Source organism: Nesoenas mayeri (assembly GCF_963082525.1).
Source record: "Nesoenas mayeri genome assembly, chromosome: 1".
In the NCBI taxonomy this organism is placed as follows: domain Eukaryota; kingdom Metazoa; phylum Chordata; class Aves; order Columbiformes; family Columbidae; genus Nesoenas; species Nesoenas mayeri.
In genome coordinates, this window is record NC_137541.1 from 87,091,924 (window position 1) to 87,152,871 (window position 60,948).

At 45.0% G+C, this 60,948-nt stretch overlaps 2 protein-coding genes across 15 annotated transcripts; both read left to right on the forward strand.

Moving 5' to 3' along the window:
• Window positions 1-5,731: 5,731 nt before the first annotated feature.
• ZNF384 (zinc finger protein 384) lies at window positions 5,732-28,899 on the forward strand. 11 transcript variants are annotated; one of them, XM_080348261.1, is made up of 11 exons: window positions 5,732-6,297; window positions 6,814-6,862; window positions 10,639-10,709; window positions 10,862-11,102; window positions 11,441-11,777; window positions 16,576-16,656; window positions 23,750-23,974; window positions 24,631-24,813; window positions 25,643-25,721; window positions 26,554-26,712; window positions 26,879-28,899. In XM_080348261.1, exons 3-11 carry the CDS (start codon window positions 10,644-10,646, stop codon window positions 27,152-27,154), a joined length of 1,647 nt encoding a protein of 548 aa, XP_080204387.1. In that variant the 5' UTR covers window positions 5,732-6,297; window positions 6,814-6,862; window positions 10,639-10,643; the 3' UTR covers window positions 27,155-28,899. The 11 variants fall into 11 exon arrangements, 10 of the variants coding, with proteins under 10 accessions (XP_080204387.1, XP_080204386.1, XP_080204388.1 ...); XM_080348260.1 differs by lacking the exon at window positions 5,732-6,297 and adding an exon at window positions 6,305-6,359; XM_080348262.1 differs by lacking the exon at window positions 5,732-6,297 and adding an exon at window positions 6,305-6,359 and having other exon boundaries at window positions 10,643-10,709.
• Window positions 28,900-36,382: 7,483 nt separating this feature from the next.
• Window positions 36,383-52,142, forward strand: ING4 (inhibitor of growth family member 4). 4 transcript variants are annotated; one of them, XR_013922402.1, is made up of 10 exons: window positions 36,383-36,448; window positions 48,700-48,771; window positions 49,228-49,394; window positions 49,577-49,691; window positions 50,009-50,117; window positions 50,443-50,590; window positions 50,982-51,043; window positions 51,249-51,422; window positions 51,516-51,580; window positions 51,729-52,142. XR_013922402.1 is itself a non-coding variant. In XM_080348385.1 (8 exons), the coding sequence occupies exons 1-8, from the start codon at window positions 36,412-36,414 to the stop codon at window positions 51,286-51,288; spliced, it is 750 nt and encodes a 249-aa protein (XP_080204511.1). In that variant the 5' UTR covers window positions 36,383-36,411; the 3' UTR covers window positions 51,289-52,142. The 4 variants fall into 4 exon arrangements, 1 of the variants encoding a protein (XP_080204511.1); XR_013922401.1 differs by having other exon boundaries at window positions 51,516-52,142; XR_013922403.1 differs by having other exon boundaries at window positions 36,407-36,448; window positions 50,446-50,590; window positions 51,516-52,142.
• The last annotated feature ends 8,806 nt before the right edge of the window (window positions 52,143-60,948 follow it).

The following is a 60,948-nucleotide window of genomic DNA, read 5'->3' on the forward strand; positions in this document are numbered from 1 at the left end:
GGTGAGCACTGAATGTGGCACGAGGAGTGCATCAACCAAGCACCCACCACTGTGCTCTCCTGGGGGATTAAATGCTGCAGTTCAGGCTAGCAGACAGGTGCATTTTTCAAAAAGGGAGAACTTGAGAAGTGGCTGTGTAACTTCTGAATGAGAACAGAGATCCCCTGAAACTCATTACTGATTATCTGACTGTATAGAAACATGCAGACACCTAAGCCAAGAATGTAAAGGAGATATTAAAGTCTGCTTCTGAGGAGGCAAAGGTAGCGGTGGGGAAAAAAATTCCTAGATCCTGCAATATAGTTTTCAATGACATTTTGGTGACTGCTGCTGTTCAGAACATGGATGTCACAGCTTAGGGAGTTACCCCCAAACCAAACAGGTCCTACTGTCAGGAGATTCACCTGCACTTGGAGCAGAAGTAAGATGGGTTGAGTAAGAATACAGAGGGTGGCAAGCTAGCTGGAGAAGAGATGTCCACATGAAAGGGCTTTACAGATGATAACGCTGCTGTCAGCATAGATGCATTTCCACAGAGCCAAGCAAGCATACTACCATTCTGGCTTACAACATTATAAAGACACTGAACATTGACTCATGACAGATCAGCAGCACAAAATCACAGATCCAAAGAAAAAATCAGGTGGGAAGGGACCTCCAGAAGTCTCTAGTCCAATCTCCTGCTCACAGCAGGGTAACTCCAAAGCTGGACCAGGTTGTTCAGGGCCTTGCTCACACAACTTCTGAATATCTCCAAGTGTGGATATTCCACAGACTTTCTAGGCACCTTTTCCACTGCTGGACAACCTTCAAGGGGAAGAACTTTTCAGAACTCTGAATATGCTTTGTTGAAATTAATGTCTATTGTTTCTTGTCCTTTATCTGTGCCCCTTCTCAGAGTCTGGCTCCATCTTCCCTACAACTTCCCTTCAGGTAGGAGCAGACAGTGATTAGATGCCCCCCTAGCATTCTGTCCTGAATAAATCCAGCTCCCCCAGCCTTTGTCTTGTGCATTGTGTGCTCTAGGTTTACATCGTGGGGTCCTTTTGCTGGCCATGCTGCTGTTTGTCAATATTTATCTCATTCTGAGAAGCCAGCCCTGGGCATAATCCTCCAGGTGGGGCCTCACAACTCTCAAGTGGATGGGAATAATAATTTCCCTTGATCTGCTGGCTACACTTTTGCTAATGCAGCCTAAGCTGCAGAGTTCCTCAATTGCTTAAAGGGCTCACTGCTGAATCATGTTCAAAATGCTTCTTGAGACTTTTTGTGGTGATCTAATAAAATCGATTTTTGTTTAAGCCTGTTCAGGTTATCACCACGGAGAAGCTATCACCCCACTGGAACAGGTTTTACCTGCACACGTCTCATGTACTTTGGCTGTGACCATGCCAGAGAGATCCCCCTCGGGCACTTCTGATGTAACTGTGACTTTTGCCCTCTGCTGAAGCTCCTCAGGCACAGCCCTCTGGCTGTCTTGACACATCCAGTGACACTTTTTCCTCCTTCCAAATTACGGGATTTTTATTGGTCAGAAGGTTTTGTTACTAACTGCCCTTGTTAAAACAGCCAAATGAACTCAGTTTCTAGCTAAGGTTGATCAATTCCGGGTTACCACATTCCTACCCAACAGGGACCCCTGTGCCCTCAGTTCCAGAGCAACCTAATTCTTTCAGTGGAAAAGCAGCAGATCATTGTTGTATATGCTTCTAATTCCAAAGTGTATCCCAAGTGTGTGGTTTCTGCTCCTTGCTTGTAAGAGAGCAGATGCCAAGAAAATACTATGATTGAGACAAGCAAGCATGCACAGGATAACACATACTACAACTCTCCATTACTGTGTATTTCTCAGACCTTAAACAACACTAACCAGAGAAGTTACTGAGCAGGGGAAGATGCAATTTACTTCCATGCAGCTGAAAAAAAAAAAAGCCAGGAATGACGTGCTGAAATGCTCTCTGCTGTGTGCTGCCAGGGGATTTAATCAGCCGATTGCCAAAAAGATGTCAGTTCCCTGAAAGAGTGAGGACAACACGCCTTGCTGAGAAATGTACTCACAAGATTAAAATACCAGCTTCAGGATAAACCTAATATTGCCCCACAAGCAGATGAAAATTCCAGCCAGAAGGAACAGGCTTCATCATTAAAATGTGTGTCACTACAACATCACACCTTCCAAGCCCGTCTGTCCATCTCTGCTTACTGCTCACGTACCCCCAACTAATTCAGGTACCACTGGAGGCAATTTACTGAACACGTCAGGATAGGTCTACCAGCCCTAGAAGCCAGCCAAGCAGGATCCCATGACACAAAATACCACCTGTAATAACGGGACGGCCCGTGTGAATAGGGCTGTTTACACACAGACAGCAGACAAAAGGCACAGAGCATACGGTGGCAACATGAGCGGATGGTCTGTAGTCATTATTGAAGGCCCAGGGGTGGGTGCCTTATGTTAGGGTGGAGAGGAAGGAGAGAGATAAAGAAACCAGATGAGCTGAAAAATGGAAAGAGCTGAGGTGGGAACGTGATAGTCAGATGTGGCTGTGGAGGAGGTAATAAGGATGGGAGATGGAGCAGGCAGCCAGTGTGGAGGTGTGTGTTTGCCACCCTCTTGGGTCAAAGCTCTGTAGAAGAGTTTGTTACAAAGGCTGTGAGACAGCAACTGCTGTGGTAACTTTGGGCTCAGCTGCCTTTTTCCACACCTTTTCTTTCTGAGATTGTGAGGAGGTGGTGCCCTCAGTGGGCAATGGGCACCTGGCTGTGCTGCTTGCATCCTTCTGCTCCCACGAAGGAGCCCCCCCCTAACCTCCACCTACCATCCCCTCCAGGGCTTATTTACCTCCTGCAGTCACTTTTATGCTGCTGCTGGCTTATTTTCTTGCCACACAATTGTAAACCTCCCTCAGTCACACCCTTTCCAGCTACTAGCCCAGGCTGGCAGCGCTGCAGCACAGCAGCCCCTGCTTCCAGAGCTCTGAGATGAACAACGAGAAGTTGTCTAGATGGAGACTGCACCAAAGCTTAGTTTTGTAAAGAAATGAGCCAGCAGCCATCGGGCCTGGGGGTCTTTGCCACATGCATGTTGCCACTTGCCCAGAGGCTGGCTCTTGGCCAAGGTCATCCCCGTGCCAGAGCAGCAGGGAAGGATGGCACCTCTTCACACCCCTGCTGCCCAAACTGCTCCTCCCACCTCCAGCATCAGAGATTGTACGTGGGCTTTTACCCACCACAGTCCTCAGCTGAGCGCAGCTGGTAGATGTTATGAAATGCCAGAAGCCCTAAGCACAGACACGTAGGGTACAGGCACACCTCACCCAGGAGAAACCTGCGGTGAGAGCCAGGACGCTCTGCCTTGGTGCAGAGAAGGAGTAAAGGCAGGTGGGACAAGTGAAAAGGGGTCAACAGAGAGCTGGGAAAGAGGGTGAAGAGATCAGCTGTACTCTCCAGAGACGCACACCTGTATTTCTCTGATTTTTGCCTCCTCCTAAGGAAAGGAGATAAGAGAAATCAAGTGTCTGTGACAGATGTTAGTCACGCTGCCTCACGTGCTACTGAAGGGTGCTTGGCAGCACAGGGTGGGAGGGGGAGCACAAAGCTCTTAGCACGGTAAGAAAAAATTAACCACTTTGTCCCACTCCTCAGCTGCAGTTAAGGCTTTTCCTTGTCCGGTATAGGGCATTTTGACAAACTCTCCCAGCTATCAAGCCTAGGCCAGCCCTCTTCTCAGAGGAGACTCAGTCTTATTTTTTTCTAGGCAGCATGAGATAATGGAGGAGAGCTGAGAGGCTACAGGAGACTCCGGGGCAAAGAGGCAAAAGAGGAATCAGTGTCAGGCCAGTGTTCCGCTTCCAAGGCATAAGATAGAATGTATTTGCCGCGTTGCAGAATGAGGAGAGAAATGTCACCTTCAAAGGTGATCTGACAATCACAAAAATAAATTACATAGAGGGAAAAAAAAAAAAAGAGATGAGCATTTGTGAATATTCATGAGCAAGTGAAAACCCCCAAATTAATAAGGAAATTAATTTCCAAACTGATTAGGCTGCCAACTCCTTTTATTTAAATAAATCAACAATTGCCTTCATGTGACTCCTGCGGAAGAACACAGAGCTAATCCTCGCTCCTCCCAGGAGGAAGTTTTGCGCTACCGGGGATGACCAATGCCCCAGCACCTTCTGGGGACTGGCGGGTGTTGTGGCTCCAGCCGCCAGCCTTTCAGCCGCCAGGAGATTCCCCTTTGCCCACTGCTCCGGATGTTGTGGTTTCATGATTGCCCAAGCCAACCTAACCGCTGGCTGCTACAGTCATGCTCTCCCTGGTCCCACCCTCCTCTTACTCACGCTGGCTCTGAAAAAGCTGTTCCAGCATGTCAAGCTGGCAGAAAAGTCACATAACAATTAAAAAAAAATAAAAAAAAAATCCTAAGTTAGAGTACTGAAACAGCTCGGCCAAGTGCCCAGTGAGCAACACCACAGGTGAGGAAGGTATCCTGGCCTGACCTGGGAGGTAAGTCCAGTGCCAAAGCCAGCCCTGCTATGAGCAGTGGAATAAAGTAGATGATATCAAAAAAGTCTCTTTCCACTAAAATTTTAAGACAGAGCAAAGTTGCAACAGCCACGTTGGTTTGGTGATCTTGTGGGGTGTCTCAAATTTGGTGCAAGGATGATCAGCCAGCCTGGCTTAGTGATCTTGTGGAGTGACTCTGTGTCATCTTCTCCAGGACCAGCCTCACACCTTCTCCTGGACCATCACCAAGGCTCAATGGACTGACTACTGTTTCAAGCACAGTAACTCACACTGCACAGCAACACCTGGTAGTGCCAGCACATGGGAGACAGAGAGGAAACTGCCAACTAAAACTTAAGCGTGTTGAACCTGTGAAATTGAACTCTCAGCAAGTGAAAATGAGGGCAAGTCGCAGCCTTTTCTGGGGTCAACTTGTGAATGGTTAAAAATAATTTTTTAAAAAAAAAAAAGAAAGAAAAGTACTTGGGTATGGTTACATGAGCTGTCATGCAACTATGGAAAGAGGGTTAACCCACACCCCTCCATGCCTGGGCTTGCTCCCTTGCTCCTTATAGCCCTAATGGAACTGAGATCACAGAATCACAGAATGTTTGGGATTGGAAGGGACCTCCAAAGATCACCCAGTCCAATCCCCCTGCTGGAGCAGGAACACCCAGATGAGGTTACACAGGAATGTGTCCAGGTGGGTTTTGAATGTCTCCAGAGAAGGAGACTCCACAACCCCCCTGGGCAGCCTGTTCCAGTGCTCTGGCACCCTCACTGAGAAGTTTCTTCTCAAATTTAAATGCAACCTCTTGTGTTCCAGTTTGAATCCATTACCCCTCACCTTATTATTGGTTGTCACCAAGAAGAGCCTGGCTACATCCTCATGACACTCATCCTTTACATATTTATAAACATGAATGTCACCCCTCAGTCTCCTCCAAGCTAAAGAGACCCAGCTCCCTCAGCCTTTCCTCATAAGGGAGATGCTCCACTCCCTTCATCATCTTTGTTACCCTGCACTGGACTCTCTCCAGCAGTTCCCTGTCCCTCTTGAACTGAGTCAGCCCACCTGGCAGAAAACCAGTTTGCCGAAAGTCCTTTCCGTTGGGTCAGCAGGACGAAGGCGCCCAGCGCTCAGCCCGGGAAGCGCTGGAGCGGCGCACACGATGGGGCAAGCAGGGGCTGCCCCAGGGGCTGCCCGAGAGCCTTTGGGCCACCTCAACTGTAACAACCAACCTGTCCCACCCCGCCGGGCTGACCCAGCGACTCTCCTCGGCCAGGAGCCGGTAACAGCGCGGCCGGCAGCTGCCCACGGGTGTGCGAGGGCGGGCCTGGGGGGCGGCGGGGCCGCTTATTAATGACCGATCATGAATATTCATGAGGCGGCTGTCCCGCACCGCGCACGTCACGCCGGGAAGGCCGCCTGGGCCGGAAGTGGGTCTCGCGGCCGAGCTCAGGGACGCCGCTCACCCGCCCGACCCCGCCGGCACCGCCACTTCCGCCCTTCCTCCAGCCTGGCCTCCCCGCGCGCCGGCACCCCGTACTTCCGGTAAGCGCGCGCGCCTGTCTCTCTCCCCTTTGCCGCCCGGTCCCCGCTTCCAGTCTGACCGCCCGCGACGCCGCCGCTGAGGGGAAACTGAGCCCTGGCCGGTGACCGCCGCCGCTCCGCCTCTTTTTCAAGCGAAGCCGCCAATGACGCCGTTCCGCTCCGGTCGGCGCCCCGGAAGAGCTGAGACGCGCTCCGCCCCCTAATCCGGAAGCGATTCATAGCTCCTCTTTCCGGTGAGGAGGCCGCTGCCGCCGCTGGAGTCGGGGTCGGGGTCGCCGCTGGGGGGTGGTGCCCGGTAATCTGCCGGGTGGCGGGTGTGGGGGTGGGGAGGGCCGGGAGAGTGGGACTTCCGGGGCCGAAGCGATCCGGAAGCGGAAACGGAGGAGGGGTGTCTGTCTGTCCGCTCGCCCGCCCGCTCGTCCCTCCGTCCCGGTGTCGGGTGCAGAGCGCGCCCGGGGGCTCCTCTGCGGGCGAGCCGCGCTCCGCGCCGGCCCCGCCTCGCCCACCCCGCGCTGCGGGGAGCGACCGTGCGGCGCAGCCCACCCTTGGCCGCCGCCGCCGTGTGCGCCCGGGGCCCCGCGGGGGGAGGTGGGTCCGGCCCCCCCGCCCCATCCCGGCCGGTTCCCGTGGGGAGCGCCCTCCTCCCCCGCCCATGGCCGCTGCCGAGCGGCTCCGGGGGCCCCGCGTTGTGCCGCCCGCTGTCATGCAGGGCCCCGGGTGCCCCTGTAACCCTGGCGGTTTGTTTGCAGAGGCGGCCCTGGAAGGAGGAGAAATGCAAGAAGAGGGAGAGTGAGAGGGGTAAGGAGCTCCCGGAGCTGCGTGAGTGACCCCTGCCCCTCGTCCTGGGGGCTCCCGATGGCCACACTGGGGGAGAGGGGTTTGGATGGGTCGCAGGTTGTGGGCTTGGAGTCACCTGTGCTCCAGGGTGCAGGAGGGGGGATTGACTGCCTGGAAGGAGCAGAGGCACAGGGTATATCCCTTGCCAGGCACCTGTTCTGACAGAGTCTCACTCAGTTGGGGTGGAGGCTACGCATGTGTCGGGGAACAATACCAAAGTTGTTCCAGCTCTGGTGTGTGGGTTTGGGATTCAGGACTTTGTCCAGCATGTTTGGGATATTCCTAATGCACATCAATATGTTCTAAAGGTGTAACAGCGCTTGAACTTTTTGGTGCTTACAAGCTTTGTGGAGGCGTTTTTGCATTTGATCAAACAGCCTGCTTGGCCTTCAGCATCCTGAGTATTTTGCAGCAATTGAGCATAAAAGTTCATTGTTATTGGATGAAGATCTTGAACAGGCATAAAACATTGTAAATCATTCCTGAGTGTTGCATTTGGGGCCATTTGTCAACTGAAAACTTTACGCTCAGTAGAAATTAAAAGCTAGGTATCTGGAGAAAAAAAAACAAACCACAAAAAAAACCCCAAACAGAAAGCACCCTACAAAAAGTAAAAGTCAGCCTCTAAATACCTGCATATCCAACCTTGATTATCCCTTCCAGAAACACAGCCTCTACCTCACCGTATACTTGCATGTGCTTTTATCTGTTTGTTTATTATTAAAGTGATGACCTGCAAAGAAGTATAAGTCCAGCACGTTAAGTACATGATTCTGTGAAGTACTGTCAGATCTAAACTCCAGATTCCTTGTCCCTTGTGAGTTCTCTGGTTCACTTGGTTGTTTATTTGGTGCATGTACATTTGTGGTCTGTACATAGAAGGTGTTTTTGGTTTATATCAGGAGGGTACGTTGACATCTGTCTGATACTAGACTGGTGAATAGGAAGAAGGTCCCATCTCTGGCCTGTTTGTGGAAGCTGGGATGATGAAGGCACTGCAGTGGGAACGTGCTGTGGTACAGGGTTGAAGCTCCAGCCCATGTCTGGTAGTTATAGAGCAATTGGAAGGGTTACGTGCAGAGTTCTGGTAAAGTAAGTGTGAGCAGCATTAAAGTGGGGGCTGTGAATAGGGGTGCATGTTTTCAAAATATCCTTTAGCCTAAAAGTGGGGCAGGGGAGGGACAGCCGTGGGTATTAGGGCAGTAGTTTGGTGGAGGAATCTTATCTTTGTTTTCTCCCTTTGGAAGACTGGCTTGCTAGTGAAATTGCATGAAAGCTTCAACTCTTATACCATTTCTCCTTTTCTCCCACATTCTTATAACTTCATCACACTTCAGCCTTTCAAGTCAAAAGTTTTGAGGTCTGATATCCTCTCAAGCATGAAGATTTCAGGATGATGGGGTAGATTCTAAGAGAGATTAACATTATCTTTTGAGAATCAATCAGAGCTTTATTTTGACTTGCATACTTTGTAAACTGAGCAAACAAAAGTTAGGTGCTCTGTGAAGTTATGACAGAGGATGAGGTGGAGACGAACAACCCCTCTGAATGCTAGTCTGGATTTTAGAATCTGGAAGTGGAGTTGCCTTTCATAACTTCTACTCTTTAAATAAGAAAGCTGTTGTGAGATTTTTGTTTAAATTGGCATCTTTCTGTTTAACTCCTGAAGTTTGCATTTGAATCCAAGGGAGTCTTGAACACTTACAAAGTTTATTTGGAAAATGCATCTGATAATTATGTGAGACTTCTACATTTTTACAGAAAATCACTTTCACTTTGATATTTTTGATGTGGAGGCCAAGCTAATAAAGATTTATTTTAAAAACAAAAACAAACAAACAAAACCCCCCAAACCTAAATTTGACATTCCAGACAAACCCCTCCTCTTGATTCAAGTGGTGCTTAATTGCCAAGAATGCATTCATAAGTGCTCACCCTATGAAAGAAAAAATTTATGTAATTAAGCATTACACACATAGGGTCTTGCTGTGGGCAGTATACTTAATAATTAATTTGGCTCAGAAAAAAAGCAGACGAACAGAAGAGTCTTCCTGCATCAGATTCTGATTGAATCACAGCAATGTAAATCCAGAGTAATTCAGTCAGGCAGCTGGCAGTCTGACTGCATGCCACCGACGCAAGGTAAATAATTCATCCTTAAGTGTGTTTATTGGTTGATTTGTAGTGAGTGAGTGAGGCAGGAATACTTGGCTTTGCTGTTGCATGAGCAATTCATAAAAACAAAATTATCAGGTAATTTGGTTCATTTAAATACTGCTTCTCTACATAGAGGAAAATTATCTTTGCGTTTTGGCTCACACGCAGCAATTCCGCCTGTATTTATTCTGCCCTAATATACTTCTGGAAAGTGTTTCATGCTACTTGGGGCATGCTCCTCAGCTTATCTGATGATTGAGATAGGCCCTTCAGAAACAATATTTACTCATTAATTTGACTACTGCCACATCATAACAGAAATAGGAGTGGGACAATTTGCAGGTAGCTGCATGAGAAACTTAGAGTGGTTGCTTTCTCTCAAGAGCTTGCTCTGCAAGGTGTTCTCTGAGCATAGTTTTTATCACATGTATTTTACCTAAAAAAATTGCCATATTTGTTTAGCAATAGGTGCATCTTCTGCTTCAGGAAATAATCTTTTGTTAATTTATTTAGGTTTTGAATAGCATTTCAATGACTGTAACAAACTTTGTCTGCTAATGGTATTACACAGAGGAATGTAAGGATTAGAGTGGAAAAGGCTTCTTCATCCAGGTGTTCCTAAAGAGATTACCCCTCTGTCTTCAGAGAGCTATCTTTTGGTATCTATCTGGTTTCACCTGGCTGCTGGAAAATTAAGATGGAGCAACAGGCACTTGACTGGGGACAGAATCCTGCAGAATCTTGTCCCAAAGATCAGAATGAAATAGGTAATAGAGAGCTGTGACATGATCTCACTGGAAATAGGGTATCTCAGGGGCAGAGCAGTCAGGTTATTTTCCTACTGCCAGGTCTTATTGGATGAGAGCAGAAGATCTTGTCTGTCAGGAATATTGTCTGATATTTCTGGGTTTCTTCTAAGAGTGGGCTGGGCTGCTCAGAGCAATAGGAAGTTAGGAGCCTTAAGTTTGACTTCTTGGTCTGCTGTGGCTGTCTGTTATCTTGGGCAAGTCTGTTTCCCTCTCCCTGCCTGTCTTTCTTCCTGTGTAACACAATGCTAACGTCCCCTTGCTCCATCTGGGTCCTTAGTGTTGAGCTGGGGTGGAGGGACAGGCAATGTCCAAAATTTTCACTGCTTGTGGGGTCAGCCTGTCTGTGACAGTAAAAATGTGTCCCAGCTGTATTTGCCTGGCTGCAGATGCACAGACTTCATCATTTATGCCACATACTTGGGTGGATGATAATCGGGGAAATTTTGAGGTGTTCTGTGGGTTTGTAGTCAACCCTTTTTTTGCATGGAGGACTGTTGGGCAAGAGGCATTTGAGATGGACCCAGATCTATGGGAATAGCAGACAACCTTTTCCCCTGAAAATAATTTTTGGATTTGGGCAGATAGCTCAGAAGTGGGGAGAAGTTGCTCGAGTAAGAAAGAGGAGATTAAGGAACTGTCACAGCATTAGACTGAGTCAGTTCCATGTTGGAATCTCTTCGGGTTTAATGTTTTCTTCGTATGTGTGTCTGTCTGTTTTCCTTTTCCTCCATTCCTCTTCCCTTTCCCCTTCCTCTTCCCTGCTGTGCCCAGCTAGGATGGAAGAATCTCATTTCAACTCCTCCCCGTACTTCTGGCCAGCAGTGCCCACCGTCTCGGGACAGGTAAGATCCTTGTCTTCCAACCTATTATGCTGGTCTTGCTTCTTGTTAGAAGTTCATGCACAATAAGTGTTTCTGTTGCATTTCTTGCTCAGTCAACTGCTGGGAGAAGCTGTGCCAGGGTATTCTAAAAGCTGTCCTTCCCACCTGTTTAGATTGAGAACACCATGTTTATCAACAAGATGAAGGAGCAGCTATTGCCTACAGAGAAGGGCTGCAGCCTAGCTCCCCCCCACTACCCTGCCTTGCTGACAGTACCCACCTCTGTGGCCCTACCCACTGGTATCTCTATGGACTCAGACACCAAGCCGGAGCAGCTGACACCACACAGCCAAGCCCCTGTGACTCAGAACATCACCGTGGTACCAGTGCAGTCTGCTGGGCTCATGACAGCAGGTAGGGGACTCCAAAGGCTTTGGCAACATATGAAGGAGACTTGGGAATGAGGGAGTGAAGGGTCTTGGAGAATCCTTTTCAGGCTGTAGATTATTCTAGCCTTACCGATTGTGTGGATTATCTTGGTTTAGTTTCATTGTGAATCTCTATACACTCCATACATCCACCCTCTTTATGGAAGTTTGGCTTGCAGCCGTAGAGACTGGGAATGTGTAGGCTACTCTTCTGTTTGAGCTGTAGTCAAAAATAGGTGTATAAAGCTTGCTTCTGTGGCATGAGGAGGTTGGATGTAATTGGAAATGTAATAACTGACTTCCTCCCTCTTTCTTTCTTTGCAGGTCCTGGTCTGGTGATAACTTCCCCATCAGGTTCCCTGGTGACCACAGCCTCCTCTGCCCAAACCTTTCCCATCTCAGCTCCTATGATTGTCTCTGCGCTACCACCTGGCTCCCAGGCAGCCCTCCAGGTGGTTCCTGACCTGTCCAAGAAAGGGACAACCACCCTTTCTGAAGGTGGTGGGGGTGGCGGTGGCGGGGGTGGGGGAGTTGCCCCCAAACCGCCCCGGGGCCGGAAGAAGAAACGATTGCAAGAGTCGGGGCTGCCAGAGATGAGCGACCCCTTTGTGCTGTCAAACGAGGACGATGAGGACCAGCACAAGGATGGCAAGACATACAGGTGGGAAGTGAAGTTAAACCTTGACTGTAACATTGCATGGGGATGGGGGTGTATTTAACCCTTTAGAGGGTTATGTGGGGAAGAGATCTCTGCCTTTTCCCTCTAGAGTCCCTGAGTAGGGAATCTTTCAGGTGCAGAAAGAGTTGGGTTTTGTCTCTAATCAGGAATGTTTGCAAGCTGGTTGGTTGACCCAAAACTAAGAATCTCCTTAGTGGACAACCTTGATTTCCTGAATATGCCAGTGTTAACGTTACTAGGCTAGTTAATGACCGGGAGGTTACAGAAGCTGAACCATATCCTTGATGCCACAGCCAGGTAGCATGGCTGGTGTACTGCAGAATGCAGTACTGTCTGGTGCAGCTGGAACACTTCTGGTATAGTTGAGAGCCCTGGTGTACCCGAGTGCCCCAAATTAGGACTCCAGTCTGTCCAGTGTACAGGCTACAAACTGGAGGCACACAGAGCAGGAAGTGAACTGTGGTAATAGTGTCTCCTCCTGTGTGCGTTGCCCCTTGTGATCTCCTACTTCAGCATTCCCAACAAAATAGGAAAAAAAAGTATTTCTGAACTAGGTGCAAGGGTGTTTCTGAGCCTGAAGGGTATCAGATAAGAGGGGAGAGAGTTCTGAGCCCTGAGGTTGGGTTTCTGAGCTTGGAGGGATGTGGCTTTAGTTTACAAGTGAGTGGTGGGAAAGGGAGAGATTAACTACGAGGGAATACTTAAACCGGAGCATAAGGAATGTGGGTGTTTTAGAAAAGGTGAGAGCCGGACAGAGCAGGCAAGTATTAAGGAAGGGAATGGGATCGTCTGTGTTAATTAGGAAGCAGGAGCACGTATGGGTGATTTAGTGATAGGTGATTCTGAGGGATGATTAAGATCAGTAAGAGGCAAAGTAGTAACCAGATGGAAACAGATGTAAGAGAGGGTCCCTTGCTCTGCTCACTACCCTACTATGTGCCCATGATCCTGGCTCAATTTCCCTTTAACGATCCTAGACCCTCTTTTCTTTTTTGTCCAGATTTAGTTATGTTTCTGGAATTAAGTTATAACAGGATGAAGGCATCTACACAGAGTCAGTGCATCCACCCCAGGCACTATATAATTTTTAACTATAGCAATTAAAAAAGTTTACATTTTTAAAGCAATACAGTTAAAGGGGTACAAAACCAGAGCTTGGATCAGCCTTTTTGTTATCTTACCCAATGTCTCAGTTCTTCCCATTTGAAAATATAATCAGCGTATGGTGAAGAGGGGTGGGAGTGTTAGGTAGCTTGCTATTTGTAATCCCACCATTTATTTTGGGCCATAGCCACAATTCCACACTACTCAAGCTGCTTGCAGTCTGGGTTGCTAATTAGGCTGTTAAATATGTATTTACAGGGGACACAATTGGCAGTGAACGCTAGAATTAAAGCTGAATCAAGGCTTTAATTATAGCTCCTTGTTTACTTGTAAGTTTGGAAAAAAATGCTCAAGACCAGGTGGAATGACTCAGCAGAAACTTTATGAACACACATAGTCCATCTAACAGCTCGTGAGAGAGACTTTGCAGGAAAAACCAAAATATGTAGGAACATGTAATCAGGAAGATCTCCTGTCTTCATGTTTAATCTGAGTATGATATCTCTGCCTCTTCCTCCAGCCTCCATCCCAAGTATGCCTTCCTCTGAGCAGAGCTAAGGTGCAAGATAGCTAAATTGAGATTTATTGAAAACCACCAAGGAGTACTTCTGCCCTTTTTGGGATCTTCTCTTTGGCTGATGCTTTCAATGTGCAAGTTTGGAACTAAAAATAATTGTTGAAAAAATAAAGAAAAACGCTATCTTCTCTTGGAGCTGTGGGAGAGAACACCTTTGTGAAATACAGTACATATGAATAGACTTGCAAGCTAAAAATTTGAGGACTCCTGGGTTCCTTCTGCATTCTGGAGGATGATTTGGGCGGCTCCCGTTACTACAGTATGCAGCCATATCCTAGCTAAATTAAGACTATGGGTGAGGTTCATTCAACTCCTGCTCCCTTCTGGGGCTGAAGGAGGAGTCGCTTGTGGTATTCATACGTCTGTGTATGATTTCACTGATTCTTATGATGATACACTGAAGACAAGCTAGACAAGCTAGCCTGAAAGAAGTTGTGCTATATTGATCAATACGACTTCCTTTTTTTTTTTTTTTAATGCCTAATTCCTAAAGCCTGTGATTATTTTGTTAAATGTAATTATTTTTTGGTTTAAGTTTCTTTTTTGAGCTCTGTGAGCTCTCTTGTCTGAGTGCATGCACAGGTGGCTGATTTCCCTATTTCCTGGCTCCTAGTGTATCAGTGAAGACAGAGTAAGGCCTTGAATGGGCAGCACAGCAAGGCAGACTTGGAAGGAATTGGAGGGCAGGGGTGATGCTCATATTGCAGCTCATCCCACTCTCTAGTGAATGTAGAGATTCCTGCTCCAGCAGACGGCAGCTGTTTTGCTGCTGTATCATGTCCAGAAATGAATTAGCAGTCTGCTGTGAAAGTGGTGCAAGAATTTTTGTGACTAGGCTTTTCTTTGCAAGAAAAAGTGTGAGGCTTTTGCTAATGATTGTATTCCTTGCAGATCTTGGACATCTAGCCTGAGGATTAGTCTGGCAGAGTCCTGGGTGCTTTGCTTTGTGCTACTAGAAGAGCGAATGCTTGCACCTGCAGGGGACAGACAGCATCTAACATAGCCTTGTGAAGCATTTTCCTTCATGAGTAATGTCACTTCAGTCTTGTCTGGATTCATTGTCAGCTCTTTGTTAATCTTCCCTGACATTTTTGTAGAATTTACTTTTTCTGTGGAAAATGAGATCAGCAACAGGAGTCTTTCTAGTAAGATGCTGGTAGTGTGAAGCACGTGACAACTTCTCAGTACTTTAATGAGGTACTGAGGAAGAGAGAGTGACCATGTATCCTGGAGACAGTAGTATTGTTTCTTAGTGCTGTTTTGGTGCCTGTACCTGTGCACTTTTAGAAGTTTGTGATGTGATCAGTGAACATGACTTATGAATTGGTTCAGCCTGTCCGGGCTAGGTCATCAGTTCTCTCTGACAAACAGTTCTCTAATTAGTTTCTTCTTTGTAAAAGGAAGAGAGCTCTTTATAGGCATTGCTTGTTTCCAGTATTAAGCTTGTAAATGCTAGGACAAATACTAGTTTATAGTATGGAATGGTTTCGCAAGCTGTGCTTTGGAACCGAGCACACAAACAGAAAAGTTGTGGGCTTGAGAGAGGCCTTGCCATCACGCTCTGACCAACAAGCTGTCTCTTCCCCACTGCTGGTTCTGAGTTTCCCTGTTTTCACTAGGTTGTGGGATCAGCAGGGGGTCTGGGAGATGATAAGCAGCTGAGAGGCGCAGGAAGTTTCTGAGAGTCCAGAGTAGAAAAGTGCACAGAAGCCATAGGAGGCTTCGCAAGAAGCAGAGTTGAGCTGTAGAATGTGAAGAAGCTGGATGGGGGTCCCCTTTAGTGAGGAAATTAGCGACACAAGGGGAGCCAGTGGTTTGAATACAGCAGGTAGATATGTTCTCAGACATGCCTCATTTTAAGCTTTTCTGCCCTGCACTGGATTTAGCCTTGCTGTTTGGTGAACTTCCCATGGTTTTGAATAGATTTGAAATCTGGTGACTATGGCTTTTGTAAGGAAAATATATCTCTGAAAATAAGGTCAAATTTGGCCAAGTTGTAAACTTGGAAAAAATCTCTCAAGCACACTGTGAGATGCTTTACAGTTTGGTAATTGAAGTATGCAAAGATTATATCCTCCTTGAGATTTTTTGAGGCGTGCACGTCTCCAGGCATTGACCAGGCTGTCTCCACAGAAGAGATAAATACGCTCTTAACTTCACTCATTTTCTATACGAGGCTGGACTACATGTGTATTCTCTCTGCAGCAATAAGCATCTTCTAGTCTAGTACTGAAGGGCCAGATATGCTTTTCCTTCAAGTCACAGTGGCTCCTTCTGCTTCAGAAGGGAGTAGTTTGTGCCCAGTGTCGACAGCAGCCTACCCACTCTGGGCACAAAGGCAAGGTGTGAGAAGACACTGCTTGGTTCAAATGTAGTTGGGACAAGAATGAGCAGGACCTGGAGCTGTTTTTATCTGGGAAGACTGGAAACTTGGTAGAGCAGAGATGGGAATTAAAGGAGGAGAGAGAAAAGGCCCACAAACCAGGGCAATGCAGCAGAGGATGTGATGTGGAGTCTATTTGTATGGGAGAGGTGGCACAGAGACAAGCTATGAAGGATCAAGACTGAAGGGAGGAAGAAGGAGGCAGATCTGCTGCAGGCTGGATACCTAGAATTAGCAGAACAAATGTGGCCAAGAGGTTAGGATGTGGACACACAAATAGAAGCATGAGGGAGAGGAGACAGATGTTAAGTGACTGGGAACATGGAAAAAGAAAGAGCCATTGCTGGGGCCTTGGTCTTGGTGCAGGAGAGAGAGAATTGCAACAGGCTAGAAGGCTAAGGGCAAAAGGGGAATTAAGTTTGAAGCATCAGGCAGAAAGTTTGACCACATTCCCTCCAAAGCCTAGAAATATTCAACCTCAGTATTCCTAAATCTTGCTGTGTATCTCATGTCAGCACAAGAATGTGACCTCCTCTGGCAAAGAACCTCATCCCCCTCTAAGGCTAGAAAAAGGTGATAAACTCCCATTGCTATCATTTATCATCCTAGCTGCAGTGGCAGAGGTCTGTGCAGTGGATCTTAAGATTGCTGATGACCAGTGTGGGTGTCAGTATGATGCCACATGTTGGAATTTCTGTTTGCTTTTTTTTAACAAGTAGTTCCGTGAGCAGCGGAACTAATGAAGCCTGGTTTCCAGCGGCTCTCTCCTGTGTGGATTCTCTGATGTCTAATCAAGGGTGAGCTTACTAGCCTTTCCCTCAGCCAGGGGCTCCAGGAGGGTCTCTCTTCTTTCCCCAGCTGCATATTTTTACGAGAATTGTGGTGACTTTAGGATCCTTACCCTTTTCCAGATTTGGCCAAAATTGGCTTGTTATCTCAAAACTCTAAGGAGGACAGGTGCACATGCACATCCATATAAACACACACCATTTGTACACATAAGCTTTGCTTTGTTTATGAATGCTGTGCCTGGAGGTTAGAAAATGTCAGAATTAAGACTGACCACATGCCTCAGGATATAATAAGGTAAAAACTTGTGTTATGGTAAATTCTCTCCCTTCTCCTGAGATATTGTAACTCTGTGTGTGTGTGTGCATGTGCTCTCAGTTCATCACAGTGCCAAGCAGAAGGAATTAACAGTAAAACTTCTGCAGTCATGAATTTTAATTTTAGCACGCTACTTGTATGTCAGTGGAATGAGTGTGTGCAGGGGAATGAGGGGTGCAGTTACAGTTTCAACTGGGGAGAGAGAACTTCCAGACTATTCTGTCACACATCTTATCTGATCGCACCTTAATTTGGCCCTATTGAGTCAATGCACTTTGGTACTATCCTTGATTATGTGATTATAGTAATTGTGTACATGATGTTCTGTCAGAGTCCTGCATATGTACTTAGAGAACCTGAAAGGAGTGTTTGACAAAAAACATATATTGACATGGGCTTGCAGAATAGAGAAGGATGATTTGGGGGAGTAATTTGATTTGTTTGAAGAACTGTAGATTACTCTTGCCTCTGACACAGATTTGCTATAATATCCTATAGCCATGTGGTTCAGGCCTGCAGATGATCTTGCCTTGAAGCAAATGCAAATATGATTTAGGTCTAGTCTGCAATGGATTTGCATTTGCCACGGGCTTAAAGTGCCTGCAGACAGTTATCCTGAAATAATTAACATTTAGTGTTGACAAAACTGTAATCTCTTCTCCAATATCACTGAGTAGTCCTCTGTTACATGTCAGACTCTGTTTTACTTTGCAGAAGCACTGCATCTCATAGCTGTAGCCTAGAAATCTATAGGAGCAGTGATTTGAATGTATATTGTGTGAATTTTCCTTTAAAGGAAAAAAAGGGGTCACAAGTATCAGTTTGGCCACTTGGAATTAATGGGTATGGCTGTCTTACTGTGTTTCACTCCCTTCTCTTAGAAAAAATAAAACAGAGACATTGTGGGTCTAGATGAGTGCTTATGGAGCACTGATAATTCTGTCGTGGATACAGCAGATGAGTGATGCTGCTTCCTGAGGTTGGAATTGCATGTGGTTGACGAGGCTTGAGGCTGTACACAGAGTGGTGATGAAAAAACTGAACACTTGCTTGTTAAGTATTTGTCTGTGCAATGTAATACGGATGCAGTTTTGTGGAAACAGTCAATAAGGCTGTATGTCAGAACACACCTGCATTGTGGAGCCAAATTACGATGACATAGATGACCTTAGTTTTGGCATTTCTAGATTTGCTAGTCCTTTCTCATGGGCCATTTTGTATTTTAATTTTAGCTTTTGCATGTTATCACTATAATAGGAAACCCCTTGTTAGGTTTTATTGTTTTGTTGGGTTTTTTTGCTAATGGTGGCTGATTTCAAAAATTGGTAGACAAGGTCTCAGGCCTGATGCTGTTCAATGATTTGAAGGTCATGCCTGATAATTTACAGATAGAAGCAATGCTGGTGGATAGCTGAAAAAATAGAGAAGCTTTATGTGATTTTTAAACGAGAACAATTAAAGCGAAATGTATTTTAATACAGCCCAATGGAAGACTGAGCCCTTTGGGTAATACTTAGTGACTTCTCTAGTAGTCGGGGATTGAGGCCTAGGTGTTTGGACACAGTGGAAAACAGCATCAAACAAAAGTGCCCCATTGGATACTATTGAATGTCTTTGATCTAAAGATAAGGGTTATGGGGAAACAGCATCCTGGAAAGCAGTGACTGTGAAAAAGACTTAAGAGTTAAGTGACATGGTGTGAGCTCCCAGTGCAAGGCTGTGGCAGAAGAGGGTGAATGCAATTGTTGAAAGCAAAAATGCTGGAGTTGTTACAAGAAGACAGGCAACTTGTGAAGCATGTTGAAATACCACAAAATTCTGGGTCTGGTAATTTTAAAAGATTATTTGGAAAAATGGACAATACTCAGGAATGCCCTCAAATCTGTGATTCTGTGAAGTCTGAGAACTGGAGAAGTGCCAGCATTTAAAAACACTTTCTGCTTTGCCAGGAGAGTATGATTTTCTGTAGCTTTATCAAGCCACCAACTGACTGAAGGACTGTGGAAATAAGTTGACTGAGATCTCTTGAGCATAGCTGATAGATTTGATAGTATACGTGCCAGTAGTGTAAATTGGTAAATGGAAGCGTAGTGTTGACTTTTGAACAGGAGTTGATGCTGGGTGTAGAAGTGTGGCAGCAGGGATATAATTGTGCTTTCATTTGGCATCTTCATGCTTGCTGGCTTTATATAGGTCTTATCCAAGTTTAGTAACAGTATCATGGGTGTTAGTTCTGTCTCCTTTCCCCTATCTCTTACAATATATTAGCAAGAAAGTGTTTAACTTCACCTTTAAAAAAAATCAGGGAATGCTAGGATTAAATTAGCATTTATCATGAACTGCATCCACGATTGTGCTATGCTTGCATTAGTTACTTAATTAACTCTGCATTGCAAAGGCAATACATTTCTTTTTTTGCTAAATTAACTGCTGACAGCCTAAACTTACTCTTATAATCTGATTTAACTTCAGACCTTTTGGATTTGATTTTTTTTTTGACTTGTGGTCTAACTTGTATTTGTAGTTAAACAGAAGGAGCAAGGGCTCGATTAACTTCTGAGACTAATCTCAGTAGGTACTAGGAATTTGAACTCTCACGTAAAGCCATGTAAAAGCTTTTCACAAATGTGATACTGATTAATTAGGCACTTGATTGAAAAATGCTGTTAAACCATGTTAGGCAAATTTTACAATGAGCTGATATTTCAGATGGTATTTTTATCTCATAACAGCATCTGATGAATGAGGCAGAACATTCCATGAAAAGTGGAAAAAAATATGGCACTGTGTGCCACCCGAGTTGTAGTCTAGTTGCTATAAGCATCATTTTGTTTATGACTCATCATGATGACTTTCATATGGGAGCAGAATTATACATCCACCTTTTACTGGCATTTCATGATTTTTGAGGGTGTTTCTGTCTAACACGAACAATCTCTGAATGTCTCACTTTACTGCCTTACAGATTCCCTATAAAAAGAAAGTATTATAAACAATGAAAGAGGTTACTTTGGATCTCTGGCATATGTCTGGATACTAAGTTAACTATTTATATGGAGAGATACACCTCTGTGTTGTTAAGAATATGTTCTCCTAGACCGTCTGAATTTGCAGAGCCCTAACAAGCAGCTGTAGCGATGTTGTGTCACACTGTCAGTGGGAATGCTGCAGTCATTTCTGTTACTTGCTCTCGGAAAGAGTACAGTGGTAGTTTAGAAGCATAGTGACGAAAAAAGGATTAAAAATGGATATTAAACAGAGGAGAAAAAAAAATCAATTATTTCATATAGCACTTCGTTCATGCTTAGCAAGAAGCACTCCCAGCTTTTCTTCTCCCCAGCAAGGAGAATTTCACTGAAGTAGAATACTGCAACACTGCTAGTGTCAGATACAATGTTCTCATTATCCATATAGATGTAACATTTTTTTACTCCCTATTTGCCCACTAGAGGGCTGATTGCATCGTCACCTTTTATATTGGGTGTTGTCTGAGGCAGAATGCAAAGCCATTAATTAAATGGATCATTTGTTCCCTTGAAAATGCCTGATACCACACAATACAAAACTCTCTGAAATGCAGCTTTCTTCTGTTTTCCAAGGCTTTTTTTTAACTTTGCAGGGCTCATGAGTGTGTTAATGCTACATAACATTCTTGCCCTCTCAGAGCTGATGATAATTAGATGATCAGAAAATCAGTCCTTGCAAGGACTTTTTAAACGTTGTTTGAAAAACAATACTGGAATGTTTGTAGCTGCTAAACTAAGACAAGAAGGGTTTGGTTTTGGGGTGGGGGGTACTAGCAGTCAGATATATCTTCCATTCTTATGCAAGTGCTGGAGAGGTTTTGAAATACCTTCTTTATAATTTTATTTTGGAAAGGAAAAGGATGTTCAGTCTGTTTCTCTTCATTAAAGTTTATTCTAGGGAATTTCTGACCTGAAGGCAGATACCTGACAAAGCAAACAAACAAAGGAAAGTTGGGGGGGGTGGGGGGGAAGTTATGGAAAATAAAGTAGATGGCTTTTTGGCAGTACGTATTTAATGCATGGGACCACTTAGACTTGATGACATAGTAAAGTTCATGAATTTTTCAAAACAGAATAGACTGCTTAAAATATAGTCATGTATATGGCACAGAAGAGATTGGTGCCCACCACTGTGTTTAAACAAGAGCAAAGCTTTTAGAAAGGTATTACTTTCAGAAAGGTAGTTGGATTTTCAAAATACTGATTGTAAGGGCCAAGTGATTGAGACCATATTATGGCCTCCAAGTGTTGTTCCTAAGATGCATTAAGTTCTTTCCAATGATGAGAATATTTCCTCTTATATTTTTTTTACATTTCTACTGTCAATTATTATTTTTCATTACACCTTTCTTTGCTCGTAAAACAAGCCCCTAGTAATTGATATTTTTCTCCCTACATAGACTTATATGAGTATTGACCAAGCTGTCTTTTAAGGTCTTCTCCAAACCTAAATAGAGTGGACTCAGCAAATCTTTACTGTGAAGCCAGTTTTCCATATGCTGTCATTCTTTAAGCTCGCTGAACTTGACTGCGTTTTTCAATGATGGTTGATTATGTGGACTTCAGAATTAGACATGCTGTTGCAAGAATAGTCACACCATTCCTGTTTACAAAAAAATGATACCTGCTATTCCGCTTTTTTTGTTAGCCATATTAGCACAGCATCACACCAGGAGCTTGTTCTCAATTGAATGGTTCCTTTTAAGAGGACTGATACTGTGGAACAGTTTAACTGAGAGTAATGGACGTAAGCATTTGCTGAGAAGGAGCTTGATAAAAGTCACGCATGGCATTGTGCCATAATTGCTTGTATTAGCAGGGCACTGGACTTAGCAACTCAGAGATATTTTTCAGTTCAATATTCACCTCAAAGTTCTTTCTAGTGTTGCTGCTTTAATGGATATAATCCTCGTCCTGTAATTGTGACTTGATAACTGCAAAATGCATATTGTGTATTCAAGTCTAGCTTTAAACATGTCAGAAAATCTGGAACAAATTGCACAAGTGTTTGGAGATAATTTGGTTTATAAACCAAGAGCTACTTTTAAAAAAATATAACTCTGATGTTCCCTTTTACTCCTCATATCTCTAATAGACCTAGGGATAAATGACCATATAGCTTCTGTTAGTTGGTACCAGAAGGGATTGTTGTGTGTGTGAGGGGGAATTTATGTAAGGATGTGTTTAGCTTACATGTTCTGTTAGGGCTTGCAATTAAAGTGAATTAAGAGAAAGATTAAGGTAAGAAACGTGGGAACAACTGTTAGAGATAATAATGAATGTAAAAGAACAGTGATGGAGAAGAAAAAAATGTTACGGAAGGCGTGTGGTGGAGTGCTTGCTGGGGAGGCATTGCTGCCAGTTAAATGGCTTAAAATCAAGCTGTGGCTTGGAAGAGCTTGTGGAAGTTAAGGTAGGTGCTGGATGAATATTGCCAACATTACATACGCTAATCAGGCTGCACACTTCATAAAGCTTCTGGCTCCATTGTCAAGAGTCACAATAGTAGATGTAATGAAGTATCCTCCTGGGAGGACATGGATATGGGGAAGAGCAGGATCAGCTCTTTGTGGCACTGCAGAGACTTATGTCACTGAGCAGTTTTGTAAACACTTGTAAAACTTAAGGAAATTCCCAGACAAAAACATAAGTCTACCTAGTATGAAAGTTGAATTCATGTTGGCCAGTCTTCTTCTGGGTGGCATTTTTTCTCTCAGTGCAAATTCTGTTTTATTTAATTGAAAAGTCTGCAAATGGAAAAAACTAAGTCAGAGAAACCTTAACTCTACCCCTTGGTTGGCACACATTTGAAAAAAAAGAAAAAAAGTCAAGTAACTTGGATGCAGCCCCTCTCTGTCAAATTTTCAACCACAAAAGCTTTTACCATCTTGAATTGTATAACAGCGCAAGCTTCTCTTAACAGCCTGGTGTCACGATGGAGGAACAGTTTTTAACAACAGCAACCGTAGCAGATAGATGCCAACTGCTTCTTCCTGTTTGAAGAGTCTGTCTGTTACCAAGTATGTTTCTGAACATTATGGGAACAGATAGGTCCAAACTCATAGATAAAACATTTTGCATCACATATGTAAGGTGGAAAAGATGGAAGCCCATTAGGCCAGTGAAATACCACATTTGATATCCAGAATATCTCGGTGAGGCCCACTAGGAAAGCAGCACTGCTGTTATTTTCAGCATTTTGTATTCTACGTGCTCAAGTGCTTTCTGCAAAAATGGGAGTAGAGTTAAATAGGTTTGGTCATAACTGCTTTTGCAGACTTTGCAGCACATGGATTTAACTTTTATTATGAAGATGAACCTTAACCTGGGACTTCCAGGTTTTCCAGCATTTTTTTGACTGAAATAAATCATAGATGAACAAAGTGGTTTTTGTCTGGGAATTATTAGAATTATTCCTGTCTCCTTCAGATTGCTGTTGGAAAATTTCCAAAGTGCTGCCCTGTCTCCCCTATAAGCCTAATAAATTAACATCTTTGATTCTTCTAAGACCTTTACTTGTCTGGCTGCAAAGTCTCCTTTGGTCTCTTCTGCCAGTATCTAGCTTAAGTTTGTCCCCTTGGGACTGGAGTACTCGCAGCCAAGCACAATGTCCCAGGTAAAACCTCCCTAGAACCACATAGTGAGAAAACATCCCTTCTTCACTCACTGTGGAAGACCGCGTCCTGTTAGAGATGATACCTCTTGGGGCTTGTCCCCCCCCGTGTGACACTGTCTCTTCCCCTCGCCCCGGTCTCAGGTGCCGGATGTGTTCGCTGACCTTCTACTCCAAGTCGGAGATGCAGATCCACTCCAAGTCCCACACGGAGACAAAGCCACACAAGTGTCCTCACTGCTCCAAGAGCTTCGCCAACAGCTCCTACCTGGCCCAGCACATTCGCATCCACTCAGGGGCCAAGCCCTACACGTGCAGCTACTGCCAGAAGGCCTTCCGCCAGCTCTCCCACCTGCAGCAGCACACACGGTAAGGGCCAGCGGAGGCTGGGGGCCCTCCGCGCTGCATGTTGCCGTCATCCCAGCATGCTGTCAGCACCCTTGGTGAGCGACTGCCTGGGGAGACCTTGCTGTTTTCCGCAGGCTGGTCAGGTCTCGTAGACGACAAGCTGGCAGTGGTGGTATCCGACACGTTGAGACTTGTCACTTTGCTGTGAAGGGGCTGGGTGTGCGCAGGGGTTAGTGTTGCTCACCGTAAGGGTGTCTGCGATGGAGTGATGCTTTCTGACAGAAGGTAGGGCTGGTTGTGTCAGAGTGAGAGTAGAGTGGGTGTAGGAGGACTGTTCCCTGTCACCCCAGCGTATTTCTGCCAAACGTCTCAGTCCAGGCTTGCAGCCCCCCCTGGTATTTCAGCCGTGGGCTTCCCACACACAGCTCTGCCAATGCCCCTCAGTCCAAACTCTATAGTTCCTCTCTCTGGATCCTCCCCCGGTGCAGACAGACCATGGTCTCTTGAATCCAAGGGGAGCACGGTTTGAGACTTGAGCGAGCTCATACCCTGTTTGGAGTTACCTCCATGTAGCAGATAGCGTGGTGCTGTCCCACCCCCTTTGTGCCCTCATTCCATCAGCACTAGCCAGATGGCGGTCGTGTCCAACTGCTGCTGCTCCTCCTCCTCTTCGGCAGGATCCACTCCAAGCTCCACACGGCGATTGTCAAGCCGCACAAGTGTCCTCACTGCTCCAAGAGCTTCGCCAACACATCCTACCTGGCCCAGCACCTCCGCATCCACTCGGGGGCCAAGCCCTACACCTGCCGCTACTGCCAGAAGGCCTTCCGCCAGCTCTCCCACCTGCAGCAGCACACACGGTAAGGGCCAGAGGAGGCTGGGGGCCTGGCCCTGGCCCCCCCACGCTGCCGGCATGCACCTTGTGGAGCACGCGCGCCAAGCATGCGGGGGGCGGGCGGGGGATGCGGCCGGCTGCACCCACAGAAGGAGGTGGCTCACCAGAGTGGACGGAGTGGAGGCTGCGCAGGAGACACTGACCGCGTCAGGGCTGAGGTGGGCACGTGCTGTCCCCGGGGATCCTTTGGTCTTGCACCGCGGGGGGCACAGAGAGAGCGAGCGATAGAGAGAGAGGCATTGGCCATAGGGGATCCCAGCCTGGCACCACGGGGGTTGGACTGAGTGTGTGGAAGCTTCTGCTGGCATTGCAGGGGGACAGGGACAGATGCGTGCTGTAGGTGATCTCAGCCTGACAAGGTAAAAGGAAAAGTGTGTGACTGCCTATCCTGAGAAGAAACAGAGCTGTTTTCTTGGTGCTGTGGAAGCAGGAGAACAGATTTCTCTTGGTCATATGGGACTCCTGAGCTTGGAGCAGGGAGCCTGGACCTCCAGACCCCTTCCCATCCCATTTTCAGGTGGCCCACATGCTGAGCTGGTCAGGCATTCATAGGCTCTTGCTCCTCAGTCCTAGTCACTCTCTGAAAGCTGCCTGACCACCTGTCTTCTCTAACTTCTAGCTGGACACGGGAGCTGGGCAGAGCTCTCTTTGTCCACATAGAACAGCATCTGGAGGCAACATCCCCTTCCCTGCTCTCCTAAGTGGCTGTGAGATTTGATTGCAGCATCAGGCCCTGGCAGTCTGCTCTGCCTGCCTGCTCACTGCCTCCCGTTTGTGCTCTTCCTCCTTAACAGTATCCACACCGGGGACCGACCCTACAAATGCGCTCACCCTGGGTGTGAAAAGGCTTTCACCCAGCTTTCCAACCTGCAGGTAAGGGGCTGGGCTTGTCCTCCTCTCCAGTGGCATTGGCAAACATGGCTGTCAAGTGGGAGGGGAGACTACTTGTGAAGGAACACAGGAAAGCTGTTGAAGCCCTGGGCAGGGGGTGATTCCTGGCTTTTTGTGGCGCTAGTGACCCAAAGAAGTCACGTAAATAATTGCATCCTGTAAAATTGTAAACTTGGTTTGAAAGGAGTAAGATTTTGGTAAAGTTCCTTCCATCTGTTCTGCAGACTTTTCTAACTTAGCTGGGGCAAGACATTTGCTAAATGTCATGCAGAATAAAATCTGGGTATCTGATTTTGTTTCTTTTACAATGAAGTGGAGGGTATAAGAGTAGGGATTTAGGAAAGCAGAGGTGATGTGACCTGTTGGAGTATCCTGGATGGGGGGAACTGTAGGGCCCCAAAGGGCAAAGAGCTGTAAATGCCTGCAAGCACTTGAAGCAGATCCTGCCCTGAAGGGCAGTGACAGATGCAGGGAGAAAACGTATAGTGAGGCAGAAGAGGAGAGAAGAAGAAAAAGCTAAGACAGAAATCTGAGTTGCATGGAGACTAAGAAGATGGGGGTTGTGGAGAGTTAGGAGACTCTGCTCTTCAGAAGCCTAAGAAAAAAGGGCTTCTGTGGGGAAGATGGGATGGGCTGGAGGGAGAACTCTGCCCCTGTGCTAGGAACCAAGCATACCTCCTTCAGCAGATGGGGGCCTGGGAAGCTTGGGGCCTGGCTGAAAGGGGTGTCAGAGGGAAAGTCTTCTCCAGTATTAATACTTGCTTCCTTCCCTGCGCTTGCTTTCTCTTTCCTCCACCCCGCTGCCACCTCCCAGTCCCACAGACGGCAGCACAACAAAGACAAACCTTTCAAGTGCCACAACTGCCACCGCGCATACACGGATGCTGCCTCGTTGGAGGTGCACCTGGCTACGCACACAGTGAAACATGCCAAGGTCTACACCTGCTCCATCTGCAGCCGGGCCTACACCTCGGTGAGTGTTTGCTGGTCTTGGGGGGTAGGATAAGTGGACACAGTTCTTAGAGAGTAGCTCCTTCAGGTCCCATGGGAGCAGCCCTCTGAGCTGTCATGTTCCTCCCCACTGGCTTTGGCATTTGCAAACATTGTCCCTTCCTCTCACGCCATTCTTCCTGTTGCAGGAGACGTACCTGATGAAGCACATGCGGAAACACAACATCCCTGACCCACAGCAGCAAGTGGTTCAGGCGCAAGCCCAGGCCTCCCAGCAGCAGCAGCACTTCCAGCCGCAGGGTGGGGGGGCAGCAGGAGGCCCTTCTGGAGACACTAACCAACCCAACCCTCCCCCCCAGTGCTCCTTTGACCTGACTCCTTACAAGACTTCAGAGCATCACAAGGACATCTGCCTCACTGTCAGCACCAGCGCCATCCAAGTGGAGCACCTCTCCAGCTCCTAGAGAGACCTCAACCCAGGGAGCAGAAAGCCTCTTGTGCATAGCCTGCGCCCAGGGGCACCGCTTGTGCAGCGGCCCCTCCTTGTGCAACAGTCTCCGGCCTCTCCTCCTGCAACAGCCTCTTCTGGCCATGTAACCCTGTTCATGGCAGCCCTTTGAACAACAGCCTGTCTCAAGGGGGTGTTCCTTCTGTGCAACAGCCTGCCTGGTAGGAGGATGCTTCCTTGTGCAAGAGCCCCTTTCCTGTGCTGGGATCACTTCCTCATGCAAGAGCCCCTCCTTTCAAACCCAAAGAAAGGCCGCCGTTTTGCCTTCTCTCTCACTGTAGAATGCGTATGAAAGGGGGGTGCGTGTTGAGACATGCATGGTGGATGGGATGGAGAGACGGTCCTTGTATGTACAGGGGCTCGGACACATGTTTTCAGCAGGCCACAGAAGGATGTGGCAGGGTTCACAGCTGGATGGGGTTCTTTGAGGATTTCCTTGAGTGTCTAAGAGAGAAATACCCATTCCTGTCCCTCCTGCTCATGAGAGGGAGGAGGGGTCGCTCGTCCTGCCCCAAGGACTGGATGGGAGAAACCTCCTTCTCCCCAGTGGAAGGTGAGACTGGTGCTGGGGAGGGAGAGGTGAGGCATGTTCCCTGGGCCGGACAGGTGCCTGCACTGCCCGAGGGCAGTGGAGTATTGCACGCTTTCTCCTCCCCTGGTGGAGAGCAATAGAGAGGATTCTGTCTGAACTGGCTGCTGCCTCTCTCTCCCAGCTGTCTGAGCAGCACGATGGCCAAGGCCCTGTAGGAATGTGGGTTCCTGCTCATTGCTCTTCCTGCCCATTATGGATGATGTCCTAGCAGCTTGTACTCCTCCTCCTCTCCCTCCCGCTTCCCCCCACCTCCTCAGAAAAGCCTGCAGGCATCAACAACAAACCAAAAAGCAACTGGAGGGAGGGGAAGAGACTGCCAAAATAATCATCGCCCTTCTCTCTACTCCCTTTCCTGAAAGGCGGAACAACAGCAGTTTTGACTATCGCACGCCTGTCCTGCCCCCGGTTTCCCAAAGGGAAGGAGGAGGAGGAGGAATAGACCGGTCTTTTCAAGGAGCCAGCAGGAGGCAGGGAAAGGCTAGCTTCTCCTGCTTGCCTTCCCTCGGAGCACTCTCCTGGCTCCCTCTTGCCAGGGCGGGCTGGACTCACATGGCAGTGGTGGCCTCTTCTGGACCCTGGTCATGGGAGAGAATCCCTGAAAGGTGGACAGCGGAGAGAAGGGGATGCCAGTCCCCGCAGAGAGACCAATCTAATGAGAAGGGGGAGCCAACAAGAATAAACTGAAGGCCCCTTGAATTTATATATATATATATATATATAAATATCTATTCCCCACCCCTGGCCCGCTCTGTCCTTGCTGTAACTGTTTCTATCTCTGTGTTTATAAAACGCATTATCCTGGCGAATTTTTATTTTCAATCTTTGTTTGTTCTTCCCTTTCTCTTCGTCTTCAATTCTCCTTCCCTATTTTTTTTAAAATGGTCCACATGACTACTAGTCTTGTGTGTCACTTGTTAGTTTCTTTGGCTAATGGAGGCTGACTCGGAAGAGAATGAGAAGGCAAGGGAAAAAGCATGTGTTGTTGGGATTTAAAATCATTCACCCACCCAAAGCCTATAGCAATCCCAGACTTCTGTATGAACAAACAATAGGGGCTGCTTTTTTTTTTTTTTAACCACCTTGTATAGAAATAAATTGGTGTAAAAGGCTCCTTGAAGGTGCTGCTGCGAGCACCCTGCCCATGCCGTGTGTTCCTTCCCCCTGCACCAGACCACTGCACGAGCAACTTGCTGCCCTGAGTCCCAGGCGGCTGTGCGGGTGGACGTGAGGGTGGCACGTTCCTGCCTTCGGGCAGCCTTGTGGTGGGCACAAGGAGAGCGAGGAACTCTGCCTGCTGTCCTCTGCACCTGTAGAGACTCTGGCAGAAACCTCTTCCTCTGTGTTTAGTCACCAGGGTTGGCTGCAAACGGTTGGAGTGTTTTGTACATCCATAGGTTAGGCTGGAAGAGCTGTCTGATTTGACTCCTGCATTTCACAGGTGACATTTCAACCCATTTATTCTGTATTGAGCCCCAAGAAGTAATGTGTATTTGAAGTATGTGTTGACAAAATGCATTGGCTCGATTTTGAGGCACTGGGACAGAGAATTCCTTCCATTGGTATCCTGCTGCCAGGGCTTTGTGTTCTCACTGTTTAAATATTTAAGCCCAATTTCTTCTTTGGATCTGTTTGGCTTTGGCTTCCAGTTACTAGTTCTGGATATGTCCATCCTGCTGATTCAGAGAGCCTTAGAGCACCGTGGGACTTTTTCCCCTGGACTGGTATTTAAACACTCTAATACCACTTCTCAATCCACTTTTTGACAAGTTAATAGATGGGACTCCTTAAATCTTCCACTGTAAGGGATTTCTTCCAGCCCATGAATTATTCTTGTCTCTTCTTTCTACATATCGTCAAATTTTTCAGTATCTTGTAAAAGCGTTCATTTTGGAATTGAGTGTTCAAGCCCCAGTGCCATGGACAATGTCCCCTGCCCTTTGCCTTAAGTCTGCAGAGGATTGCATTTGCCCTTTTCTCTCAGCGTTACACGGGAGTTCACATGAGCTGCTTGTCTGGTGTGACCCCGAGACCATCTGAAGTCTCAGCTTTCCGTGATAGTGTTCCCCCCTTTCTACAGGTGTGGTCTGAGTCCTTATTTCCTTGATATGTAACGTGAGGCTGTATTGAAATCCAGTTGGTGTGAATGGACCTGGTTTACTAGTGGACCAGGTTACTCGTCACTTTCTCAGTTTTGTCACCCACAAACTGTATCAGTTGTTATTTTTTACTTTTGGATCCAGGTTGCAAATGCTATATTGCATCTGACCTACACTAACTTGAAAAGCATCATTCAGTGCAGCTTTTTATTAGCTTTGAGACTTGCAGGCTAGGCATGTCTTAATCCTCTTAGTATGTGATTATGTACAGTAAACCTTTTTGACTTATGGTGCTAGGTCAATGCCTTACAAAAATTCAAGTATGTTGCACCTATGCAGTCCCCTTCGTTAAACCAAATCTATAATTATGTCATCTAAAAATGAAATTATGGTTTGTTTTTTCTTTTCTTTTTTTCTACAAAATCTATATTTCATAAAATCTTGGGATTATTTGTTTTATTTTTCATTCATTGATTCTTCATCTCAGCAGCTTTTCAATAATTTTGATATTGAGTCATTTCACTTGCCTTTTGGGAATACTGTCATGAATGTCTTAAGGCATTTCTCTAATATCCCAAGTTTAATTAAAATCAATGGGCTAGAGAGCTTGTTAGTGAACTCTTTTAGGACTCCTGTTTCTTTGCTGACTTAAAAATGCACATCCCTACTAGATGTTTTCTAATCTCCTACTTTGACACTAAGGTACTGGTAGAAGTTGCTATTTTTGTACGACTAGCACATCCTGTTTCTTTCTGAATATGAAACTGGAAGTGTTTGACTGATATCCGCTGTTCTGTGTCACTACCATTTTCACCATTTTTATCTAGCATGGATCAGTACTATTAGTAAGTTTACTTTTTTTATTTTTTATTTAAAGGAATGAAAGATTAAAAATCCCTTTCCTGTAGTTTTGCTAGCCACAAAGCTTTCCTTACCAGTTTGTTATATAATGTCTAATTTATACTGTCTGGCTTTCCTCTTTTCTGTGTGTTATGTTTCAGGGTTTTTTAAAATTGTTTATTCTTGCCCACAGACTTTCTCACTGACCCCAGGATGAGCTTTTACCAAAAGTTTTCGTCTTTCTTGATTGTGGAATTAGGGCTTTTTTTTTGCCACATAGTATTTTTATCTTACAGCAGTTTCATTCACGTTTTTCTACCGTATTTATTTTTTCTCATGGACAGTTGGGTTTATTGTTTTGCTCACCTTGGAAATTAGCACAGACTCAGCACAGGTTTATTATTGTTTGTGGCTCTCCTTTGCATGTCCATATTCCATGTGAAGAGGGCAAAATTGCCAGTTTCACTCAAGTTATTGTCTTGTATGCAACACCGTGAAGTCTGAAAAATTGACTTCTTTTGGGTGCAGCCTCTTGTATTAAGAAAGCTACAGTTTTAAAAGTTGGAAAGATGTTTTGCCAACTGGTTGAATTCCCTGGGGAATGTCTCCCAAGTTGCAATTTCTTGCAGTGGTTTTTCATTTTATATGTTCGAGGTGCTTGAAATGGCCTTTCCTGGTCACTGGTTTGATGTGTTGTTTTCTAATGTCTGCTACCGTTCCCTTTCTTGGAATCTGTTACCTAGCATGGGGATCCATGTAGATTTAAGGCTGTACAATTCCTGTGTTACCAGTTATTTCAAAGGTATTCTTGCTTGTATTTGTGCAGTTTGCTGCTGCTCCTGTAGCTTTTACTGTCACTGAGGAAGAAGCTCATGATTTTTACTACGAAACTTTCCCACTGAGCTTCAGAAATGCCACTTTATCCCAGGTCTCTTTTGTTTCCTCACCAATGAGAATTTATTATTTCTCTGTTTACTCAGAGACCTGTTGCTGGTGAAGAAATAATTGTGAAGATACCTTACTTTCATTATCTTTGTCACTTATTTGAGTTTGGATTAGGTCTTCCTCTTTGTAGTCCTGAGGCTGTTTAACATACTCAGGGTGCTTCATGTGTTTTAAAAACTATAGTTGATACCTGTGAGATGCAAAATGTAACACCTATAGAAAATTCTTCCCTGTTGAGATGAAGCCTCAGGTTCGTCAGTCTGCAGCTTTTCAGCCTTCTACACTCAAGCCAACAACGGTTCAATTATCTAATTCCCATTCACAAGAGTGGAAGATTCTCTAACAAGATCCCATGGTTCTTCCACTCCTGAATTCTTTGACCCTGCATTTTTTTGTGATGCCAATCCATTTGTTTCTGTACATCTGTACCCAAGAAGACTTTACAATGACTCTGGAGTTCTGTATTAGGTTGCATCTTGTATCTTTTCTGGAAGGTGGTAGCACTTTTTGTCCTTTACTGAATCGGTTGTGTTCTTAACTGGATTTTGCAAATTATTGTTGCTTTAAAAGGAAACATCATGTAGGCTGGAAACCATTTAGAAGTCACCCACAAACCATAACTGAATCTTGGCCATGACTAATGATAGTATTGCCAAAATCTTCAAGAAAGATTGAAGACTTTCATAATTTAAAGCCTTATGGTTGACCAACCATGTCCCTTATTAGAGTTTCTTGTTGGTTATCACTGCCATTAAAACTGCCATTCTATTTTAATACTTTTTTCTTTAATCCGTAGGGTCTTGTTATGCCTTTGTTCATTACATTAAGGTCTTCTTCTATAAGAAGTCATTTTTCTTTGTAATGAATTACAGGCCATGATTGAGTCACTGGACTCATCTTTCCAAACAGCTAAATTAAATAGAGCTGGTTTCGGTATCTCACACTAAGGCTTGGCTCCATCATGTAGTACCCACTTATTGCCTTTCGTCTTCCTTTATGAATGACCAGGCTGTATTGTGTTCAGTTTTAAGTCTTGCTACTTCAGGCGTAGATGGTTATCTTGAGCCAACCAGCTTACATTGCCATAAAAGGATATGTAGTTCTTCATGTTAAAACAAATAGCATTATGTTTCTTTTCTTAGCTGAGTGCAACCCATATCAATTACACTGTAATTTTGCCAAATCAGTGTTAGGTTAACTGGCTTACAGCAACCTGGATGATCCCAATTACTTTTCAGAGACTTTCTATGTATTTGCTTGTCTTCTAGAACACATTCAGAACTCCAAAGTTGTTTGGAAAAGAAAGCCCATTACTTCCATCTGCTCGCCAGATAATTCTTTTAAGATTATTGATTGTGAGTTTCTAGCTATGCAATTTCTAGGACGCTTTATTTAATGGTTAGAATTAAACATCTTCTTAAATCCCATTGGCAATAGCTAATATTTCATTACTTCACAGATTTGTCTACATCATCCAACCTTCTTCCTAATATAGAATATAATTATGAGATTCTGCCTGTCTTCTATATTTTTATTGATTATTTTATCATCTTTATATCAACTAAAGGATATATATCATGTTTAGGATTTTTTTCTAATATTTAGCAGGTAATGTACCCAAAAGCTGCCCAAGTTTACTAGTGCAGTTTCAGAACATAGAATGAAATTGCTCTGTACGTTTCCCTAACTACAGGATAGGTACCTGTTCAATCGTCATTTCAGGTACAACAGATTAAATTTGTGTGCATGGTTTCTTGTTTCTGTATAGTAGAACACCAAAGTACTAGAGAGATGTAGTAACTTGGTCCAACAAACATTTCGATTTCATGTAGTGTCTATGTAATGAATGGAAAAAAAAAAAACTGCAAGAAAAGAAATCATGACACCAAAGAACTAGAGTCTATGCCTAGTTTTGCTGTTGAATTAGGATATGTTTTTGTAATGTGGACATAGTTATAATCTGGGCCCTTTGGCATCCTCTTTCATTTTTAAAGCTGATTAACCACCTTGGGGGGCATGTTCTGCAGATCAATGGTTTGATGTTTGTGAACATGAAGTGTGAGTACATCTAGTCTTCTCCTGAAGAGAAGGAAATGCAGAGCAGGGACCCCTGAACCGGGGATGTTGAATGCAGTACCTCTACAGCAAAAAGGGAACCAGACAAGACCCTGAAGCTGCAGGCTGCCTGCTGGGATATGCATAAGGATTCCTCTCATGCACTGGCCTTCACCCTGTGGTCCTTGGACAACATCTGAGAGGTCTATAAGGTAACTGAAAAGCTGGAGGCTTAAATTTGGCATGCAGGTGTTTACATTTCCAAGGGGAAATACACAGACATCTGTAGATCAATAAAAGTTGAGAACCACTGCTCTAGACTACTTCAGCAGGCTGTTTAGCTTCGCTTTGTGTAGGCCTGGGCAGTACACCTGCTTATCAGTCGGGTCCTTCATCTAACCAGGACGTATTTACTGGTCTACCAGGATGTCATTCAAGTAAGAAACTCTGGGGCGGGGGGTGGTGTGTGATAACCACTGGGCTTGGCATACAATAGTAACCTGCTTGTCAATTTAGGAGGGTGTGTGGGGGGTAGACGTCATGTTCTAGTTGGGGAAGCATCTTCCTGTACAGTCATCGGTGTCCATGCTAGAACTTTCACTTGCAGAAGTGTTTACTCTAAAAAATATCACGCCTCTCACCAAATAACCATTGTGATAACACTCCATCTGCAGGTGAGGGTGTTTCTGGAATCCTGAGCAATGCACTTCTCCACGAACCTCAGTGCCTCAGCTTTCTAAAGAAAGCAAAATTAGAGAGACAGCAAACTTTTCTAGATTCAGAGCTTGGAAACTAGCTTTTGCTGGATTGGAAGAGTTTCTACTGCCATGAGACCACACAGGCAGGCAAAACTGCCCCTCCCCTTTGTTTTCCAGCTTCATGGTAGCAGTTAATGACGTTAAAGATACATTTGTACACTTTACTGAGGTTTACCATTTAGATTGTAGGCAAGTGTCTCTTTATTTCCTTGTCTTTTGTATCAGCAGTGGCAACAAGGCCAGAAGGAGCTTGTATTAATATTTCCATTTTAGTGGTCTAGTATTTTCACATCTCTCCAGCCTTGGCTTGGATGACAAGATTGGATTCCCAGGTGGTCTCTTAACCAAACTGGTGATGTCTAAGAACGCCTGTTTTTTAACATCAGCTCCATTCAGCCTGGTATCTCCAAGCAGGATGCATTTGGGGGATTCTGATTTAGTACTGTGACAGGGTATAGGGAGGAGATTTTTTTTTTTTTTCAATAGCCACATCCTTCTTAATTAGGAATGTGGGGCAATTTATACAAGAATTTTGAAGTACTTTAAAACCAAAGTGAGGCTTAACAATAACATTCAGCTAACTGAAGCCAGCTGCTTCACATGGAAACTGAAAAGAATAGGAAATGTTTTGAATAATTAAAATATGACATGAATAACTTAAGTGACTATAGGACTAGAAAACACTGCATCTTCAGAACACAGTGGATCTCTAAAGTAACAATAGTGTAACAGCAAGATGGTTGATAGTTCAAACAGCTGCAATTCATTTTATAACAGCCTCTCAGTCTTGCTTTGTAGGCTTCTGGAAGACTTAATCCCATTATATCCATATAAATAAAGGCATGGTGCTTTGGAAGATCTTTGGGAGGAAAGAGAAGCAACAAGTTTGGTCATTTTTTATAGCCAGAAGCTAGCAACAGGCAGTCCTGAGCAATGACTGAGTCAGGAAAAAAAGAGTGGGCAGGAGAAAGGCAGATGAAACAGAACATCTGCCAAACAAACCCAGTGTCTCCTGAATGGTAGAGGATGCTAAATTAACGCTCACCTCTTGAAACAACAATCCCAAGTATTGCAGACTCTTAGGGACCACAAGAAATAAGATTGTCTAAGTCACTTTGTAATCGTATGTGTGACCTCGCCCTCTTGACCTAGCACAGTACCACAGCACCTCATGTGCAATGGCGAGCGAAGGACAGGCCAGAACAGGTTCCTGAGCTCCGCAGCGAGATCTCTCGCCTAGAAACGAGTTGTGGTGCGTGGTCATGAAAGGGGGCCTGGCAAGATGGAGAAAGAAGAGCGTGGTCCCAATTTTAACTTAATTTAATTGGTTTCTTGGTGTGTTAGGTATGTTGAGTCTGTACCACAATGATTTTGCAGAAGAGACAGTCTGTCTGTAATAGGGCAGCAGCTGTTCATCGCAGGCGAGTTACACGCTGACTGGAAAGCCACAGCGCTGTGACAACCTCACAACACTTCCTCACTCCGGTTATCCAGCAGGAGTGCCCAGCCGGGCTGTTCAACCTTATCCGAAGCCAGGAGATGTATCTGCAGCCCCCAAAAGCACCAGCCCATTTCTTTGTGCCGCGGAGATGAGGGCAGCAGGTATTTACCCTAGAGGAGACGGATCAAGGCAGCCCCGGGCTCCAGCGCCGCCGCTCCCTGAGACTCCTTCTCTCCACAACCAGCAGCGGAGCGGCCCCGGCCGCCCCCGCAAGGCCCCGTCCCTCCGGCACGCCCGGCGGAGCCCCGTCTTCCGCCTTTTAGTGCCTACGGGAACGGGGCAGACCCGCAGAGCCCAAAATGGCGGCGAGAGCGGAAGCGCGCGGGAAGGCGGGCGGAAGCGGCTTCCGCCGCCGGGCAGCGTTGTTTCCGGTGTAGCGGGTGGGCGCCGGCTCCCGGCGGAAGCGCCCGGAGTGCGGGGCCCAAGATGGCGGCGGGGATGTACCTGGAGCATTACCTAGATAGTAAGCGCTGCCGGGGGCGGGGCCGAGGGCCGCAGCTGGGGCCGTCCTGGCACGGAGGGACCGCGGGGCGGGGCCGGGCCCCACGGGGGCCGAGCTCTGCCCAAGGGCTGACCGGTCCCCGGGGCGCCCGCGGCCTGCCCCGAGCCTCCTGGGCGGCAGCATTGCCCGGCTGTGCCCGGCCCGGCTGTGAGGGCCCTGGGGCGGGGCGGGGCGGGGGGCGCTTCGTCCGCTGCCGGACGCGTAGAGGCATCTTCGGGCCGCTTAGGAACGGTACGGGCTGAAGCTCCGCCGTGGGGCAGGGCCCTGCTGGGCCGGCCGCGGGGTCTCGGCCCCGCCGCGACCGTTTAAGTCTGCCGCGCCGAGCCCGCGGGAAGGAGCCCGGTGCCGCTCCAGGCGCCTTTCGGGAGCGGCGGCTTGGCTGTCAGTGGCTTTTCTGGGGGAAACACCAAGCCAAAGATAACTTTTGTACCTATAGGGATGTGGTTTCGGAAGCTTCCTTTGCTGTCACTTTAAAAGTGTAGTTTTGCTTTGCCTGTCGAAGAGGAGCTCTGTAAATGCTAAGAAAGTTGATAATGTTATCTGAGCTGTCCTGTGATATCATCCTGCTTTAAGGTGCTTATAACTTTGTCAAACACAGACCTTTGGGGATAAGACTTTATGTTTGGGTTTTTTTTCTCCCCCATGTTCCTAAAATAGTCAGTAGACTAATCAAATGAGTTGTTTTTGAATGATTGTACTAACGGGTTAAGATTTGGTAACCTGTTCTTTGATGAATGCTGTTTTCACGTTTTCCTTCTGATCTGGTGTCAGCACTAGAAAGGGGGACTGTACTGATGAGGTGGTGTGTGTAACTGTAGTTACATGGTAGTACTGGATGTGTATGTTTTACTTCACTGTACCTGGCCAAGGTGAATCTCCTGACATCTGTTTCCATATGCTTGGAAACACTGGAGCTTGGTTCTTCAGAAGTTTGCTGCTCTAAGTTTCCTTTAGCACAGAGTTAAGTGTCAGTATAGAGACAAAAGGCCTCATTCCTTGCGTCCACAGTGCTCCTTTTGTCATTAGGAAATGTCTTCTGAATTAAATTAAGAAAGTCCAGGAACGATAGTGATGCTTTGCTGTGAAAGGTTGAAGAGAAGCTGCAAGTGAACAGGCAAGTATATTGATCTAGGAGCTGTGAGGAAGAAGGATGTAAAAGCCAGGAGGAAGAGTGGGATGAGGAGGCACATTGTTAAAGAGGAGCAAGCATTGCTGAGCAAAGACGTTTTTTTGCTCTTATCATTCAATTGTGGAGGATTGCAGTTGACTGAGACTGCAGCAAAGATGGCCAGGAGTTGGGAGGACAGGGGCCAGAGAAGAAGAGGAAGAAGCGGACAGATAAGGAATAAGTGTGTGGGAAGGATGCAGGGTTCTCCTACTGGGAAAGCACGAGCGTATTTAAGTAAGAGCTGCAGTGTGAAGATAAAGAAGTGAAAGACTGGGATTTGTAAATGGCAGGCAGAGATGAGAAAGATGCAGCACTGAGCATGGAAAGGTATGGCAGATACCATGTCAGAGAGAAAGGAAGCGGTGGAAAGGCATGGTGGTTTGAAAGCGATCTCAACAAAGCTAAACACTTGTAGATCTCATTATAACTTTGAGCTAAAATCAAGGAACTCCCTGGAGATTACTCTGTTCCTCTCTAGTACAAGCTTGCAGAGAAAATTACAAACTCTTATTTTCTCTGTCAGCTGAGATGCGTGGTCCTGCAACTGAAGTAGAGAATCTTGTCTCGTTGAAAGCTAATATTAATATGGGGGTGTAGACTGTCATTTTTGAGGTGTTTTGTTTTTTAAAAAATAGTAATGTGCACAATTGAAAAGTACTTTAAAAAATCTGTCTACCAAGATGTTAGGAAGAGCAAAGCAATCTTCACTGCAATAGTTTAGTCTTTTTTGCCTATTCTTAATGCTCGTAAGGCCTTTTTCAATTTTGGCTGGTGTCCTGCATAGGAAGCATCTCCCTTATGAAGAACGGCTGAGGGACCTGGGTCTCTTTAGTTTGGAGAAGAGGAGGCTAAGGGGGGACCTTATTAATGTCTGTAAGTATATAAAAGGTGAGTGCCATGAGGACGGAGCCAGGCTCTTCTCAGTGGCAAACAGTGGTAGGACAAGGGGTAATGGGATCAAGCTGGAACACAAGAGGTTCATCTTAAATTTGAAAAGAAACTTCTTCTCAGTGAGGGTGATGGAGCACAGGAACAGGCTGCCCAGGGGCGTTGTGGAGTCTCCTTCCCTGGAGACATTCAAAACCCACCTGGACATGTTCCTGTGCGACCTCACTTAGGCGTTCCTGCTCCAGCAGGGGGATTGGACTAGATGATCTTCTGCGGTCCCTTCCAATCCCAAACATACTGTGATACTGTGATATGCAACATTGCTCCCCTTTGCTAACTAACTGTAAGAGAGTTGTTGTGCTTAATCTAGAGTTTCTTTCAGAAATGCACATCACGTGAATTTTAATACTTCCAGTCAAAGAGCATCCATCTCAGTCTTCAGTTAGTTAGCTTGCTGTCATAGTTTTGTGACATTTGTCGGTAGTTAATTTTCACAGTTCCTGTATTTAGTCATTGCACCTCTAGTGCCATTTACCTGTCATGTTGAAGTGTCCTCTTAAAAGTTTCTTGCCTGTGTAGATTGTAATTTATTAAACCTTAACCTTCTTTCTGGTAACTTAACAACAACAAAAAAAATTGCCTGTGATAACATATTTTTCAGTTTTCTGATTAGCTGTATTGTTCTTCTCTAAGCCTATTCTAGTCTTATGAGACCCTCCTTGAACTTCTGACTCTCTGAAAATGCACACAGTCCTTTAGTACCCACTCTTCTTCATGGTACTAACTAAAGGCAGTTTATCATTCTGTTGGGTATGCCATTGTGTTTCAACTGGGAGCTCACGTTCAGGTAACTATCTACCATGTTATTGGTATGACACAGTGTTTCTGTTTCTTAGAAATATGGTCCAGCATCCTTTATCCGTCACTTACATTTTTCATTCCTAAATGTGTTACCCTGCATAAGACTTAATGGAAAGTATCTGTTTGCAGTTGGGCTGTCTCTTGCTATCCCAGCTCCTTCCATTCCTATTCCTCCTGTCTGTATCTGGCTTCCCAGTGACTAACTTTCCTTTTATTGGATCAAAAGCTGCTTCCTGTGTGATTTGCATGAGTGGTGCAGCTACTGCTGATAGTTGTTTGTAATGCATTCTAAATTCTTATGTAGCCATTTAAAGTACTTTTTACATATCTTGGGTTGTTGTTGTTGTTTTTTCATATTCTAGCTTGTTATGCAAGATGATTTCTGATGCTACGAGTATTTAATGCAAGTTATATTTTAATCACTTCAAAAATTATTTTAACTAATGATCTGTGTATTTTTACCAAAAAAGGCCCAGTCAGTTCTTTTAGTATTATAGTGCTAATGTAGACAGAGGTTTCAGGTGAATTTTTTTCCTCCCAAAGAGTTTCTCTTTCCCATGGTTTACTGGCTGGATCTGCTCAGGGAATGAATGAGGAGTGTGTGATGAAAGAGGGCAGTCATTTGTAGGACCTCTTCCAATCTTTGAAGAAAGGAAGGTATATAATGAATTCAGTGAAGATTGTAGGAAGAGAAAAGGTGGCCTCATATTTGAGGGAGTTAAACACCACTCTGACAAAGTGAGTTTGAGGTTTGTGTTTATTTTGGGGGCCACACTTTTTATTGTGCCTCCCTCAAATTATGAGTGAAAATTTGTAGTCGGAGGAGCAGATGTGCAGAATGCTCACAGCTGCAACTGAAGTCTGCTTTAAACAGATAATTCTGAAAAGTGTGGCTATGTAGCATTTTTAGACATTTTAAGAGGTATGTTTGTAATTAGCTGGCCTTCTTGGCTTTAATCTCTTTGCCTCAGTAAATCTCTTGACTTCCAATTTATTGTTAAGGGAAGTGGGCTACTCTGCAGCAGTGTTGTGAAAAAGCATTCTATTGTCACAATAATGAACGCCTTGGAAAGCTGATTACTGAGGCAATTTTCAGATTGAGATTTGGGTCATGTATGCGTGACTCTGTATTGAGCAAAGATAATAAACCAAAACTTTGAATCACTGCTCACTGAGAGAGATAAGTGCCTTGTACAAAAATCTCATGCAGTTGCGTAATTAAAAACTATATGTTAAAATGCATGAGTGGTCTGACAAAGCTATGCATGCAGCCTCAGTTGTTTCAGTTCATATGTTTTTGAGTCCTCTACTTTGAACACCTAAAGTACTTTTCCAGGAGATTTTTGTGGAATAGCCAAGTTAACAATGGTTCTCTTAGTAAAAGGTGTCTGGCAGTTTCTTAGGTCTGGTATTTCAGTAGTTTTCAAGTCCTTGCTGTAATTTGAAACTGGGTTTAGATTTAGGATTAGGCAGGCCCTTGCCCTCGCTCTAAGTACAAAGCATATCTGTCTGAAATGTATTGTGCTCCTAGCAGATGTTTTTTCAGCAAAAAAATATGCATATCCTTTCTGTGCTCAACATTCTAACAAAGGAACTCCATACCTTGTCTGCTCTGATCACCTTCCTTCATCCTACTGAAGCTGTCCCTTCAATCACTCTACCAAGGCAAAGGATTTGGGGAAGGGGAAGGAGAAGAATGTTTCTTCTTCCAGTTCCCTTCTTCCCAATTGTTCTTCCTTGAGCACAGCTCATTCCTTGGTTCTCTTCAGTGCCTGAAGTTAAGCATGGAAAGATTTAAATTTCTTCAAATACTGCCCTCATTCTGGTCTCTAAATCATTTTATGCCTGCTTCTGAGGGGAGAAAGCAAGATACTGAAGTACTTTCCCTCACACCAAAAAAACAGTGCAGCTTTAGTAGGGGAAGAAAACTATGGGTGCAAAGGAGCTAGAGAGGTAGAAAGGAATAGAGGAAGAATAAGAAGGAAGAAGAAAGTGTTTTGTGATGAGAAGATTGAATGTGGATGAAGACTCATTAGAGGAGTTTGTGCTTGCGCAAACTTGAATTACTGTGCTTGGCTAAGTATTTGCTCTCATACTGGGTTAGAAATACTGTAGCGGAGGCTTTGAGGGGGAGAAAGGAAGGGTGACTAATACAGATTTTCCAAAGGATGAGATGCAAACTCTGAGTTTTCTTCATGTTTGGAATGTTTGAGAGGATCACAGTGCTTCTGTGAAGTACATATATTGAAGTACATATATTCAGAAAACAATCCCAAATAGTTTTCTACAAGTCTTGGTTTATATGTGAATGTGCCATAAGTGTAGGGAACTTATGTGAAACTATATATATTTTCTACCATCAGTGCATCTCTGTTCACCCACCTAGTGGGTATCAGAATAAAGTAACTATACTCTAGGGACAAGTTTGTCTTTAATGACAACAGAACCAAGGCGTGTATATCTCCTCAACTGTCTGGTGCCTGAATTTACTATTGAGTGACCTGCCTGCTCGCCCACCTATGCTTTTCTGAGGTCGTGTCTGGCCAGTTGCTCAGATGGCTGAGGTGAATGGAAGGGTCATGTTTCTGTGTGTGCTTTCTGAAGCAATCCAATGGCACCTTCCCTGCTAGTTCCAGCCATCAGCGTCCATCATATATATTCCTGCCTGGACTGATGAGTCTGTTACTTTATTTGCCCTGCTGAATGGGGAGCGTACGTTGTTCCATTGGGAAGTATGTGCCAGACCAGAAGGGCTTTCAAATTTCCATGTGGATGAACTGGTCTATTATGCAATAAATGCCAGCATAAAATGTTGGTAAGGAATAGTAACAAAACAATAAAAAATATTTCCATCTTTCCCCACCCCAAACCTCAGAGGAACTCTAAACTCTTGAGAGAATAATCAGCAGACAGCCAGTAACCTTGGTGAGCTTGAGTATGTCACTGGCCTGTCTACTCAGATGGCTACTTGATATTCATTCCGTTGTTTTGGAGGCCACCAGGAGCAGACACTAGGACACATCTGCCTCAGTGAAGAGGATGATGGAAACAGCAGTCTTAGATGAGTAGCGCTGAGCTGGTAAGTTAACATGGTGCTGTGTAGTAATATTTTTTTTGTTTTTCCCCTTTTTTATACTGCTAAGGGAGGCATCGAGTTTCTTTTGCTCCTTCTGTTCACATGTGCCAATAGGCACATAGTGTTGGACCAGTTCAGGGCTTGTCAATGCTAGAAAATTTATGCCAGCATAAGCACAGAGCAACAGAAGCAGCACACCCCCTTTTGGAAGTCGTCGTCTTTCTCCTACAGCTGGCATGGGAATGTCTTTTCCTTCCTTGATAACATTAGCTGACCCAGTAAAATAGGTTTGTTCTATGAGAATAACTACATCTGTCTGGATTCCTCTGAATAGCTTCATCAAATGAAGGTATGCGTACTGTTATCTGAATACTCTTACAGGGCATGGGTGTGATGTCAGCATTTGCTGTAGGCTAGCCTTTGATTCCTTCCCAGTCCTGTTACTCCTTGTCTGCTTTCCAAATTCCCCAGCAGTTCTTTTATCTCTCGCTTTACCTAACATCATTACTCTTATCCCCTCCCAAATGTAGCATGTAGGCATACCTTCCTCTTCTTACAAAGTTTCTCATATCATACTTCAGATATGCAAATCTCTCAATAAATGATTTCTATATTCAACACAGTTTTGGTGTACTGAAAGATGCCTTTCACCTTACTGAGACACTGGATTAGTTGCATCTGTGATGCAGCACACATGATCTGTGGAAAATTACAAAAGATCTCATGCAGGGGAGAGAATTTGGTGATTCATAGGCATCATTTGTTTCTGTGTGAAAGCTACTGGCACAGCCTACATTAAGCTAATACTTTTATTATTGTTAATGATCAGTTTATTTAGAATTTGTTGTTGACTGTTATTTAAGAGCTGATACAAGATGGCTTTACAAGATAGAGCATACTGCATTTCCTATGCATTTCTGCACTTACCTAACAATAAATCTGATGTGACTATTTTGACAAACAGCCCTGTAGTTCCTTTGGTGGTAGTCCCTGCGTTTGGAGATCTGGAATAGGCTGAAATGCCTGGGCGATTGCAAGTTCTCATTTGACATGTCAGCCTTCCAAGCCCTCCAAGCTTCTGAAGTCAAGGTTGATCTTTAACACAGCAATGAAGATCCCTTCTCTGAGACTTAAAAACATTGCCTACTGTCTTGGCTGTGAGTGCTGTAGCACTGAACCAATGTAATAAGAAAATGGCAAAAAGAGCCCCTCCCTCCTGGAGAAAGGGTCCACTCTTTGGGTGACTATGAGGTTTCTGTTGCTGTTGCATTGATTGCCGTTGCTGACTGATACCTGTTACTTTGGATAGTACCTGAAGTAGATGCACCTCAGTGGACTCATGTGCAGTGCACTGGCTGGGGGTTTGGGGTATATGTCTTGATCATAGAATTCCTGGGTGCCTGTGGCTGAGTCAATCTACCATACACTTGAGTACCCCGTATAAGTAGAATTATCCCTTACAGAGCTATTGGGAGGATAATGTTACAGGTTAGGATTCATATATTGCAGTAAGGCTGAGCCATCTATGAATAGAGAGAAAGGTATGTATTATGCTCATGTACCGATTTCAGTAAACTGCATAGGAAGGTAAATAATTAACTGAGAACACAAGACAGAGTAGAAGCAGCAGTTTAAGAGAGTTATACCCTCTATAAGGAGGGATGGAGTGATATAAAAGGCATCCTTCCCCCTATTGGAGAAAGAAGGAAGCTCCTGAAGATTGCTGTAAGCCTTTTTTTTTTTTTTTTGCAGTATACTTAATGGTACGGAATTATGAGAATTGTAGACTACTGAAAAGTCCTACATGTTTCCTTCGCAAGATCCCAGCCAATTTCCTGTCTTGGGGGGCAAAGAACTTACTCTCTCATTGTGGGAGTCCCTGGCACAAGCAGGACCTTTTTAAATTACCTTCAGCAATGTGGTGTTGAAAGTGTTTGCTGAAATCTGTACTTTTCAATAAAGCAACTGTGGTTATGTTTCAAAATGTATTTTCACATTTTTTAATAAATTTAAACATGCATCTGAACGTAGTGGGTGAACGGATGTCTCGGGAAAGGCACCATGTATTTGTGTAGTGCTTGTTGCGATGGATTTCTTTTTAGGAATTTGGACATTCTCACAGTACAAACCCATTGTTCAGCACAGTTAAAAGACATGCTGTGGGATAACGAAGTGTAGTGACAGTTATCAGGTTGTGTAGGCTTGCTCTCTGTGTGTTTATGTCACAGTTAAGATCTGAGTTGAGTAGCTGAAGTTTAAATATCAGTTGCCTACACTTGACACCCCACATGTGTTTCTAAAAATAAATAAATAAAAATATAATAATAACTGGAGGGGAAGGAGGGTGGTGATGGATTCTGACTTTTGGAGAGTGAGAGTATGTGGTTCTTCAGGGACAAGACAGCGTGGTTATGGCAGGCTGCAGAATGAATGGGGGAAGGAATGACAAGGAAAGAGGAGAATAAAAGAGATGAAAGAACCATAAGGGTAGTGAAGGGATAAGAATTGAGGAAAGACTAAGGTAGGTAGAGAGACTTTTAACTTCTGATAAGAAATGAAAACAAGGTAAGAAGAGGAAGGGATGGGAAAAACTCGATGAGAGACCTGTGCCGGTGTTGTGCAGGGTGATCACACGGTGACAGTAGTGAGTGGGGTGTGGTGGGGCTGCACCTGGCTCGGTGTTGGTCTGTGCACATGAACTTGGTTGCATTAGTGCCAGCCCAGGCTTTGGGCCAAGTTGCTGGCCTTGCTAGCACTTTCTTCACTGTACATCTTCACCATTCTCCTCTTCCTCTCATTGCTTTGCCATTTGTGCTGAAAGAGACCCTTGCTTTTCTGTTTTACTGTCAGATTGTTGCCTGTCTGGGACAGAGTTCCTGCCCTTCACTGTCCCCTAGTGATCAAGGACGTCTGTAGGGTGCTTTTCCTTTATTATGATCCATTTCAAAATCTGGGAATTATTTGAGTGTTTTGCAATATATAGTATTAATATGTAGTCATGAAAAGTTTAGGTGCATCTTACCATGTGAAGAAGGAGTAGTAAAAGAAAAAGCAGAAATTCAGGAGGAAATGAAATTACAAAATTCAGGAGGAAATGAAATTACATAAATAACATGAACGTTTTTAGAAAGGCTGAGGGAAAGTTGTGGTGTGTTAGTAGGAATGAGGAAATGGAAACTTAAATCTTACTTTTTTATTATTTTTTTTTTTTTTTAATGGGACTGTTGGGGTGGTGATGTCTTACAGCCAGTACAGCACAGGCCAAGTAGTTTCAGCGAGTGTTCTGGCCACTGTGATAAATTCTGTGATGCAGAGCATCACTTTTTTTTTTAAGAGTAGATGAGAGTTTTTGAGTTAAACTACAGATAGTAGAAAACTTCCACATGGTTAGATTAAACTATATACCATGCAAATAGTTTGTTGCTCAGTTAAAACTTTCCTAGGTGCAGCTTTACCTTCTTATGCTCTTTGCTTTTGCCAAGCTCTCTCTGGATAATAATTTGTAGTGGTGTACTCAGCTTCTTTCCACTTTTAGTCAAATAGATAGAGCATCTTAAAAACAGTTCTGATTATAAAGTCACTGTATACTGTCACTTGTTTCGTTTTCTCTCAGTTTATTGATGAACCAATTACAGAATATTGGTCCAATAATAGATCAGCAGAGTGAAACATTTTGCTGGGGTCTTAGGGAATCGTTTTCCTGGTTTTAGCAGGGAAGGAGTTCAAATGACAGGGGTTTGTCTCATCAGTCCCCGTGGAAACCTGACCAGCTAATGAGCCCCTGGAAGACTATTGCTTCTGCTTGGCTGGTAAATGCTCTGCTGATTGTGTCTGTGCTGAGCGTCTGCCAGGGCTGGCAAAGCCTCTCTCGCTCTGCCTGGGCCGGCAGCCCTGCGGAGGCAGCAGGGACACAGGAGAGCCCCCGGCCTGGCTGTGGGGGCTGGCAACAAGGGGAAGGGGCCATGGGAAGAGAGAGTTCTGGGGGGACAGATGTCCTGGGCTGAAAAGATGAGACCGGACATACTGAGGCAGAGGCATTCCAGAGGAGGGTATGTGCTGGTGTTAGTGACAGGGGGTGGCAGATTTTTACAGTAATGGCTGTAAAAACTAGAGCATGGTCCCTTTCAGGTTCTATGGCAGAAGCAAACCAAGTTTCTCCTGCTGCTAGAACATCACTGTGAAAAGCAGTCATAACCTTGTATGGGGTCCTTCTGCCCAGAGAACTGCATTCTGCTGGTTTTTGTGCTAGCTCAGGTACTTGTACTATCTAAAACATTTCTGGACCTGCTGAGGGAAAACTGGCTGTACCTGGTGGAATTTGTGCTTTTACTGACTTTCCATTTTAGAAGATAAAAAGAAATTGCTTTTTTTTTTTTTTTTAACTACAAAGTCAAGAATTTAGAAGTTGCGATCTTCCAGGATTGATAAACTCAGTATAAATTCAACATATTGTGTGCAGTACAAGAACAAATACTCTTTTCCTCTAGAGGATACCTGTCTTGTCTTCTGCAGCGGTTGCTTTGGAGAGGAATGAAAAGTAGTGTGCTGCAGTATGGCCATGTTTCATTTGCTGTACAAATTGAAAGGTTTGGAGTTGACAAGGCTGGGGATGGCAGGAGGGAAAAATATATGAATTTGAGATTCCTAAGATGGATTTCATTCCTGCCATAAATTCCCATTGTAGGCAGTGATATTTTTCAACATTGTGTCCCCGTTGTTTTATGAGATGCTTTTTTGAGCCATAGGGGTATAATTTGATAGTGGGCTGTTTGAACCTTGTATGAAGTCTCTCATGCTGGACAAACATGGAAGTATTGAGCTTAGGACTGTGCAGACAGCCTTAATTTTGCTGCTTAGTAATGTTTTGAGAATTTGATTTTGCGCTCTTAGCTGTTCTTGCATGCAGGGGGGCAATGTGAATGTGCTGTGTGATTATGTATCTGAGTACTTAAGGACACCTACCATCTGAGCATTTCTCAGGTATTTAAATTACAAGTGGCAAGAGAAATCAAAGCAATAGCTTGGTTACTTACAGAGATTCTGTAAGTAACTTACTATATTCTGTTTGTGGGAAAAAATAAGTTAAAGGAGCAGCATCGGAGCATAATGAGGCCCACAGTTTTTTTCACCTCATAGGAATTAATTTTATGGCCCAATTAATTGTTAAAACCTGCCTCTTGCATACAGACCTTCCCTGCTGGCTGATTGCTTTTCAGGGAAATGTCTCTACTGTAGAAACATATGAGACAGCTGTTGGCACTGATGTATTAGACAGTTTTGGTGATGGGTGGACGCACCTTCATTTATACTCTCCACAGGTTGGAGAGTGGTTTCAGGAAGCAGACATGCTTGTGTTGTGTCCCTGAAGAGCTTTTCCCCATACCTTTTTTTTAAAAAATTTGGGGAAAAAAAAAAAAATATATATATATATATATTAGATATAAAGGTGGCAACAATCAAGCTTGGACTTCAGGTAAATGTCATGACACTAGATCTCAATTTGATTAGACAGGCATGGATAAATGAGAATTCTTTTCATCAGCTTTGTCAGTAGAGCATCTGGTGATGCCTGAGGGGTGAGTAGCACAGTGCATTGAAAATTAATTGACTATCAACTTCACATTGCTCATCAGAGCCCTACAAGCATTTATTATTCACAATGTGTAGCATCCTTCCAGGTGTTGGACAGACCACACTGAGATTACAGTTCAAAAAGCACAACAAGGAACATGTGAGAAGGGTTAGGACTGCTGTTCCCTGTCCCCTATATGTAAAATGGATGCATTAAAATGGACTAGTTTTTCAGCGAATTAGCATTTTGTCAACTTTAATTTTGACATCCTTGCATAGAAATAACTAAATGGCATTATTTACCAGCTGTTGTACTAGTTTTTTTTCATTACTGAATGGAGTTCTTGGGTGAATACATTGTATTATAATGACTGACTTCACTAAAATTTTCATTTTTTGCTTTCTTAATGTAGGCCTTTCTGCATGGCAGCAGTTTTCTGTACGCATTATAGAACTGTGCTTCTGGATTAAATACATAACATTTTTATAGTCTGTCTCCTTTGGAGTTGACAACAAATACAAGCACACCAGTGTGCACCAGGAAAGGGGGTTGGACTGGTGTGTGTGTTGTTATCAGTCGAGTTAGCTTTGTTCCTTTGTTGGCATCACAGGAACCTGACTTCTCCATGTATCTTCCTTTCCCTGCAGGTATTGAGAACCTGCCATTTGAATTACAGAGAAACTTCCAGCTCATGCGAGATCTGGATCAGAGGACAGAAGGTAAGGATAAGATAGGACAAGAGGAAATGGCCTCACATTGTGCCTGGGGAGGTTTAGATTGGATATTAGGAAAAATTTCTTCACTGAAAGGGTTGTCAGGCATTGGGACAGGCTGCCCAGGGAAGTGGTTGAGTCACCATCCCTGGAGGTGTTTAAAAGACACCTAGATGAGGTTCTCAGGGACATGGTTTATTGACAGTGTTAGGTTATCATTGGACTTTATGATTGTAAAGGTCTCTTCCAAACAAAATGTCTCTATGATTAGAGATGGTTTCATTGACAAGACAGCTTGTCTCATATGCAGCTTGACCAGCCTTTCCTTTGCCTTTATCATGGAGATCCTCAGGGCAGGGGAGGAAGTGTACAGCTGCTCTATCCTTCAGCCTCTTGATGGAGGGCCCTGTAGTGTGTGACTATGTATGTGTATTTATGTATTTAATGCTGAACTTGTTTCAGACCTCAAGTCAGAGATCGATAAGTTGGCCACGGAGTATATCAGCAATGCACGGACTTTGTCTTCAGAGGAAAAACTGGGGCTTCTCAAGCAAATTCAGGAGGCCTATGGGAAATGCAAGGAGTTTGGGGACGACAAGGTTCAGCTGGCTATGCAGACCTACGAGATGGTATGAAGGGAAATTTCTGGTGCTTATCATATGAAAAACTGTACTAAAGCCACCAAACCTGGAAGGCCCTGATGTCCCTTTTTAGACCCTACCCAGACTTGATTCTCAGCTCTTAGTACAAGCCCTCTTTGGCCTTTTGGGCTCTGTTTTGTGGTAACTCCTGATCGCTATCGTCTTTGCAGGTTGATAAGCACATCCGGCGGCTGGACACAGACCTTGCTCGCTTCGAAGCAGACCTGAAGGAGAAGCAGATAGAGTCGAGTGACTATGACAGTTCTTCCAGCAAGGGCAAGAAGAGTGAGTACCACCACTGGGCTGCAGATTGATACAGGAAGCAGCCAAGTGACTATGGAAGTGGTGGGGATGAAGGCAGGCACTGGAGTGGTACAGATCAAAGACTGTTACGCTGGAATCTGAAGGACAGGTAAAAAGATGGTGGTGACCTGGGCCCCTCTTGTGTGAGCATATTCAAGGCTGCTAGATAAAGTTTAGATGGGGTGTATGGCCCAAAGCCAATATACACTCCAGAGTATTTTAGCGCTGGAGAGGTTGTTACTGTCAGGTGTCTATTTTGATGGGGTGGCAGATGCAACACCTTTTTCTCTTCTTACCAGAGGGCCGAGCCCAAAAAGAGAAGAAAGCTGCCCGTGCTCGGTCTAAAGGGAAGAACTCTGATGAGGAGGCACCAAAAACTGCCCAAAAGAAACTGAAGCTTGTCCGCACGTAAGTGTTCATGAGATTTGTGGGAATGAGGAGCATCACTGCAAGTCAGACCAAGGACCGCCTAGCCAGACTTCCCTGGGAAGGATCTGATCCCCACCCAGACCAGACAGTGTGTCCCCTGGCCCTTCTTAGGAAGCAAGGGGAAGGAGACCTTTTAATTCTTTCAGGGGTGGGAAGGGCAAAGGAGGTCACTTCAGTGGATTTGGGTGTATGTGCTTAAAAAAAGAGAAGTGGCTGTCTCTAGCAAACAAAGGCATTGTCTTGGGAGACATGAAGGGACTCAAAGCCAGTTATTTTGCTGACCCACTTTATTCCTGTCCTGCAGTAGCACAGAGTATGGAATGCCTTCAGTCACCTTTGGAAATGTGCACCCTTCAGATGTATTGGACATGCCTGTGGATCCCAATGAGCCTACTTACTGCCTCTGCCACCAGGTCTCCTATGGGGAGATGATTGGCTGTGACAACCCAGATGTAAGAACCTGCACTTGATTGAAGTGAGAGAGAAGGGAATGGGGAGAGTCTTGCATGGAGAGTCTTGTCCTGCTTGAGTGAGGCCTGATACAGCAAGCAGGGATGAGAAGAGGGCTTACCTCCAATAGTTTGGAAGGGAAGAAGGGTGGCTTGCCTAGGGCCTGTTAAAGTGCATCTTTCTTCAGGGTTTTCCTTAAAACAACGTGTTGTTTTCTTGCCCCCACACTTAGCAAGGGAGGAGGGGAGTTCTCCTTGTGAACAGTGCATAGGCTGGGTGTGAATCTTCATTCCTTGATCACTGCTATGGATTTAGGAGTTTGTGATCAAATGTTGGGAAGCAATGGTTTCAAAGAAAACTGCCCTTTTAACCAGCTGCTCTCCATCCCAACAGTGTTCCATTGAATGGTTTCATTTTGCCTGCGTGGGTCTGACAACAAAACCGAGAGGAAAATGGTGAGTGAACAAGCAACCTGGATGGGCCATTGGTCTTTAGAAAGGGGAGGTTCTGGATGGCAGAGGGACACAGTTAGAATACCTCTTTATAAGGAAAACCTGAATTAAAGATTTGTCCAGGACCCTGGAATACGTCTTTTGGGACTGTATGTTCAAGGTTCATATCATGCCGTAAATGCTGGCTTTTTGCTTCCCTTTCTACCAGGTTCTGCCCTCGCTGTTCCCAGGAGAGGAAGAAGAAGTAAAATCCTGTGAGCCCTCAGTACTGCTGCAGGAGCTCTCTTTTCCCTGCCAGGGCCTCGTCCCAGCTCCCCCAGCCCTTGGGGCCTTGGCTGGGGGGAGTCTTGCCCTGTTTGTGGTTTGGGCCATCCCTGGAATGGTGTGTACCCTCACAGCGGTTCCTGTGTGTTCTATATCCCTGGTTGCTTCTGAATCCCTAAGGGAGGTCCTCTCTGTGTACTATTCCAAACAGGTCTCTGAACCTCAAAGGGAGTGAATGAGGGCACCAGGGTAGCCACCAGATTCCCAGGGATTCAGGTAGCCCCTGATTTTCCTTGGCTTTCCTTCAGCCTCCTCAGAGTTCATTGCCTACTCTCTGCTGAGAGGATAAGGCTATGGGATGGGGGAAGGAAAGGAGGTAAGTCTTTGGCATTTTAGGTCTTTGATTTTTCTGGATCTTTTTCAGGAGAGAGGGAGTAACCAGGCCACTTCTTAATCTAGTGGGTTGGTTGAGAGACTGAAAACCTAATATACTCCCTATCTTTAACCATTCCACTACTGGTATTGAGCAGCCTCTTTTGTTGGGGAGAGGAGGAACAGAAGGAGAGAGGAGTGTTTAGAGCTAGCTTTGTCTCTCTTATTCCTGGGATAATCCTGCTGGTCTGGGAAGCACATTGTGTGAAGGAGGAAGAATTTCTGACCACACGGGAGAAATGGCTTGATCTAGCTTGTCTTCTGGCTCCAAAATTCTCCCTTCCTTTTGTGCAGTGGAGCTTCTCCATTATGTCTATGATGGGAAGTTTGGGGATTCAGGTCCCACTTGTATAATACAAAATTAAATAAAGTTCATTGAAACAAATACTTCATTCACCTCTCTGTCACCTCCAAAGTAAACTGTGGCAATTGGTCTCTTTAGTTAAGTCTTTCTCTCTCTGCTCTGCTTTTATTCTAAATGATTAATGTGATACAGCTTTTCATGCAACAATCCTGAACAGCGTTAATAAGTGACATTTTGCCTAAGTCAGGCCTGAAAATATACCTAATATACTTGCAAACAGTTACTAAGCTTTCTAGTGGCTGTGAAAAATATCTGCCCCTTCAGTCATGCACCACAAGAGGGTGGACATTTATTGACATTTTTGTTGGATCATTTACTTCATCAGTTGTCTTCCCTCAGAGGTGAGCAGAGGTGGAGGTTATAGAAGGCCAGTCCTCACCATGGCTGTTTGGCAGCACAGCTGAGAAAATAAGCTGTCAGGACAAACCAAGACTGTGGATAGGTGTTCCAGGTATCCTGAGAAGTTGCTCTGCAGTGGCTCACTTTCACCTCTGATCACCTAGTTGCCAGAAACGCCAGCTGCTGTTACTAAGACAATGTGTTAGGCTCCAAAACAATTGCTGTCTGTCTTTGTAGTGTCTGCAGGTAACTGAGGAGATGATCTGTACTGAAGCTCCCCTTTATCTGCTCCATTGGCATAGCCTGGAGATTGATGAGCTTGAGACTCTTCTTCCTGCTTGTTCTCTGCTATTTTGGAGGGTTTAAGCTTTTCACCTGAAGTGTGTGAATGTTTTCCTTGCATAGGTAACTTGTATGAGGATCAGTGGAGTGTTTTTGTTCTTGTACTCATGAAGCCGAAGCTCTTTTCAGGGTTCATTATTAAAACCATTCAGAGGACTGTGTAGGTGGCAAGCAGTGCTACTCCCAACTTTTAATTGTACAGGGACCCTGTCAAAGCCATCACCTCAGAAGCTGGTGTTTAGTCTTCTGTTTGAAGGAGTTAGCATTGAAGCAGTCTTTGCTTTTGCTTCCAGAAGGGATGCTCGAGTTCCCATTTTGCACAGAAAAAAAAAACAGAGGCAAGTTCTTACCCAGACTATGGTTCATATGGTTTGTGGTACCGCTGCCACAGTCTGGATCTCAGTCCCCAGATCATCTTAAATCATTTTCCTGGGGCTTCCTTTGTTAAACATCAGGAAGTAAATCCTGGAAGATGTCAGTTTTGTGTGTGGTGCAGTCTTCGTAACAGGAGATGCTGTGGCATAGAGTCATAGAGTTTGGGTTGGTAGGGACCTTCAAAGCTCATCTAGTCCAACCCCCTGCAATGAGCAGGCACATCTTCAACTAGATCAGGTTGCTCAGAGCCCCATCCAGCCTGGCCTGGAATGTCTCCAGGGATGGAGCATCTACCACCTCTCTGGGCAACCTGTGCCAGTGTTTCACCATCCCCATTGTAAAAAATTTCTTCTCATGTGTAGCCTATATCTCCCCTGCTTTGGTTTAAAACCATTACCCCTTGTCCTATTACAACAGGCCCTGCTAAAGAGTCTATCCCATCTTTCTTATCAGCCCCTTTTAAGTACTGAAAGGCCACAATATGTTCTCCCTGGAGCCTTCTCCAGGCTGAACAACCCCAACTCTCTAAGCCTGTCCTCGCAGCAGAGGTGTTCCATCACTCTGATTTTTGTGGCCTCCTCTGGACCCCGCTCCAACAAGTCCATGTCTTCCTGTGCTGAGGGCTCCAGAGCTGGACACAGGACTCCAGGTGGGGTCTCACCAGAGCAGAACAGAGTGGCAGAGTCACCTCCCTTGACCTGCTGGCCACACTGCTTTTGATGCAGCCCAAGATACAATTGGCCTTCTGGGCTGCAGGTGCACATTGCTGGTTCGTGTCAAATCTTTCATCCACCAGTATCCCCAGGTATTTCTTTGCAGGGCTGCTCTCAATCCCTTCATCTCACAGCCTGTATTGATACCAGGGTTTGCCTCAACCCCTGTGCAGGACCTTGTACTTGACCTTGTTGAACCTTATGAGGTTTGCTTGGGCCCACTTCTTGAGCTTGTCCAGGTCCAGTGGGTAGGAAAGCTGTGGCACAAGAAAAAAAAGTTTCTTCAGCTGGGGTTTGTCCAGCGATCAGCTGGGTGCTCAACTAACAGAACAAAGGGAGGGTGTGGTCTGAACTTGAAAATGGACTTTGGGCAAAGTGTAAGGACACAAACGCTCCTGTAGGTGATTTGATTTTGATGGTGTGAGACACATGGGATTGTAACGGCAGCAAGCTGTCTAGGAACTGTTGGCTGGAGAGGTGTTTGCAGTGGTGGCTCTGTAACAAAGCCTGGGAAATACACATTTCCAGTCTTCTGAAGTCGGTGCAGGACAATGAGAGGGTTGAGGCAGACCAGAATACTCCTGGTTTCAGACTATAGCTTGGGTGCAGGGTTACCACTGTGCATCTTGGGACAACGAGAATTGGAGCATTCTGATGACATTTAATGCAAAACACTTGAGAGAAGCCTAGGCCAGGTTATGATTCAGTGTGACAAAATGTCATGGAGTGCTAGGCGTGAAGCTCCACTTACCTACGACCCTGCCATGGCATCCTGCATCGGTCCAGCGAAGGGCTGCTTCAGCCAGCAGTGTGGAGCATTCAGGGGACATTTGCTGTAGCTGAGGCAATGCTCTGACTTACAGGAAGGTGGAATTTAGACAAAAATATGGATCAAATTGGGAATTTTTAAATGGTTTACAAGTATAAATGCACTGAAAGGAAACTAAAAACTGACCTTGGAAGAGAGGGAATAAGGGCAGTAACTGTGTGATATTTAATCACCAAATGGAGGAAATAAAAGAATCAGTACAAGCTAGAAATTACAAAGTACAAAAATGAAGCCAGTGGGAACAAAGCCTGTAAGTGCCAAGGCTAGAAACATAAGCAGCTTTTTTTAGAATGCCTTTTGTTTTTGATATAATTGAACGTGGCACATGTCCATTACCAACTGCAGACAGCAGAATTGTTTGTAATGAGAGGAGGGGGAAGTGTTCTGTAAATATTTATTCTGTGTTGGTGCTGGTGTCATATGTGGATGATGTATTTCCTAGGCACACAGTAAGGAGGATTTTAAATAGCATCTATTGGGGTGAATGCTTTTTTGATCAGCAGTCTTCAGTAAATGGTGTTTGCCATCCTGTGAAAGCCACCCGAAGGCATCTGTGATCTGCTCTCTGTCAGTCTCTGGACTGCTAGAGAAAGCCTAAAAGGCTGAAAAAGAGACAGGTCTGTACAGGTCCCTAATGATGTCAAGAAGGCTGCGATAGTGGTCCAGATGTGAAATACTGAAATAACAGAGAAGTAAATTGTTTCTCTTTAAAACAAGCAAGAAATCCAGGTCAAAAAGTAAACTCAGTTTGACTGGAAGTGGCAAAAAAGGTCAGTCAAAAATTGCTTGATTTTCTTTTTTTTTTTTTTTTTTAAGATCACTGTTAATAGTTACCTGTATTGCCATAGTGGTAATGGCATCTGAAAAGTTTGTTTCACCTAAAAGTGAAGTGCTTTTAAAGCAGATACACTAAGCTAAAGTAATCATGAACACCTTTAAAGAACTGACTAGCTTGCAGAATTCCTCCAACTGCTGTCAGTGCAACATAAACACTTACTAAAATGGAGCTGGAGAAATTGCACCTTGTCCAGGTGTGATTGTCCTAGCTGTGGACATCACTCCTAGGTAGCTGGGCAAGTGTGGTTGCTGAGGCTGGTCAGCAAAGTGTTCCACTTCCCAGTGAGCAGATGCACTCAGGAAGCTCCCATCCCTCGGGATCTGCAAGCGATTAGACGAGCCCCGTAGCTCAGCAACGTTCAGCCTTTAATTAAGTCCTCTTAAGGTATTATTTTCCTAACTATACACTCAGAGCTGTGCGCTGGGCAGTATGTTCCTGTCTGCTGAAAAAAATTACGTAAGACTTCTGTGCTTAAGGAGACTATATGAGGCTTGATTATGGAGTGTGTTTTGGTGGTATTCACTTAGATTACCAGGGATGAATTCTTATGAGACTATTACTGCATATACACATATATATATATCTTAGAACTGGAAACACTGATTGGAAGGTACCACTGGAACTCATCTAGTCCAGCTTCCCCTTCAAAGCAGGGCTGCTGTTGGTCCTGAATCCTAAACCTACCTAATATGTGCTGACTAGCAAGACGCTCTGTAGTGGAGCAAGCTAGAATAAGAAGCAGCAGTTGTGTGGCAACAGGTGATGTTGCTGACGATCTTAAGCCTTGAATCAAATGCTGGCCAAATCACTCCAGAGATCTCAAGTTGGTGGGGGAGAAGAAAAACATTCGCAAGAGGTGATTTTCTTATACTGGCTGAAAAAAAAAAAAAGAAAAGAAAAAAAAAAAAAGACGATGACCAGGTCTTCCTAGGTTGTTTCTCATTGTGGATATGCAGATATATATGGCTGGGAAGTGGTAGTTACAGATGACAGCAGGATTGCTCCCTTCTGACATCTACAGAGAAATGGGTGGCACTTCCTCCGAGTCCCAGAAAGGAGGGAGATGAAGGGTGCCTTGTCATTCACGTGGCTAAGTGAATCATAGAATAAAATCATAGACTCATGTTGGTTGGAAAGACCCTCAAGATCATCAAGTCCAACCATTAATTTAACACTGGCACTAAACCATGTCACTAAGAACCTCATCTACACCTCTGGGGAAGGTGACTCAACCACTTCCCTGGACGGCCTGTTCCAATGCCTGACAATCCTCTCCATGAAGAAATTCTTCCTCATATCCAATCTAAACCTCTCCTGATGCAACTTGAGGCCACTACCTCTCATCCTATTGCTTGTTACTTGGGTGAAGAGACCAACACCTTCCATGCTACAACCTCCTTTCAAGTAGTTGTAGAGATTGATAAGGTCTTCTCTCAGCCTCCTTTCCTCCAGGCTAAACAGCCCCAGTTCCCTCAGCCACTCCTCAGCAGACTTGTGCTCTAGGCCCCTCACCAGCTTACTCACTCTCCTCTGCACTCTCTCCAGCACCTCAATGTCTTTCCTGTAGTGAGGGGCCCAAAACTGAACACAGTATTCAAGGTGCAGCCTCACTAGCACCGAGTACAGTGGGACAATCAACTCCCTAGTCCTGCTGGCCACACTATTGCTGATACAAGCCAGGATGCTGTTTGCGGTTTTGGGCACCTGGGCACATGGCTGGCTCATGTTCATCTGGCTGTTGATCAACACCCACAGATCCTTTTGCTGCCAAACAGCTTTCCAGCTACTCTTCCCCAAGCCTGTAGCGCTGCCTGCAGTTGTTGTGACCCAAGTGCAGGACCCGGCACTTGGCCTTGTTAAACCTCACAATTGTTTCAGCCAAGGCACAGCAGGACATTGAGGCAACTGAGCCCAAACCGCAATGCAACTACAGTGAACAGTCTTGTGTGAACGGATGCCAGGAGTGCTGAGGTTTCATTTCTCTTGGTGCAGGGCAAGGCACAGCAGTCGTGTACCAGTGCTCATCAGTAGATCATTTCACATACCGTGATTATTCAAATTTCTGAGTGAGCTTAGACCAAGGGCCCTGCACAAAGTAGACCTGTCTGGTTTGACAGTTTCTGAGCCGTTGTCCTTTGTATAATCAACTATGGCTCTACTTTTCCCTGGCAAGTGAACCAGGAGAACAAACTGTGGAGACATTGACAAGCTGAGTGGCAACGTCTGGGGAGCATGCGATCCCTTGCTGCTCCAAAGCAGCAGCAGTAAGCAAGGAAGGCTGCAGCATTTAAAGAGTTAAAGACCAACAGAAGGGAACAAAATGTTCTGTCTTTCTTTACAAAGACAACTGAAGGAAGTTTCTCCAACTCCCTTGCCGAGTAGTTACAGTGTCAGAAGAAACATAACTGGTTTTATCAAATAAAATGCTTTTCATTTATAAAAATAGTCAGACATTCTGATTCATTTATGCTAATTTATGTTTATTCTTCTGAATACAGAAAAGAAATTTAAGTCTTCGTTTAAAAAAGACATTTTTGCTGAAGTCTTGAGAACAGGCAAACCTAAGCTCCTAAAGCCCAGTGTGAAAAAATACTCAGCAAGTTGCCCACTTCAGTCTGGTTTTGCACGTGTACAATTTAATTTCAGTGGTTTGGGTCACTGCTATTAAAGGAATAATTCATTCAAAACTCAAAACCAGGCTTGGAGGAGAAAAGACTGGAATTATTTTTTTACACATCAACAACAAGCAAGAAAAAAAAGTGTCAGATCATGAGGTTTCCATGTTCCAGAAGCCTGAATGATCTGGCCATTGGAAGAACTCATTCAGTTACCACAGAAAGATGCAGGTGGGAAGAGACCTCTCTGGAGCTCTGTAGTCCAAGCTCCTGCTCACACTAGATCTACCTTTGTGATCAGTTCAGGTTGTTCTTGCGCTAAACCAGCCTGCCTAAAAGACAAGAGCAGTTCATTCAAACATGCTTTTATGAATTCACTCCATTTTAGGTTGTATTATTAATTCAATGATCCATTTTTAAATGCTGTTTTTGCAATCAATTAAGTATTCCATTTTCTAAATGACAAGTAAAAAAGTGCTTCATTGACTATTTCCTAACAAAATGTAAATTAAGTATCTGAATTAATGCATCTTATAACTGCACAGTGCTTATATAAATGTGAATAGATTATCATATCCACCAAGTTTAAATGAGTGCCAATTTCAATGTAAAGTCTATATTTATCAGCATATTCGCATAGCTCTCAGCCAGTGACAGTAAACCTACCAAAATAAAGCACAACAGCAGAATGAAGATTATTTAACCTACGATTAAAGTCAGCAATTCATATCATTTTGGTTTAAATCAGCACACTCTCTAATGCTTTTTCCTGTGGAAAAGGAGATCTCAGCCCTCCTGTGGGTGGGCTGGTACCCACAGGGCTTTTCCCAGAGGGCCATAGCTACCAGGATGAAGGTATTCAATGTTGGGCTCTGGAAGTAGCTTTTGCTTCATGGAAGACCTAGAGCTGACCTGGAAGAGGACTTTTACTTGGCTGCTGTGCAATGGCTCTGATGGCTTCTTGGCTGGGCTGTCCACTCCTCACACAGTGACAGGCAGCCCAGCCATGCTCCTGAGATGCAGCTTCGCATCCCCCAGATGCAGCACTGGGGGACATCTAAATCCACATCCCATAGGCCCTTGGGTAGCAGCTTTCTTGTCCCACATCTCAGACTAACACTGGTCCCACCTTCCCCCTCTCCTTGAGATTCCCCCAACCAGGATGTTTGATTTGTGGGCAGGCAGCTGAACTCTGGCTCTGACCATAAAGTCACAAGCAAAACTCTGGCTTTGTTTGTGACTTTATGGTCCCTGGTAGGGCCTGTGCTGTGCACACAGACAGGGCCAGCACAGGGCTGTGGGGAGAGGAGATCAGATGTGCAATGAGGAGAGAGGGTTGTAGGTGCCGGTCACAGTGGCATCCCAAAAGTCAATTTAGACAGGCAACAAGCTCCAGACAGACTTTATTCTAGCCAGAACAGTTTAGCTAAGAAAGCAACTAGAAACAGGGTTTATCCAAATTCTTTAGCACTCCGACAACACTATAAAATTCATATACCATTGTTCAGATACCATTTGAGGATATTATTATTATTATTATCATTATTATTATTACTATTATTGTATGACCACATAAAAATAATAATGATCTACAGCGTGCACACATGCACTCACAAAAAACAGAACTAGAGGCCTCTTTCACTCAAGGGTACCCAGCAGAAAATAATTGCTTACCCAGGTGAGCAAGGGCTCACTCAAGGATATAGCCAAGAAGGTGAGGGCTCCCAATCCCAGGAATTCTCTTTAGATGGTGCCCCAGCCTAAGGGCAAGGCTCCAGTTCACAGACCTGCTGCTCCCAGAAGACCACTTAAAGCGGGTCTTCCGTGGGGGCCCTTTTTTATAGCCTAGCTGGATCTGGCTCTGGTCATTACAAGCAAGGTCCAGAAGCTTCTCAGCTTCTTCGGGCACCTCCTTTGTTGAGGACCCTGTCTACTGAGACTAGACTGAGGGTCTCACCCCTCCTGGCCCTGAGCTGGTGGGAGGTGAATGTGAGGAGACACGATGTCCCAGAGAGAAGATGTGACTGTCAGCAATCTTGGTGTATGTGTGTAGCGAAAGGCACAGTGGTGCACAAAAGGTGCTGCGGAGCCATCAAACTGCCCTGTTGGAGGCTCCGGATCTCACCTGCGAGTGTGCAACTGCCACACAGTGCCAGCACGGCTTCAGCGGGGAGGCTGCTCTGTGCTGTCCCACTCCTGAGGTGACCAGAGCAAGCCTGCTCTTGCTCTTGCTCGAAGCTGCTGCACACTCAAGTAAGACCCAGCAGTGTCACCAATAGAGCCGTAGCCAGCACAGTGTGACGGCACCTGTGCAAGCCTCGGTTCCTGGGAGCTGCCAAATGAATGCTGGTTGCTGAGACCAGAGCAAAACCAAATGCCCTGGGAACTGGGATCCAGCAAGAAAGTGAGTCTGGCTGGAGAAAGGAGAGGAACCCAAGGAGAGCTGAACCCATTGTTGTTGAATTTTGTCATCCATGGAGGAGACGAGGTAGGATGCTGCTGGGGAACTGTGACTGGCTTTGCATACCCTTCTCTACCCATTCACAGTGCCACTGTTCTCTTGGGTGTATGTTTTAATAAATGCAGATATCACAGTTTTCCCTTTTCTTCAGTGCTGTGGAAGGAACACTTAACCTGGTGTCTCTGGGGGCTCTGCTGGCCCCTTCCGTAATCCATCCTAACAGCTACACAAGCAGAATTGCTCACAGCCTCCTCCATAAGCAAAGAGCCTAGCATTTCTTTTTAACAACATATTGATACACAAACATGTTGCAGTTAACAGTACCATTATGAATGT

Coding starts and splice junctions, on each gene's coding strand:
- ZNF384 (XM_080348261.1), top strand. CDS start 10,644: ATGGAAGAATCTCATTTCAACTCCTCCCCGTACTTCTGGCCAGCAGTG. Junction 10,710..10,861: donor TGCCCACCGTCTCGGGACAG/GTAAGATCCTTG, acceptor CCACCTGTTTAG/ATTGAGAACACCATGTTTAT. Junction 24,814..25,642: donor CACCTGCAGCAGCACACACG/GTAAGGGCCAGA, acceptor CCTCCTTAACAG/TATCCACACCGGGGACCGAC.
- ING4 (XM_080348385.1), top strand. CDS start 36,412: ATGGCGGCGGGGATGTACCTGGAGCATTACCTAGATA. Junction 50,591..50,981: donor TTGGCTGTGACAACCCAGAT/GTAAGAACCTGC, acceptor CCATCCCAACAG/TGTTCCATTGAATGGTTTCA. Junction 51,044..51,248: donor ACAAAACCGAGAGGAAAATG/GTGAGTGAACAA, acceptor CCTTTCTACCAG/GTTCTGCCCTCGCTGTTCCC.